Consider the following 69,244-nt stretch of genomic DNA (forward strand, 5'->3'; position numbering starts at 1 on the left):
TGCGTAGATCTCCTTTCGTTCATTGAGGCGTCGCTTAGGCGATGACGATTAGCCGACCGTCCGACCACGATCCGTATCCACTCTAGTGCTCCATAAATAGGCATGACCACATCGGGCGTCGAGTGTAGCCAGTGCAGTGAATCCAGTGGTAGTCATCATGTCGACGGGCACGGACGTCGTTTTCACATTAATGCTGCCATTGCCTTAGCTAATGCGGCTACTCGTGATGGTCCCATTCAGAAAAAAACAGGCAAGTGAATTGTTAAAGTTTCAAATGGCAAACATAAGCAATCGAAAACGTTCAGCACCTGTTTGTCTTTTGGGCCTGATGTTTGTTGTTATCGCTGTTGCCTCTTTCTGGGTGTGCCTGCGCGCTCGTAAGACGTCAAGCAACGTTTACTGATCTGGGGCTTGACAAAATATTATTGATAACGCAAATACATTGGTATTTGTTGACGTTAACGCATAGAACTAGGAACTGGTTATCTGATCGACCTTATATAGCTGATGATCGACTTAGTATACTTTACATTTTCATTCAGGCTTTATGCAATGGCAGGCAATATGAAGCGCGGGATGTCTGTAATGAAGGACATACCTATTAGGATCTACATTGACAAATTATCAGACTTTTACCAGCTGGTCAAGTTTCTTATTAAGTGGTAGGTATATGAACCGTTATTTCAAAAGCCTATTACCGAATTCTATAGAACTTTGCTTGTGAGAATTTTTGAAAGGAACATATATGTGTGTAGGGTGGAGCATTGAACTTAGGACCAACTTTTGCAGATTGTCTCGATACCAAAGGAGAATCGGTTCTTTGTAGAACGAAACAACAAGTTCGTCAAGGCGAAAAATAGTGTTTCATTTTCCGAGTTAGAGTGAAGATTTACTACTATCCAATCTTTTCGCGCTAGACGGATCCCTGCCAAACTTAAAGCATTAACTTTTGTCCAAAATCAACAATTTACATCATTGCTAGTCTTTATGAGGGTTCTGAGAAATCGGAAGAGGCCTTTCATGAAGCAAGCCGGAAGATCCTTAACGGGTATTAGATTTAAGGGTCTCGAAAAATTACCCATTGGTATATATAGCTTTTTTTTTTTTTTTTATACAATGCATGACACCTCTAGCGTACGCAAAAGTATCTGTTCTTGTTTAGCTACATTCTTAGAAATACGAAACTCATGAAAAAAAAACCGGGTTCGGCTATCCGACCCAGTATAATGGGTTACGGCGTTTTCTTTTGTTTCTTTTTTTTTTTGTTTATCTAAAGATGGAGATAATTTAATCTAGTCTATACGCAGTGAAACAGATATAATGCACATGGGCTGAACGATCAATCAGAAATAGAACGAGCAGGATATTCTCAATAGGCGAAACCAATGTCGTCGTTGTCCGTGGTCGAATAGAATGGGTAACGTAGACAGAGGTTACTCTGTAGGGTTGAAGCCATCCGTCCATTACTCTAGACGAAACAGATATTAAATGTGTTGAAAAATATTTTCGTAGACATTCTGACCTCTAACAACGCAGTGCAATATAATGATGTCATCAATTTATCTAAGGTGTCCATTCGATTTAATGCGAGGTGTATACACAATCGTGATTTTTCTATGATCACCTAACAGTACTTAGAAATATTTAGGAAACGCACCGTTTATGTAGCATTGTTACTTGTTTACAAAAATAACAAATTGTTTTAGGTAGAAGATAGTGTTCACGTTTTGAGGTTTCGGTATCGCCGTTAGGCAATTCATCAAACGGCTGGCTCCCAGCGTGAAACGAAGCAAGTGTTTACGCCCGGGTTCAAACCCAGACCACAACGTGTTCTTAGGATTAGCATTATCCGGCAAGCTATTACGGGAGCAAAGCATACGTATCAGATCAAGTATTCATTGAAAAGGAAGTCTCAGTTAAAGCACTTACGATGTTATTTAAGTTTTTTCTTGTTATGAAATCGTTGCTATATTCTCGTCATCATGGTTTTTTTATTCAGACTTAATTATCCTTTTTCTGTATGCATATTGGACACAGCTTAGCTCAATAAGGAGTTTATGCTGGGCCGCCTTCTTGAAGAACAGTGCGGCTATGTTCATTCAGTTGAAGGCAAGCGTACTATTGCGTTTACGGCGTGCACAGACCATTCAGCTTTGGTCCTGGGCATTTCTTTTTGTTCCACTGATGAGGAGTCTCAGAAATGTCTATGCCCAGCCCATACTTATCGCTGGGCGTCTGTTCGCGCTCTGTACAACCTTTTCTAAGTCGGAACAGCTTCGCTACTCGAGAAATCTAAGGTTCGAAGGTGTGTTCCATCAAGCAATGCTAGGCATCCTTCATATTTATGAGGCGTTACAATGATATTTGATGCTTGGAAAAAGAGCTTTCATTAGGTACATCTTTTGTCCATTTATAAGATCACCTTTCGTAACGTTGTTAACTGTTCACCACAAAATTATACGCTACAGACATTTTGAAACTGGTATTTTTTCCATTTTCAAAGAAACAAGATGGCTACAATCTGTTTCCACAAGTCAATGCTCCAAACATCAGTTTGGCTTTACATACCTGGTCTAAGATGGGAATCAACAGTAAGACAGTGCAAGTTGATTTGTAATATGTATTAGGTAATGTCCTGTTCCTAGTTTCACTACGAGCATAATGGTTTTATGCATATTATAATGATCATACGCCACGGAACGGATTAATTGCAAGCCCGTTTAAATCACCATGCGACGCTCGAACGTCTTCATCAACTAATCATGCTTGTTTTTCTGCTTGGCCTTCAATCTTTCGTTCTCCTTCCCGAATCTATAGCTCTCCTCTATCGATGGTACAGAACGCCAAAATCACCCAATCGGCAAACGCTCCTCACCGGCACGTTTATGATAAGTAGATGAGCATTCGTCGCCCGCAATTGCGTCCGAAACGCTAAACACGATTAAATCTGGGATGTTATAATGCCGCCCAGACACAGTGCCATCTCATTGCGACCGCAACCGACGCGCTGTAACGACGGTCATTGAAGGCGACTGGAACAACAAACCGTCTCGGTCGTTATCCAACTGGGTCTGCCAGTTCTTCGTCAGATCTCATCTAATTATATTATCCAATGATGTCTTTATCGTTGAAGAAGATGGGGAAAAAGGAAACCTCGTCGGTGCTGTTCATCGCTCCTGATTGGATATCGTTTTCTGTCCAAACTGTTTTAGACAGTATATTGTAGCGCTATCGTTCGGATTTGACCTCAGCACACATTCCGTCATTGACTTGTTGTTCTTGGTTTTCTAGCACGGGTGCAGCACGTTCTCCCCCTTGGTCTGTGACCTTTGCTCGGGGCAGCGGCGAATCCGTTGCGAATCATTTAACAACGGTTACGCTTGTACTGGCTAACCTTCTGTCGCAAGTTACCTTCGTTCCTTAGGTATAATTCATACGGTGGATACGAAATATATCAATTCGTAACGTTCGATTCTTGAGCGGAATTTGACAAACTTTAGCTGTTTCAAGTTTTTGTTCGAATTAGTAGCAGCGACGTAGCTTAACTATAGAAGATCATAATGCTACCCGCTAAATGCACATAATAAGTACTCTGATAATGCCAGTTAGCGTTTCTTTCGGTGTTACGGTATCGTAAAGTCGTGTGTTACTTAAAAACAATTAAGCGTGCATGTTTCTGCCAAGCTGAGAATATGGTCTCGCGCAAGACGACTGCTTGCAGTACCTGAAAAACGATATCAAATATGCCCATATATTACTCAGATTGTGATTATCAGATAGATGCAACCCAGGCAGGTTCATTCACCGTAAATTATAGGTCCCTCTAATAGGCCCAACACTCTGCCCGGTCGGTCAGTGCTTTAGCCAGATTTCTCGTCTTGGTGCCGAAACACGTAACATTTCATACCGAGCCTTTTCAGGCGAGATGATACGTTCAACTGATTTCTACTCTTGCGACAGTGAGCTTTATGTCGAAGTTCATAGTTGTACCAGAAGTATTTCCGGATTCGTATATAGGTAAAAAATTATTATCTTTTGTTGCCGCCGATGGGTAAATCATATTAAAACGCTACCCACGTCTCCGCCCGCCATCTTTTTTCTTACTAAACACCTCTTGCTGTATCTGTGTAGAAACAAAGCGCTTACTCCATATATATAGAGAGGTAACATCAAATAGCAGGCAGCTATCTCCCAATGGTTATAATTTATGAGCATGTTAAGTAATATATGTGAGGCACAGAAATATTAGTTTATACTTTCTATTTGATGCTGGACTAGCGCACACAACGCTAATGACCGCCTTGACGTTTGTCAACGGTGGTGCGGCATTGTTATCAAACGTGGCAAACAAAAAAAAAGTTTCCAACGTCGATTGGCGATCAATCAAATCAACATTACCCTCTATAGCGAAAATGAAATTTTCCCTCCACAGGCAAAATGTTTGCCCAATCTGGCCAGAATCCCGCGCAGACCTTCCTCTGAGGGATCGTTTTGGGTCCGGCGAATCCGCAGAATATGCCTCTGCAGGGTCGTTTCGGGTCAGGCAAGCCCCCCACGCCTGGATTTAATATTGCAGTATAGATAAATAAGTAATTATAGAACCGTCTAGTAGCTCGATTGCATTGCTGGATAATAGGTTTCACGGGATAGGATAGGGTAATATCACGGCAGGTTCTCGCGGCAAACGTTTCTCTGCAGCGCAGATGCTTTGACGTTCCATCAGCAATTGCTGAAATATAGAGAACGCGACTGTTATCAGAGATATTTATGCCGCAGTACAGCAGACGCCGAAATAAAGATTATGCTTGGCCCTGTATAGATTTAGTAGAACTTACTCCGCGCCGGTATAATGCCCGTATGTAGCTCAGTTTCAGTAGGAGTTTCAGAAATTGTTCTGGCGAGACGTTTACTTTGGACTGGTCTTTCAATTTGTACTATATCGTCTATATCACTACAGTCCTGAAGGGTTTAAGTTTGCTGAGAACAGCATTTTCGCTTATCAGTAAGTTTTCTGAAAAGTCTCAGACTATCAATCTGACAAGCTTTTCCTCCATGCTATTTTTTGCAGATTCTTATTTGTTGAAAAATCTTCGTATCCACATGTACGTCTATTTGGCGACCATACAACACAGTCAAATGAGAACCTGTATATTCGTTTCTATTGTCTAATCGTAAAACTTTTTATAGAAAGCAGTTGACTTGGGTGACTTAAGCCGTACGAATATATACTAAGCGATACGATATTTCAGGGTGGTCCATAGGACCCAGTTTCGAATTGATCATTTGGGCCAAACATTAGGCCAGCCACCTGCGGCGTAAGCAAAATCTTGCTTTCGCCTTCAAATTGAATGGTCTTTATAAAGCATCTTGCCATTAGAGTTCTAACAACGCGACAACTATGATAGTAGAGCGCTCTTTCTGCTAGTGGACATTAGAAGTTACAGAAATAACTTCGAAATTCTGATGGTAAATATTTTAAATAAACGATTCACTCTCTTAAGCTGTATCTGTACCAATCGTCAATGGCCTATGAACAGGGGAAGGGGGCAGATGCCGTATGGCCATTTGACTATATATATATAGTTTAGCACAGAAATGGTAAGATCGCAGCAAACGGCCAGGGTCGACAGTTTCGGCGACGCAGGCGCACGGGGTCGCTGGCGCATCTACTAGTAAAAGACAAACATTGACATGTTCAGCTCATCACCTGTTTCACTGATTACATTTGTTCGTGATGACAACGGAATTATAAGCGTTGTATTTCCATGCTAACAGCGAAGGGTCACCCAGGTACGCTGCCAGCGATCTGTGGTACTTTCGTCATTGGCGGTTTCACAAACATAAATAGAAGAAATAAACAGGTAACTGCATCCTGAGAGAAACCCAAATTCAGTTGTTCTTTGCTTTTCTATGCTAATTTTTACCACGATTGTGAACGGATACGAATAAAACCAGTTCTGCTAAGGCAACTCCATGATATGCCTAAGGTCTCCGATGAACTCGGATCGTTCAGGAAACAGTATCTGAACGTCTATAAGTGTGATTATATATCCATTAGCCCTTATTAGTGTTATAATACTAGTCTGTATGCTGCGAATCGATTGCCACGCAGGGGCAGCACATATTAATCTCGAGTACTGAAGCTTTCAGACATTGCGTTTTTGTAACCGATGCGCTTAATATACCTGCAAATATTCTCTCACTTAAGGTCATGAGTTTTAGGTGAAAGAGAAGGAAAACAGTGCCACGGCCATCTGAAATGGTATCTTGTTCAGTGAATACCATATTGTTTACTAGCTGCGTTAAGTGAGTCGCCCAATCAGCCTGGGACTATTCTCGCAGGTGTAACTCGGGAGTCGCTCGAAACGTCACATTTGATCTGACCAATAACCTAAAGCCGGACCGAAGTTAAGTCGTTTTCCGTGCTTGATAGTCACGTATTTTCTGGTACCAAGACTACATCCAATATCGAAACACTATGTTTATTGTCTAAGCGGTAGATGGCCAACATCTCAAAACAGGATAACAGACTCGCAGAAGGCAATTTAACCTCTATATAATGACATAGTACAAAAGTTTGCGTATTATAATTATTTGACATGTTAATACTAGCACGATCAGCAGTTAGCTAGCGGGTTGCGTTCGTTCGCACAGACAAAAGAGTAAACGTCTCTCTTGAATACTCGACCCCCTGTACGTAAAAAGCGAAAGCTACTTGGACCAACAAAAAACGCGTCTCTCACCACCACCGCCGATTTCATTGTACACGATGAGGCTTATACGAATTCGCCGTTACTGTTTGTATTCCTAGAATTTCCCAGATTGACAGCCATACTTGGACGCTTTGGCCAATCGATAAACGACGAAAGCTTCCAGTCGTCAACGCCGACTCGATTAACCTGTCCATAGAATCAAATAATAAAAACAGAGAAAGATATACATCGTAAGATCAGTGATCAATTTCGAGAACGGAAAAGGATGTGGGTGAACGGAGTTTTAGATCAGACATCCGATAAAATACTGATACGAACGAGTAGCATTTACAGATAGCTTGCACGCGAAGTAGATGTTGCCGACCAAAGAGTGGGTTTGTACCTATCGTATCAACAAACGACAGTCAATAACGTGTGTCACTGGGTAAACGATCGCTGTACTTCGTATGCGCAGTTAGAAACGCAGTTAGGGGTAAAGCGTTTCCCTTCGACGACTTCATGTAAATATGATCTTGGGAAGTTTTTACATCTGCGACAGAGTGGCGGATTTTTTCGTGCATCGTATCATTTAATAATGACTTTATGTCGCCTTTGCAGTGAGGCACGAGCAATGCCCCTCGATTATCATGACATTTTCCATGTACCGCATGCAGAAGGAACAAGCTTGGTTTGTCCTACTACGCCCATGTCTCGCACAGTCACTTGAATACTATTTCACATTGTTCTCGGGAATAGCTGCGTTTTCCTTCACTGAATTGACTCCTCTTCGGTTAGGTTAACACCAGGATATCATACATAGCTCGTACAAGAAGTGGTGTACTGGACTATCGGTCAGACCCCTCCCCCCTCCCCCGAGCATTACGAGCGTTCTGACCGTGCCAGCCATATTATTATGGTAGCTATAGCAACAACAGTATCATCAGTATAACAACAGAAACAACAACAACAACGACAATAATAGCAGTAACGAATTTAAGTGTTACGTTAACGTTTCGTCTCATCCCAGCTTCCTTCGTGCCACGAACGACCGCACCAGCTCAATCTATCTGAGCTACACACATTTAAGATCACTTAATATCTATCTATTATAACAGCAAAGAAGCGGGCAGAGAGTCAAGTGATTGTTAACGAATATTTGTCTATCCCGTGCAGGACGTTTGCCGTTACAAGCCTATTAGTACAGGCGCTCAATTGTAAACCACTGGTAGGCCATCGACGCAGCGGTCTGGTCGCTTCCTGCGTAGGCCGCCAACATCAACTCCTGCTATCCAGCGAACCCGTCGGCGTCCGTCCGCGCACCCGTCTGCGCGTTGTTGCGTCCTACCCATTTGCTTGGCGGTCTGCTGAGATGGTCGTAAGGGATTCGAGGCATAATCCATCAGAGACGAGGTGACCAAGATGATCACAATCACTGTTGATAGAATACTTTTGCTGAAGCTATATCTCCCAACGGTGGCAATTTTCTCTAGCAGATAACTTATTTTCGTCGTTTCATTGTGGAGCGGACTGTAGCTATAACAGTAACAAAATATGGACCGGCCTTCAGTTAAGGCCTTCTGCTCAATGAGTGCTTATCTGTGTGTCTATCTGCTTGTTCGTTGGTCGGTACAATGGTCTACGTAGCTGCGATTGTTTATGAACAACCAGTTTTGTAGGCAAGCAGGGTTAACGCCAGACTTTAGCACAGTCAAATCGGACAGATATCTCTATAAAAATCGACAACAACGACCAATTATGACAATACGAGACGATGACCCTGATGATGTCTTGCTTACGATGAGAGTAAGTACTCTGCTGGTAAGACTGGCAGCGGCCAACAACAAAGTAACTATAGCCTTAGGATGGTTTCGAAGAGCACATGCAGACCTAAAACATCGATCTAGCACTGACCAACGCGTGGTAAGCTGGAAGCTGTAGGGCTTGTGCGTAACGCAGCGTGTGCTACGTACGACAGCGGCGCTATTTCGGGACGAACCTGCGAAATCAGCTTCTACAATGCTGAAGCCCTTGTTATGGGGGGAAAAATGGCCGGCAGCAGAGGTTTGCAGTCTCTTCGCCAGATGACCACACGTTCCACCCACGTTCCGGGACAGGGCAGATTGGAAAACACTTGTTTAGAACGTACAAGCGAAGTTACATGATTATTTAAATGTTGATTATATATGGAGCCTAATTCAAGCATGGAGTACGGCTGCAGTAAATGGGTATAGTAATTTGCAGTTCATCGTGTACGGGATGCATTGATTCAGACTAACTAGATAGCGATGTGCAAGGATAGGTTCGCTTGTAGTTTGTTCTGCGGTCAGGTAGAATCAACCCTACGGATTTCTGGGAAGACGCTCGATTGTTTTTCTAGTACCGAGCGCGCACTCTTTAGAATTCAGTCTACGCGTATAGCTCACTCCTGGCGTATTTTTCGGTTCTATCAAACTGTAGTTTTAATGCCTGCACGTAAAGAAGAACGCTGCTAAGAGAGTGTTAGCGCTGAGTGAATATTAGGCAAGAATCGTTAGACGAAAGACGTCATTGTTTAATTTAAGGGCATAGAATACTTAAGAACAGATATCATTAAGGGGCCCAGGAAGGGGAGTTTTCGTTTTTGATTTCATTTGGTGCTGAGTCTTCGTTTTAGTGGCAACAGGTCGTTAGGCAACGCGTTCCGTCCCTTACGACAGACAGAATAATAGAATATTCCTAGCAACATATTGCGACAAAGGTACAGTTCGACAACATCTTCAATCCCATTTGTGTCTATATCTAACTACCGACACTGAGACTTGTACATAAACCTATGTGTATCCAGAGACAATATGTACGAACCTTGGCTGCTATACATGATATACATAATATCGAATTTACTTTTCACCCACGGTTTCAACGACGAATCGCACAGTACAATAGAAATACTTTGTATTGAGATAAATGACCTATTCAACGTTATCGTGGTGTTTTGTCCTGCGGCCCCAGTTCATCTCGACATTTCTGTTTCGAGCTACTACAACTAACTAAAGACTACTACGGCGGGAGTAGTAATAAAGCTAAAATAGAACATAGTCCCTTCGGTAGGTCTCCCTCGCTTATGAACCTATCGCCCGTCTGACTCGCTAGCTGATTCACGCTGGCTGAATAATGGACGTCTGAGAAGCGCTATTTGAGTAGGTAATGTTGCATATCATATTTTCGAAAAATTGTTCGCCCCTTATCGTGACGACCAAGATAATACATATAGACCCATTCGTGCGGTGACAGCAGCCTCGTCCCCAACAAGTTGGCTATTGTTCAATGTAGGTAACGATTTTCACCGGCTAAATGAAAGATTGCGCGGACTTCCCGTGTTGACACGAACGTTGCAATGAAGTGCTGTCGTCATGGCGACGCCGACGTCACCGGCTGCTGCCGTCGCACGAACTTTATCGCGAGACGAAAATTCCTGACTATATCAAATTCAGACACGTTTTCAAATCTTGTAGAAAGTTTTGTATTTACGGATATTGCTGAAGTTGGTGAAACACAGTGAAAGACGCGATGATTTCAATATAATTGAATATATTAGAGAAAATCGATAAAGGGTATGTGTACTTGTTTCGACAGATAGAATACGCTGAATTTGCATTTTCTCTAAATGTTGCTAACTTAGCAAGAAAACTCTGGCAGAGTGAAACATGTTTGATTGGGCTAAAAGAGATGTAAATCTCTTTTATCTAAATTTATATTCCTTAAGCTAATAACTGTTATCGCAAACGAAACAAAAACTCTAAAACCTTAACAGATGGTAAAAAACAAATTATAATAATCTATCTAATAGAACTCTCGACGTGAAAAACATAGCTGAACGGCTCTTGAGGCCCCGGGCACGTTGGTCCTTACGGTCTTATATGAGTTTCTCATTTTTCTACAGGCCCTACAAGACGACTTATAAAACTAGCTAGGAACTAGCTGCTTTGCCGTGCTGCCATTGCTAAGAGCCCTACGCATGCAGTTAGTAACAGGTCAAGTTAAATATTTTCGTTTCCGACCAAACCACCAGATGACGAATGATAGACAATCGGTCGTGTCGCCCCGTGGATGCGATGCGTGCATCCCCTAATGAAGTAGAATATATGATTTTTGAGAATCTACGGGGTCACAAAAGCACGATACTAGTAGTATTGTCATAATTGAGACCGTAAAATTACTGTTCCTGTTTGTCACTCTCCCTACCTCTCGATACGTTTAAAAATGATCAGAGTCGATCAAAAATGGCAGCAGCACGAAGGGTCAATCGGCTTGGTTTTTCTAAACAGGCATAACGGAGGAAAACGTGGGCTTCAGTAAAGAAGAAGTGCACTAGGCTTCGGCAATTCCTTTTAAGGTATTTGCAGTAATTATTGCCATGAGCTCTTCCATCATCGATTGACTTCGATACGTCCTCGCTTAGTGGAAAAGGTAGGAAGCTCGTCGACTCCACCGTGCGAACATTGGGGCCGGCCAATCAAATATCATCAATTTTATCAGCGGTCAGCAAAGTCAATAGATCAACAATGTTTTTATCATGGCTATCACCAACTCGATTTTATTTATTACTAGAGTAAGCTTCTACGGATCTTAGGGCCGTAAGTTGGGGTGTAAATTTACTCAAGGTATGTCTCTGTGATGGCCGACTCCTCTAAATATACAACTGTGTATAACACAGATAAACGCTATTGATAGGGAACGACAACGCTGTGCGACAACCATCTGATGACGCCCCTAGCATCCAATGTTTGTGTGAATATACAGGCTCGATTGTTCAGCTGCATCTGGAAAAAAATCAGGGATTCGCCTCAAGCTAATTTACTCTGTTCGACTCGAGATAAATGTCAAACGCTTTTACAGGTTACGGTAAAATTATCGAGCTTGCATCATTGTAGAGCATAAGGTGACGACGCAGGAGGAACAATAGCGATCGCAGTGACGCCGATACGCGCCGTAGAAGCAACATCAATAGCAAGAGTTAATTATGATTATGGCGTGTCATCTTCGTGCCCCCTCTACCTATAGATTTCTCATCCAAATGCTCCTGGCCACGGTGGCGTCAACGAGGGCAAATGGCAAAACAAACAAAACGGCAGCAGCAGCGGCAGCAGCAGCAGCCGGCAAAATATGGTGAATTGTAAGCATTCAACTTGATATTACCTAGCAACGATACGCCGCTTATCGGCATTTCTACCGCTACTTTGTCTATCCATCTAACTATTCGGAGCGTTCTTCTATTTTTTCCGCCGTAAATCATCAAGTGACGACGATGCACAGCTACCAGCAGTCGCTTATCCGCCGCGAGTTCGCAGGTAAAACAGGCAGCAAAGAAGACAACAATAACGAAAGGCCGTTGTTGCTCGGCAATTTTGCGTTTCCCTGCGCTTATGGATAGTGCTATGGCTGATGGTACGAGTATCGCCGTCCCGTCGACTGCTGTTGAAGTGGTGGGTCGTTCATCACGATCGATCATTCAATCATCCGGTCAGTCAGTGAGCCGCTGACGATGGTCGTCCAACGGTATGGAGCCGATCAGAACGCAGGCGAGAAATCAGTCTGTACTGTGACCCTATCCGGGACCGGGACGGTGCTGCAATAAAATGCGATGGAGAAGCAGCGGCAGCGACAACGGTAGGTAAAGCTGGTGTGCCCAAACCAGAGGAGGTTAATGTCTTACAAGCTGATCAAGAATGATCAACTTTGTTGCACTTCGGGACAGAGCAGGGCAAATCAAACGCCTCTCTCGCTCGTTGTAGTACCGCCAAGATAAGTTAAACAGGCACAAGCGTAGTGCAGTAGCAGATTGTGCCAGACCCAGATTCGTCGGCGTACCCGCACAATGCAACAAAAACTCGACTAAGGTGACGATGAACATACCACTGGAACGGAAGAGTTCCTGTTTAACCTGCACAATTATTTTGGAGAAAAATTATCATTATATTTGTTATTGCATGGCGAGAACAGAAGCAGTAAAGGCAAGTACCGAGAAGGTGACTGGAAGGCTCGTATTAGCTACCCTTCTCTCAGCGATGATTCCTGACCAATTATAGGTTTCAAAACCTCGTGTAATAATTTGGGACTATCTGCAATAGGGAGCCAGATAAGCTAATAGTAACTTCGATACCAAACAATGGATTTTGATAATTTCATGGCGCCAGCGATCGAGTAACTATCGTTTGGTAAATTTTTAGCCACTATTATGATTCATGCTGCTGCTAATACGGGTACGGTGCAGGCATCTATACGCACATTTGCCTAAGACCCATCATTTGAGGACGTAGACATACGGCTTTGCTTCCGTTGTATAGATAGGCGCTTAGAGAAAATCCACTGGCTATGATTTTAACATGGTATACGCTTGAAGACTGATTTGATAAGCGATTCTTTGATAATTTAGCCATCATTTTAGCTTTATTTTCCACTAACATAAAAGTAGAAACTTGCTCATAATCTCTAATGGAGCCAAACCTACAAAAGTCAGATCAAATCACCAGATCGGAAAATTCAGGAGGACTGACTGTGGCGCCAAGGTAGCCACCTCAGCTATAAAGTTCCCCTTTTGTCTTATAAAATATACATAAATATATTTATAATGTACATCTATTTTGAAAAGAGCACGAATCACCACTCCGGTTGAACTGTTCCCATTAGAGGGACACACATGCAGTTCCTTTACTGTCGAAACGGCATCGGATCGTAGTGACAAGGCTTTGGCATTGACGAACGTGACGTTCACTACAAAAACGGCAATAATAATAACAGCAAACGGAATTGCCGATGATTTCGTCGAACTGTTGTTGTTCCTCGGCGACCCAATTGAGCTCATTCACCTCGTTCCTGGATTCAACGGACACTCCGAAGGGATGAAGTCATGTCCTGCCAAAGTTCAAAATGATTATAGATTATGGACACATCGTTTGATTAACATAAGACTGACTGGCCCACTGGCGGCAATGTCCAGATCTCATTGTTCCACTGTTCTTGGTCAGCAGCCCAAAAAGAGTTTGTGGTCCCACTTCGTTTTCAAATTCGGTACCGATTCGATTCAGCGATGCTTCTGCTATGCAGACGACGAGATGAGGTGTCGAAGACGACTGCAAAATTTACAATGAAAAATAACGATGCTGCAACGTGACATCATTCAAATCTTTTATCCGGTAGTGAAGTTACTGCACGAAAAAAGTTCGTTCATGCAGTAGTGGGGCCGGTTTAGCAGAAGCTTATTCGCTCATTTCCAGGCCTCCTTTTCAGCCGCTAAAAGCCTTCTTGCTTCGATCTGATTCGTTTATTTCAGAAAAAACTGGAAATTTCAAGTCCTCATTCGCTTGCGGAGAAGTCAGCAACTGCCAGTAGATCAACTAATAGAGAATTGTCTATTCGCAGTTTTGCGATCTCTTGGCTTGTTCTCTGCGGTCCGGCTGCTCATCCTGATCTTCCGTTTCGTCGCTGTCTCTTCCTCCATCTGCAACCCCTGTGACATTCACAGCTGCACTCAGGCTGAACGCCCGCTTATTTAGTTCGATATAGTTAGGCAAAAAACAAATCGATATTTTTTGTATCGTGCGTCCATTAGCAACGGATGTGCTGTGTTCAACCGAAGCTAAGCCAGTTATTGATGCTCACGTGGAAACGCTCAATGGCGGCGATAGCAACAAAAATAATAGCAGAAGTAGTTAATATAGCGCTATAAATTTTCGTGGCGTGGTGTCGATATAGTGGGTTACAATTATCTAAGCTATTTGTAGTGCTCGATCTCATCTTGTAGAGGGAACCCAGTTGGCGGTAGTGGTAGTAAATTCGCTCGATCCCATAGAACGTCAAGATAGAAGATCGGGTTTTTCTCGCCTTAATCGTCTTGGTTCGAAGCTGATGACGACCTTTGTAGGTAGCCGCGTGTGGGACGTAAGCGGTCTGCAAATAGTACTCTCATTTAAATAATAAAGTAATCGGTTAAAAGCACGGCAAAGTTTATCTCAAGCGGATATATTATCTACGTCCAGCTAAGCAGCTGATGCCATTGGCCAGAGACAGCAAATTGGACAATGCATGAAGCCCAACGTTCGACAAAGACTTGTAGATCGTGCTCGTTCACTAAATTAACCTTGTTTCGTCATTGAAAATGAGATATTCTATAGAATAAAAACTCTCTATGCAATAATATTATTTGGACAAGAAAACTAGGGGCAACACCTGTCGCATGCTCAATACAGAGGGCGAACGGGAATTAGGAAGAAAAAAAGGGAAATCCTACTACTACGACAAGCCTACATCAACTTACAAGCTGATTTAAACTAGTTTTCCGTGACAGCGAACATATATTTAATGATTTTTTCTGCAGCGCAGATTAATAGAATATATCGGTGAATAAGCGCAAGGAAGCAGACGCGGCCTTGTTATCGATTATCGCCTCTAACCATATATATATATATATATATATATATATACATTTATATATGCCATTTTTCTCGCCATTGAGAAAGATACATTGCCATCGAAACGGGCGTTGCCTCTCGAGGGCGAAAGCTGACAGAATAAAGACGGCCGAAATCGATATCACTAATTTATGATTTTCAGATATCGTTTCCTCTTGTGAATATGGGAACTACTGCCAGAGTAACAATATGGTCAATCTGAATGTTCAATAGCCTGTTTTCTATATGACAAGCGGGCACTTTCTACCCATGTGAGTAAGAGTCTAACGGGAAATATTGTTATATGTGCTACGTGGATTTGCTTCGGAAACCGCTGTTGCTTGAGGTCCTTCTGGTCAGATTTCAACCGAATAATAAAATGACTGAAGTCGTTATTAATGATGTCGATCATATCGATAATAGAAGAAGACCAACGACGACCCTCCGCCCTCTTCTATAGATTATCATATAATATTAATAATGAAAGTAATGATAATTACGATTACTATAATAATATGTATTGTTGATATTGCTAGTGAAGACAGGCGTCTATATGCCCTCTAGTCGGGTGCTCACTTTAGCGCTCGCTCGTAGCGTTGCCGTTGTTGGCATCGACGCGGGCGATAGTATAGCGCCTTTATCTACGCGACAAAATCTCATAAAATTTCACACCTTAAACAAATATTAACGCACGCTCACTGTCCATCTTTCTGTTTCTCTTTTTATGTTTATAAGTACACACACCCTCACAGACAGACAGACAAACAGGAACAGGTATACGTGCGTCCATACGCTGCGTCTACCTATTCAGTCAGTGGCCGAGAGATCAAGCGTTTAGTTGGCTGATGGGTTGTTCCGATATATCTATTTGATTCTGCTGCGTCACGAGCGGTGGCGCGTCAGGACGCACTCGGCCAGCGACGGCGGGCAACGACCGACCGGCTGTGATGACAATGGCGTCAATAACAATATCAAAGTGAGGGATCTTTATGAAGCATTGCGAAGGCTTCAACGATATAGTATTTCATTAGCGATTGAAAGGCCCGATAAAAACAACGGCCAAAAGAGCTGGGCAGTGATTGCTGGCGGCTTGCAGGTTTCGGTCCCTGTGGCGACGCTTACTTACCGACACGTGCGTAAAGCACTAAGATCTGTCGTCCTCTACATTATAACCAAAGCGCTCACATACCTTGTATTGGCGCTCATTCACCTCGTCGTACTATTATTTAGCTAGTGAATTCTCAGTGGCTGTCTCCATTGGTAGCACTGCCTGGTCATTTACGCTATATATATATATTCATTGTGCTGTTTTCTGAGCAGGAAGGTCTGAACAGGAACGAAAAGGAGAGTAAGGGCTCGCTACTTACAATTAGTTTGTACGCGCTGCGTTCAGAAGGTAGTACTTTAAAAGCAGTCGATTGGCTGGTTAATCTGATACATGATTGCATATAGGCCCACATCGACTATGAGAAGGATCAATTTCTAAGCAAGTCGTGGTACATTACAAAATACAATATATAGATTTAGTCGTTTGTTTGGATATCTGATGACATAGAGAAGGAGCTGAGGGGTTTTCATTTTGTGACACTGATTGTTATACTTACGTAGACACTGACGTATTCGTAACCCAATGGTAAAAATAAGCTGTACAAATTGATTGGGGAACGGCACAGTCCCGACCAATATTTACACACTCACTATCCTATAGGAGTAGAAAAATACCTTTTTTTTTTGGCCGTCGTTACGAAACAATGTTATACCTACGACAATGTGACATGGCGTCGGACTTGAAACAATCGGCAGTCTTAGCTAGGGAATCCTATTGAGGATCTTGGCTCTATCTGACATGGGGTCCCGAAAAAAAGAATTTGTCTACAAAAAATGTCTTGTCTTATACGTTATAAATGTTCTTCTAACAAATCACACTGGGCAAGGCATAAATGGAACTATTCATTACTTTGTTCAAGAGAAATCTTTCAATGGTGTATTGTCAGCTATAAATATCCCCTACCTTACACCAGCGCTTCGCGCGACGGACAATCCTATCCTATTCAAAATCGTGGTCATTAACTAGAAGTTTCAAATTTATAGAGCACATTAACTATAACTTATTAATGTAATCACATAGTGAACTAAGAAATGGTTTTCTTTATTGAAACCATAATTTATCTATAGTCACAGTAACGTGCGCATGACACAGACGTATCCCTCCACGTGCCCATATGGCCCTTGCCGAACCTATTCTAAATGTTACCATACGCTTAAGCCTAACCCTATAGAGTACTAAAAAATAAAAATCAAAAACAGCTTTTCATTCAGGTCGCTGCAGTATAATTATTTGTTTATCTCGCTGTTCGATTCTAGCCAACTGCCTTAATACACTTTTCCTGTTCTCTTATAAGTCTCGTACTAACATCGATATCCACATCGGGGAAACCGGCTGGAGGCCGGCGGGTCCATTTACTTATGCAAATCCACTTGACCAGACCCGTTTGCGAGCCCACCCCCGATGCGTGTGGCTTAACGAGAAATCGATGGATACCGCTGATGGCAGCCAGTTAGCAGATAGGCGAACACGGGATGATCTTCTTTGCGCTGTGAAGAAACGTTTTGACCTTTTTGGCCATTTAACATTAGCAGTTTGCTAATAGATGTGAACACGAGGCAACTGTGTTTGCATGCAGTGACCCACATAACGTAGACATATTCCAGGCGTTCCTCCGTTTATCAGTTTCGACGGCCATCGTTGTTGAAAACCGCAAGTTTCACTTGATGATTACTATTGTCCACAGGCGTCTTGAGAGGAAAAACATAATACAAAAAGCTACTCTATTTAAGCTATATATTTCTGCGCTATGCTCAGTACGGGCAAAGTGGTTTTGGCAAGGGTGTGCCCCGTCGATTTCAGTTTATCCGTTCAGTTCACAACGAAATAGGAAAAGGACGATCGAGTTGTGGGGGAGAATATAGAGACCACCTGCGACAATAACTGCGACGGCTGCAGATGTAGCGGCGCCGCATACACCTTACAGATTAGCGGGACACCCGTTTAGCGTTTGAGCTGCCTATGCAGATCTATGCATGTGTGTGTAAACGAATGCCTCCGTCTACCCGTCCCCAGCCGTATCTGCACGTGTGTGCGTGTATATGTGTGTATTCGTTATTAACCGGTGAACGGGAAGCGTCATCTGTCCGAGAATCGTACCCAACTCCCTTGCTGCATGGGAGTTGTATGGAAACAGGCAAAACTGACGTTTCTCACCGACCAACTGCTAGCTTTTCTGTCCCGATGCATTACAACTTCTTCATTCGAGCTTCGCCGCGTTTACTCTACTTTCTCTCCCTGTTTCGCACTATCGTTTTCGCTAACTCTCACTGTCCACGACGATGGTTTTGGTTCATAAGCTGACTTTGGCTGACTTTTTTCTAAGCTTTGAATCAGCTTTGGTCGGTCAATGCAACCACTGCTGTTCCACTACGAATCAGCAAGACAGCGGCTAACGCGGGTCAATCGCCTATCTGTTGTTAGCCAGTCGCTCCCTCGCGATTGCTCTTGGCTTAAACGGTTTTTTGATCACTTTTAGCCCATTTTGAGTGAAGTGACTAGCCGAAGTGGAGAGCGGGTGCCTGAGATGACAAAGGTTTTCAGCAGTGGACTTCATCAGTGACAGCAACAAATGCAGAAGCAGTGGCTGGGCTGGCTTGTGCAAGGTGGACTACGAATACTATCGTCGCCAGCCTACAGCTATAAGCCGGTCCTGCATATCCGCTGAACATTCGGCACAGGAAAACAACAGGAACAACGCTATCAATGATGCCAATAGGCTAAGTGGAAAACGTGCACGCTGGGCACCTTATCGTCGTACGGGGGAGGTTAGCGATCATGTCCTGTGAGGGATTCTGCTGACTGGCCCAGTTAGCCTTGTGAATCTGTCAGGCATAGCACATAATGGGTTCAAAGTAATATATCCATGCAGCCGTTAGATACAGTTGTAGCGACGATAACAGAACGCAAATAGATAGAGAAAATAAACGAAAGGAGGCTTTTGATGGCGCCTAGTACAGTTCTAACGTAGAACGGACAGAAGCAAGCAAGCAAACTCTTTTTTCAGCTGGGTTGCATCGAATAGCTAAAAAATTATTTATGACTCTACTAACATTTCAAAAAAATCTGTTTGAACCAATGTATCGTATATTAAGTCACATCGCTAGAAAGGTGGGCTTCTTCAGCAATGGAAGACAGTTCGAAGAGCGACACCGCCACGTGAAGTAGAGAAATCGCGAGGTCTTACGTGCTTCCTAGTTTGTTCACGTTCGTTTTTAAACACGTCTATTTTTTTTACACAACATTTAATAATTACGGAAACATATATGTAGAATTTCCGAAATTAAAACGTGTAAATCCGCTAAGCCAAGGCAGGCCGCCTTGGTGGGCCTCTTCGATCAGCATCAGAAGCATTTTTGCAAATCCTTCGAACTTCCAACACCCCACAGCTACCACGACAGTTATAGAGCGGTACTACTGCGTGTCACACATAACCTATTATAATGCTATGCGACAATGTTACCTAACGCCTGGACCTCGTCGTCGCACCCTACTTGGTCTTCATGTTTTGAATTGGGCACCGTCATTAGATCTTCTATCATATACCAGCACGAAACAAAGTAAACCTACGCTCGGATTCAAACCTAGACCACAACATGTCCCTAAGATTCGCAGGCAAACACATTACCCACTAAGCTATCCCGGGACACCTTTGTTGGTCCATCACACCGACTTTACGTACCGCCGACGTCGCTTTGTTATTGTTAGCACCGTTATTGCTGGGGCAGCCACCGGCAAAATGACCCGAGATACAGACCCATATATGAAAAAATCCTCGGCCAGTCGTAGAAAATGACACAAAGGCAGACGCTGAGCCCAGTTCTTCTACTATCAGAAGAGCGGCAGTTACCAGACCGTTACAAAGAATATAATCAAATTTCATTCAGTCGTCTTTGATAGTAATAGCCGAAAACTTTATTTATAGAAATCAACACAAAATATAGCAATATCAGAGTGAGTATATAGAACCCTTTAAAAGAAATGAAAACACTTTGCGTCATATGGCTTCTTGTTGAGTTTATAAAACAGAATCAACAAATTTACTAGATGAGGGTATCAGGGGCACAATAATTTCTTGTCCATTTCGAACGCCTAGATGTATCGACAGGGTCATGGAAGCTCGATTTCCTGCAAGGTTTACGGTGGAATCCATGCATGCCAAAGAGACTGACGACATCTTAGAGGGAATCCAGCAGTTACACGCGCCGTTGATCGGGCAGCAGACGACGGCTGCCAAGACCCCAAGGGCTGCGATATTGACACGGTCGGCAATCGGCGAGAGGTAACTCTGCGGGGGGGGGAAGGGGGGTGAATGAGAAATCGAATAAATCAAGGAAGGCAGAATCGACCGTTTTTCGATTGGTGTCGTTCTGTCTACCTGTTAATCAAAAAATGTCATTCAAGTTATCAACGTTATATACCTGAACTTAGTGCTAACACTAGCGCGTTATGCTTGGCTTAGCTAGTTTTCCGTTCGCATCAATAAGTATTGCACAGAAGTGTACATTCTGTGTGTGCATTTACTGTTGTTACGTGTACAGCAATCAAGAGAAACGATTGGCCACCGCTAGTATCACTGCTAACCATTGCTAGCAGAAAGCAATATCTTAGCACGTGATGATTTTACTGGATCGGAAAAGCAGCGACATAGCATATGGGAAAACAATGGATAACAAAAATATCGACGAGGAAAAATTCGGATGAGAGGAGTTTAACATTGAGAGGATTTGAAGCAAGCACTAAAATGATTTAGACAGATAGTGAAGTACGCTAACAAGAGATCAGTCTCCTTTTCCTCGAAGTGTTCTTCGTGCCGTACCACTTGTACTTTCCATACCTTTTTTTTGCTGTGTGTACATGTATATAACAAACAGCAGGATCGCTGTTGATACACGGAAGCTCAGAACAGAGAGCAGCCCCAAAGCGGGAATAGGAGAATTTGCATAATATCCCGGCTGATGCATCCGCGGTGTTTTCCCACCGCAAGGCGCGCGTAACTTTCAATTATCCTCGCCTCGCGCTAGGTTGATAGTTGCGAGGTCGTCAAATCAGCCCTACACAGCCGAGATAAAAAAAGATTAGGTTCGTTCTCGTTAACTCCTGCACATACATTAACTGTTTGGTCCTGATGGAAATATGCCCATTATGGGTAAAACAAATAGCATCATTTTACCTTGTGATGGTTTTATGATAAAATCTATCCTGTTTACCGTAAGCAGCTATCGCTTATAGATAGCTTGGATTGTGTTATTGAGATAAGTTTTTCGCATGTAGGTACAACTATCACACATTGCGTTAGATCCTATTCTCGTTTCTCTTCTAAATTTGTTTATTAACTAGGCCTTGTTTGTTGGGTCGACAACATCGCCGAACGCAGTTCAGAGTAAACTAACCTAATTATGTTAAATACTGCAGGGAGGGACCGCTGATTTCAGGATGCGTTTTTTTTGTTTACGCTTGAATCTGCTCCTAGATGTTTTTTCCGACGCAGGGTATCCAAAGGCTACGTGAGAACGTATCACTATATTTTGGCAACCAGAATAACATGGCTGGATAATTAACGAATCGAATTACCCAAAGATGTAAGCACATAATCTTCTTTTAGCAACAAACTCATCAGGTCCGAAATGCATATTACCATTGGCTTTTTGTGGCTCACGATGTTGATCCGCGTCTATAATTATATAAATGGAAAGTATTACACTTAAAAAGTAAATTAAATGATCCAATAGACAACTTTTACTAACTGAACGATAATTTAGTTATACATAGAGTCGTTGCAGACGATTTACTGACGCATGCTTCGGACACTGTTTTAGCGCAAAAAACATCTGTGTAAGTATGACGCCATCGCTAAAAAATTGGCTTGTAAAACGACGGCAATCAGCCAGGAACCGCTAACTTACTCGCAGAGGAAATATGCTACATTGTTAGTATACTGGTAATTTTTCTAATCAGATAATGGTAGTAATCTAGCTGATATAATAAATATCAGCTAGATAAACTGTTGCGTATCGTTTTTGGCTTAACTTTGACATATATATATATTTAATTCCACCTTATTTGTTGTCAGAATATTTGAAAAGTAGTTGAAGCTGAAAGATGGTTTTCTACAATGTAAAGGCGTAAATTTATTGACATGTTTCATACAAAGAGGACAGTCGCGCGTCCATGTTTTCTCGGTATAAAATGATTTTCTGCGATAAACGACATAAAATCAAAACAATTTTTCCGAGTGATTGATGCCAGGCTGTGCCGGCCAGAAGTACGGATTGCACCTAGCATGCTAGGTTTGGATGACGAAGCTGATGCTGAAAATGAGCGAGTTGACCCTACTTCAATTGTTTGTCGTCCCACCTTGAAGCACTTAGTCCGGTATGTCATCTAACTAACATTACCGTTAACAACACACGGCAGTGTAACTAGCGAGAGAAATGGTTGCTGAGACGCGGTTTTTGCTATGGTGACCTTTTAGCCCATTTCATCCTACGAAGACGTTTCGTAGGAATGACGGCGACTTCTTGACTGATGCCGTTACCTAACCCTAGGCTAAATGGACGGAAAACAAGAGTGCGTAACTAGAAATCGTTTTGACATTGCCGACGCTAGCTGACATTGTATAAGCTGTAGAAAATTAAGATAAACTATGTGGTGCAGAGTACGGACGACAAATGGGTCCTCTTTTTTCTCTCATTTATAACAACTCTGAAGCTCCCTTTCCCATTCTCTCTCCGTCTGTCTCCCCATGTGTCATTTTTTTATGCTGTTTGCTCTGTCAGCAGAAATTCGAGTTACTTCAAATGCATGTGGATACACTTATCCCGGGGAAGATCTTGGGAGTTGTAATCATAGAGTCTACGTTGGCAAGACAGAGCTCAGCGATTTTATGCACACAGTAGAGATAACAAAAAGATAAACCTTTGGAGGTGAAGAATATATGGGGACATATTGGGGGATGTTATGTTTTCGGGCATTAGGTGTGACAAGTTTACGCTTATCAGAAAGGTGCACAGTAAACATAAAAATTCCTTCAATGATAAAAATGTGATGTTATAAAATTTCGGATGTACTTGTGCCTTTTCAATATGGACGGTATATTCATGCCAAATGAAGATTTTCATTTATCACGTCAGTTGTCACAGGCTGTTTTGTGCCGTCCGCACTTCCGACGCTAGCCCTCTGTGCTTCCCCGAAGACCGAGCAGGGCTGGAAAGTTCCAAAGGCGAATATTTATTACATTTTACCCACTCTGTATAATCTCCTTTACGCACACACCCACAAACACAATGGAATGAATGTCGATGGCGGCATGCAAAGAGAAACTTCCCCTTATGCAGGTACTAGAAACTATCCAATGAAAGGCATCAATTCGCTACCATGCTTTCAGCTAGGCCGTTGTGAGGTCCTATGAAGATAAGGGCCAAAAATCTATCACGAGCAAATTATATGTCTATATACGTTGATATAATATCAAAAATATGTCGCTAAGGCAAATTTATATATAGCGATCCATGTTGAATGAATCATAACTGGAAGTGAGTAAAGTTCAACTAATTAACTACATAGAAAGTTTCGTGAACGCTAGTGTTGCACAATGAATTAAATGAAAATTGACTCTTTCGTCCCATTCCGCCTTCAGCTACTTCGATCAATTAATGTTGAATAATTGATTTGATCTAACAAATTTGTACAGCTCTCTATTCATATCTCGCTTTAGATCGCTGCTGTATCCGCTATTTTGCATAATGTTACCTGTGTGACCCCTGTTCACGAATTGCCACAAATGGGACCTGCCCTTTTTCATTTTCTACTCTCCCCAATTGCCGAATAGCTGGTGCTGCTTTTCAATAGCGATTTCCCAAGATGCTGCTGCGGCCGTTGTTAGCCAAAACTGCCGAGTCATTTGTGTCGCCGCTGCGGCCAGTGCCTGGCCGGTTCGCTCACTTCTGTCTGCTTGTCTGCCAATTGCAGAAAACGACTATAATTTTATTATTTTTTGCGATGCGATATGATGGCTTCACAGAGCTGTTCAGTTTGTCTGCGACACCAGGTAGGAGGGGCTTAAGCTTCGGCAGCGGGCGAAAGCCACCTCGATGCTCCGCCTTTCCTGCTCCGTCATCGTGACCGTTCGTCCGTCCGTCCGTCCGTCCGTCCGTCCGCCCGTCCGTATGTCCGTTTATCCGTCGATGTTCGCTGGCTGCTTGGTCATGGATCGGCCGTGTCTGGTCGTTCGACCCTACGGAAACGGTGCTGCTGACGCGGGCGTAGCTGTCGCCAGAATAGCGGCGCCGTGCAGCGCTCCCGAAGCGCCACGGCGACTTCGGCCACTTTTCTGCTATGCTTAGTTTGTCTTCGTCGGCCACGGTGAGCACACGACGTCGTGAGCGAAACGAAGTCGCTGGCCGTCTGTAGCTTTCGGTAGTGAGTCAGTTCAACGTATGGGCTAAAGAGCAGCGGAACGCCAGTTCTGGTACAGTTCAGGTGCTGATTGGCTCATTAGGCTGGTGCCAGAGTTCGACAAAGTGGAGCCGAACTTCGGCAGAGCTCGCAGTTGCTGAAGGTGTTCAAAAAAAAAAAGAAATGAATACGAGTTACGGCATTCAAGCGCAAGATGAAAGAAGAGCTGTGTTCTATGTTTTCATATTGAGTGACATATCTTCTCTCGTCAGCATCGAGGTCACCACGCAACGTTCTAAATCATTCTGCTGCTAGAGAACACGGCGATGTTCTTGACCTGAGATGTTCTTCAAACCTATGGAAAATCGTAGACGTTCAGTTCTAAAGGAACCATGGTGTTTTCGTAGACTGTATTAACTTTTGTGAAGATACCGTGTATGAATGTGTGCGCATCAAGTATTTCTACGGCACTATTAGTGAAGATGGAGATAGGTTTCATGGAATAGTCTTCCGTAAACGGATGTTATCAACCAGTTAGATCATATCGGTGGAACAAACGCTAAAAAATTGTTGATGCGGACGATACCAGCTTCAGACGAAACAGTAGCAACATATTGATTTGGTGTATTATCGCACCTGCGACTGTTTTGATATTGTCGGTAGTCACGTGTGCCCTAATCGCAAGGAATGATGGTGCATAGTCCGATCTCGTCTTCGTCTCAGGAAACTCCCACTGCTAAAGCCATTGTCAACCGAAGACCATGGGAAGATTCGCCACAGAAAGGTAAGAAGCACAATACAATTGTGTCAATTGTATTTAGTAATAATACAAAAGATGGCGACCTTCGGCTGCGATGATTGAGTGTTGCCTTGGCAACTTACGCGATACTACTCTCAACGTTGACGCTCAAAAGCCTGTTTTATCATTACAGAGATGAAAGAACGGTCCGTATGCATGTAGTCGTGCTAATGTTTAACGTCTTTAGAACTTGAATCAGAGTGAAGAATTCGGGAAAGCTCCCCAAAGAAAAGACTTCTCCGAACCCTTGTGTTCAGACTATTCGTGCCGCACACTGAGAGTCGATTTGGAACGTTAATTCTGTTTTAGTTTTGTCCTGGTACTAGTCGTACTGCTACCAAAAGTTACTTTCTTTAACGGGGTGTTGTCATGGTAAAAGATCGATGATAATCATGTTACATAGAACCTTAGCTCTTAGCTCTTAGATGGCTTCAGGTCATACCCGAATATACCCGTATCCGACAGATCAGCGGCAGTTGTGAGAGAATAATTAGCTCTAACTGTTAGCATAATTTTTGTTCGTTAAACTTAGCTAGTATTATATTTGCAAAAATTTCACTATCATGAACAGTTAAGTTCATCATTACTCTATGCAGTCTTATACAACGGTCTAATTCATAAGAGCTGGCCATGTGTTCACCCACAGATACTCGAAGTACCTCGCCCTTAGATTATCGGTCGCCCGTAATGAAAATCTCTTCAGGTGCGGTTGAATTGGAGCATCAAATAGCGCATCCAATAGCAACCTTCATGTCCTCCCTTGCTAGCCAAGGGGGTCTCGGCACCCTTCCACCTAAGGTGGGCCCTAACACAGCAACGTTCCTCGCGCAACATGCTCGTACCTCTCCGAGTGGCGAGATCATCCTCGACGATTTCCCCAAGAGAAAGCAGCGCCGCTATCGGACGACGTTTACATCCTACCAACTCGAAGAACTGGAAAAAGCGTTTGCCAAAACTCACTACCCAGATGTGTTTACCAGGTACGTATTGAAACAACGACATAGCCGCGTCAAGAATAACCTTACGCCCTTTTCGAAACAGTGACCTCGTTTATCATGTGATTTTTTCAGTTTCATGGTACAGGCAATATTGCTTATGTAGATAACTGAGCACCAACTCGGGACGCTCGACTTTTTCGACAAAAGCTTCGATCTCTAGAAGAATGTATAAATCAATGAAGTACCTGCAATATAAGCTCAAACTGTTGTCTGCGTCATGGTACGGTGGTAGTTCGTTTCCAACTAAACTTCAAATGGCCTCGTTGCTCTAATTAATTTCTAAAAACGAAAAACATTTTCAAAGGCGAGGGTAAACAGACTTCGTTTTGTGCTGGAAGGGGCCAGCCGACCTGAAGCAATTATTGACGCTGCAGAAGCGACCGTAAAGTTGAAATTGGTAAAACTTGAATTGCCGCAGGAAACTTTACAAGGCTTTGAAAGGCAAGACGAGCTAAATATAGATGTAAATTATGTTTGAACTGTGAAAAAAGGAAGAAGTTATGTCCTTATATTTGCAAAAGCCTTATTACGCAAGATATGGTACGAATATCGAGAGTGCAGCTCCCTTCAAGCGACTGTTTCACTAGCTTTTTACATTTGACATTTGTTTTTATCGGTAGAAAGCGGATATTGTACACAGTGTATTCCTCATCGTACAGTTATTCAAGCGGACACGCAAATCTGGGTCAGACACTCGTTTGCCCTACTTATGATGAATTTTTTCTCGTCATTTACAGACTAAAATGGAAAACTTTTTAATGTTTATTTACAACCGGAGAAAAGCGCCATCAGCAGTAAAGTCTTAAAGTATAATTAATGTTTTGTAATAGGTTATTAGTCTAACACGTCACTGTGCAAGATGGTAGCACCTCTATGTATCAAATGACCGGAACGAAATTTTCCAGCGCAAGCCTTTTAAAAAGCGGCCATTTCTATTACATGAGACATTCGAAAAGGCCAGCTTATTGATGGTCCTTTGATGATTCAGGCCAAGGTTCAATGTAAGTGTCTTTTCCCTGCCTGTTAATTTGAAAACGTTGGTTGAAAGTTCGGAGAACTTATTGTTATTATCGCTACTTTACTACGAGCTTTACTAAGCATTTATATTTGTGCGTTATACATCAAGCAGCTTTTGGTACCTTTCGGCTTCTCGAAAAGCAGTATATAGAAAGTAGAGAAATAGCTAAAGAAAAAGAGTTTGTAGAACATCCTACTATATATTGTAGAATGGACGAAAATATACATACGCTTGAAGCATACAGCAGTAACTAAACTATGACACACAATATAGTAATAATGATAATTTATACGATTTACCGCAAAAGTTAAGTCTGATGGTAAAAATGATTTTAGTCATTTTCGCGGAGAGCTTTGAATAAGCTGGCCATTAGCTGTCACCCACTAAATTGAAGGTATCCTTTTTGGTCCTAAGCAAAATCGCAGTAGGATTTGTTTCTGCTTGGAGTAAATTAACCCATTCAATATATAATGTAATCAACGCTTTTAACATAACCCACGGTGCAACACTGCCCTGCCCCGTTAATGATTATGTTATTAACCAACGTTGACGCTCAAGTTAGTCGTTTGAAGTTACTGCTCATTCTTGTAAAAGATATAGGTGACCACCTTTAAAGCATTCGGTTATCATTTTCTACTCCTCGTTTATTATCCGTTCGTTTTCTCATGGATTGGCCGTAAACGGCACAATCGTCAATATGCACATGATTTATACTTATATATTGAGATAATAACATCACTACAGTGTACCGAAAAATATGAACGGGTAAGGCTTAAAATGCATTTACGTTTGCGCGCAAAAATTTGAAAGTTCACAGTATCTGTACGCACAGTTTGTTGGCCATAAAAATTAATGCCACGTTTATTTTGGTACCTAAGAAAAACCTGAAACTCCTCCTTCACATACGGCCAATTTCAATTTTGGTGTTTGATGTCTTTTTTTTTTTATTTATGCGAGCGCTAAGTGAGTTTATATGACGTACCGAACTGTAATCCTAGCTTCTTCATCAGAAATGATTACACTGAACGTTGAAGACGTTTACGCTACGAATGGTATATTTCGAATGGAAAGATTTAACACGTCTCCCAAGAGATTAATTCACCATAATTGTAAAGTTGGCGTTAACTTCCTAGCATTCCAGCACTTCTCGAAGAGACGGTACGTTTGCTCTAAAATCAATTTTTAATCAGATTGTACTAATAAACTCTAAATAAATCCGCTTTCAATATGAATACTGCATATATACAATCGCAACAAAAGCCATATTTTGTATAAAAAAATAAATCAAATAATAATGGTGTGGGCCGCGCCTCTTCCTATAGGGCGCCCGCCTTATACCAGTGAGACAATCACACAAAGATGCTACCCAATGATACGATGAAATCTACTTTTGCCTGTACCCAAATCTACATTGAGATCAACAATGTCTCTCTTTCATACTAATCTTTTTAGGGAACATTAACATTATACATAGTATTTTCTCGGTACGTCTGGCGCTTGCTCTCCCGATCCCGCATTTTCCCTTGCGTTAAAATTGTCCTATTCATGACGTGTGGTTTAGAAACCACGCTACCGTTACCACGAACATATTGTGCAAATTTCTACTCCTCTAACATACTTACCCAGTAAACATTTATCAAGAGGGTAAGGAAGTGAGGATTTGGGTTTACTTCTGGCAATGGTGAATCGAAGCGATCCTGCCAGCAGCGGCGGGCTCTTCTTTGATTGCCCCTCGCCGTCGCTAGTCATCGCCGGTCCAGACTCTTGTCGTGTTACTAGCCGTTAGGTGGTTGTCGTGCGCTTTGTCCGTCTACGATGCCCATTCTTCAATAACAACAACAACAACAACAACAACAATAAATTGAAAATTCATCAGGACAGACATAAAAATTGTAAAAACCCAGACTAGGACACTTCAATACAGCACTTTGATGCTGTGCGAAGCCGCTATTGCTGGACAGTCGGAGTGTCCTACCAGTCAGACCTTGCGGCAGTATATTACACAATGAGCAACCGTTGCTTTTTTTGGTATTACACATTTGGGTCTGGGTCTTATTGCCATGCCAGCCGCTGTGCTGTGACAGATTTGCTAGTGAAGAAATAGCTATTATTATTTGCTAGCTATTATGCCGTCACAGATTCTATTATCCTGATGCCGCATTATCGTGCATCGTTCAAACACATCAAGTAGACGAATCATCGAAATTGGGGAAGAGGAACATTGTCGGTAAGGTTATAAAAGACGATGCGCTGTGACCATTGACATCCTCATCAACTATAATAGCAGTAATAAAATGATCGAAAAAAAATGAATGGTATACTGTACCAACAATGTTGAACTGCACAGCGGCAATACGCGGAAACGCAGGGATGATACTATCCGACAATATGGCAATTTTTCGTTTTTAAGTAAGGCTACAAACTTTTTATATATTTCTTCTTTCCGATCAATCAAGAAGGTTGCTTCTTATCGACGTCGCTGTTACCAGAGTATCGTGAACGATCACAACAATATAATAGCAATGATCCTACCACTGCCCCTGAAGACAGGTTCGGTATCTGCGGACAAACACGCAGTAAACCCTAAGAGTGTGCCCTATGCGAACTCTGCAAGTTGATTATGTATCAGTGCGCACATGATAGAAAATCTTCGAGAAGAACCAAGAATCATTCATATTCGACAATAGTTAGACAATCATATAACGAACGCTATCGATGGCTGTCAAGTAATCAGCTTTATGGCCATGATTCATTGTAGCTCAGCTAGCACTCAAAGTAATAGATCGTCGATATCGACTAGAGTACATTCCCATAAACCTAATGCCCTTCTTCAATTTCATCAGTTTCACTATTAATCTAGTTATCGAAGTGGATTAGTACAGCTTCCTTGTAGCGTATGCAGATACGCGAGCATTGGTCAAAGGGTGTTCTAGAGAACGAGGCCGGACAATCAATCTACCTGCTCGATACATTGTAGAGGGTGATTTAATGCCTAAGGACGTCTTCGAATGAAAACCACAAATATCGCTTTGAGTTGTGCACCGCTAGAGTGTGAAGGAAGTACAGAGAAACTAGTTCGAAGAGTTTTTTTGGCATAATTCCGAATTGGTCTTTTCATTCACTTTTACAAAGCGATATTTCTAGCTTGATTGAACAAGAAACCGCTCGTATTTCCCGGAAAGAACGTTGAAAGAGAAACTACCACTTCTCTGCGGGCCGCGCAATAGCTCTTCAGTCCGATTTGATCATGCACCGCAGCGTTTTATTCATCTATTTGACTGTTCTTCTCCCGTTCCCAAGCAAAACTTTATTGCTTATATACAATTCTTTCAATTTCTAACACTGCCAGCATCAACAACGCCCCCTATAAGCACCTCATTTGTCCTGAATACACTATCGTCGACAGGGCTCGTCGCGTCAAACGCTCACGTTCAACAAATACGCCAATATCACGTTCCACATTTTGTACGCCACAGGTTTTCCGCCTGTGGCTGCAATCTTTACCCCTCGTCCCTTCACGCACGAATATGCCCGCTCATATACAGTATGTAAGCGGTGTAAAATTCAAACCTCATCAACCTAGGTAGCGCGCATTTTTGTCGGGTCTGCCGGCCGTCGATCGCCGCCATCCTTTGCCCCGGTGTTTTTCAACAGGAAGACGTACTTGCTTTTGTCGCAGCCGTGTCATAAACACACGAGCGAACGATGCATCCCAGTTTGACGTGGTTGGTGGACAAGGCACGTTTTTGTTGTTGCCGTTCGCGTTGTGCGGCACTCCCTGGTTTAACGCCAGGCCACCAGCAACTGTCATGCTGGTTCTTCGACCACTGAAGGCAAAGGCCGTCAGAAGCTGCTATTGCTGTTGCTGTTGTTTTTATTATTGCCACTGCTGATTACCGGAAGGGCGCAAAGACAATCTTATTATGAGCACAATTAATTTTTCCCTGTGAAAAAAATCGTCTGTAAACGGTATCTATATCTCGTATGGCGACGGAGCGAAAGTTCCGCTACTCAGCCGCTATGACGTATGTAGATCTGATTGAACGATGGAGACTATGATTGTTTTTTAGCAGCTCCCTTTGCCAAGGATCACTTCCTGCGCTTGTTGACACCTTTTGTTTTCATTCTATTTATCCTGTAGGCACACGTAGCGTGCAGCATTCGAATCGGCGATTGGCATATAGCGATTTTATACAATCTTACAGATAATTTATACGCGTTGTACGTTATACGTATGTAGGCGCGCGCCGTTATAAGCTGAAAATTTGTGTAGTCTTGATAATGAGACACAGGTTCGCCTAAGCAGCAAGCGCTGAGCGGCAGGAGATCTGTTTCGATGGAATGAAATCCTAACAGTGTAATACCAACAACATACGACAAAGGGGGAGCTCCAACATCCATCGATTGAAATCTATAACATTGGACGCCTGTTTCCTCCCATGAATACAGAGTACCTTTGCCATACAGGTATAATACAAAGTACAGCGCGGGCAGGGAAACATTTATAAATATTCTAGCAAGATCAATAGCAGCAACAATACCATTATTAATTGACTGGATACGTACGTCTACACGTAACTGATCGGTGTTATAGTAACTAGACTATTAGTTATTAGTGAAAAAAAAGTTCGCTTTGAATTTCCGAAAAGGCAAACGTCAAACTTAGCAAAACGTCCCGTTGCTCTAAAAGATCGACTGTGTCTCAGCCGAGTAGCAGTCAATCGGTGATCACTTACCTAAGAAATGTACGAGCAACAACTTATGATGAAGTGGTAACAACGCTGTCTATATATATCATGGCCTAGTTGGCAAGAGTCATTAGTGTCTACATAAAATATTATATAAATACCCCTAGCAATGAACAGACAAAGCAAGCCGTCCATCTGTGAAAATTCCCTCACAAGGGACGAGTCAATGATCTCATCCTAAATGGAGCTTAGCACAATCGGTTAAATGTGTACGGTTGATTCAATGACTGAATGAATTTAGCATCCTGACATTGTCGATGAAGTTCGTTTGACTCAACAGAGCTTCACCAGCACAAGCATCTTCGTCGCGGACAGAAGCGCTAGCTCATAATGGCATTGATGACAACGTTGATTGTAATGACTACTACACTATTATTATATACTCTATATCGGTATTGTATCCCTGGTCACACTGTTGGTGATGATAGTGCCACCATTGTCGTTGCCTCCATCCATATTTTATTGCCTTTTCCTTATTTCTTTCAACTTCTTTTCATTTTGAAACTTTAACCAGAAGAAAGGGAAATAATGAATCATAAAGAGTTTCGAGAAGAGTGGCGATGATGGCGGCGGCGGCATCGACATCGACGACAACAAAGCAACTCGGCGTTTTCTTTCAATAGAAAGTTAACCCCACCCAAGAGCAAGCGATACAGGTAATAACATTGAAGTGGGGTATGGCAACAAATGGTTGAAAACGAAAAAATGAGGTAATGAGAAACGTTCCTTACCCTGAATCGACCTCCATCAAAAGGAAATCGGTGCCACTTTTAGCGTTTAGCGTAAGTATTTGCTAGCTACTGTAGCCATTTGTCGCAAAAGCTGTGCGCCATTGACCGAGTTGATACTGGTTTTCGATGGAAACAAACAGCAATTAAGTTGTTCCTCGAGTATATATAGTTCTATTAGTTAGTGTCTAATACATGTAAAAACATGTACGCAGTGAATCAGTGGCAGCGTGTGAAAATCACATGTGAAGTGAAATTTATTTAAAATGGCAATCTATCGATGGTGACTACGCTTTGATTTGCTCGTCGCAGACGACTACGTGTCGAGGCGTTGCGAGGCAGACAAAAAAAAAAATACGAAGGGGCAGCAGTAGTAGTAGTAGTAGTAGTACAGGCGGAGAAAACTTCAGCTTACGCGTATTACGAGGTGTCCTCCATTTGCTCCATGGCCCAGTTCTCCCTTTCTCTGTAAATCTACGTCGAAATCTATCGGAAGTCTTAAATGCTATCTATCTCCGTTCTGTTTCTATTCTCTGAGGCTCATCGACCGAGCTCGTGCAAGATGCTTCTGTCCGCGGATTGCTTCAATGGGTTTTTTCCAAACGATGAGCCTTTCTCAGAAGGACGTCCCAACAGGGCACCGGCAAGGGAAAATAAGGACTGTACCGTTTACCAAATGCTAACTTTTATTCGAATGCCTTAAATCTGGGTCTGATTTGTGTCGTACACGTTCATACCAATTCAAAACGTCAACAGGGCACAAAGCGGGTTTTCAATCGTTAGGGTCACTTTGCTGATGCAAGTCAGCTTAACCCATCATTTGTTGATGTCATTTACGTCGATTTTGTTATGGAGAAGGTGAAAAAAATATTATCGAGTATTCTTTTATAGAGGATTTCGTGTTGGATTGTGTCTTGTACATATGATATTTTCGTTTTCTTACACACGGTCCCCTCGAATTTATGTACAAGTGCATAGGAAAAAATACGTTACCAATTGATTACCTATCGGTGTCCTCTCGTAATCCTTCGTGATGCTATAGTGATCATTATTTGCTGTTTGCGCTGAAATCAGGTACGCTGAACATTGATCCTACTGTAGGTCGATGAATCGACTATCATCTTCATATTTACCTTGCTTCAAAATGGCGACGAACATACATCCCGACCATAATAAATAATCCTTTGACAGATGTTTTGATTTAGCGTACAACAACGCGGCTTTAGTCACTTTAAAAATTTCATCTAAATTATCGACGTAAATCGTTGGACCGATAAGAAATACTGAAATCGAAAACGACACGTAAATCTGTTATTCTACAGTATTAGGATTTCTATAAATATCAGTAGAGCGGCGGTTGGCCCTACGTCTCCAGTCTATTTATTTATTCATCTGCGTATACTGGCCGGCTTCTGTTGGGTTTCTACTGGTCCTCTGGGGGAAAATATTCTTTGATATAGCCCACTAAAAAATTTAAATTTGATAAGATTGAGGACGCTCGCCATATAACGCGTTTAGAGAAATTTGCAAAAGGAATATGCATGGCACACGGGTCATTTTCAACTGTATCTGTGACTGAGTTCCGTAAGACACATAACAAAATCATTTGTTATTATTCTAATTTGTAAATAAAATTATCATAGTTTTCTTAGTGGTAAATGTTTCTTTGCATCTAAGAGTATGTCATATTATGGCTACAAAGTCAAATAGCCAGAATCGAATGTAATTAGTAGATAGAAAAACGAGCAAATTACATTTCGTCATAATAATAAACTTCAAAGTTTTACGTTAACTATAGCATTCATATTAGTAGAACTTATGCAACCAAAATTGTTCGAGCAAACCTGGAACTCTATTTTCACTAAGGCATCATCCCGCTGCCTTTCCCTCACTTAATCTCTATTCCATTATAGTACACGAGAACAATTCCCCTTTAGAACATCGTACATGAGTTTTCTACCTCGTGCCCTCCTTCACGTTCATTGCTGCCTCACTCTATAGAAAAGGATGTCCCCTACAGTCGGCCAGGCATCCTCTACCTTATATCGAATGAAAAGAGCCCGCGTGCAACGTCGCATGCTTCACAATCTTACTTTCTTGGCAATGCTTCTCCCACGGGGGTTTTCCCTTTTCCCCGCTCTTGGTCAGGACGGTGCCTAGCTGTCGTACTGACAATGCATGAAAACTCAGAACGGGCGGCAGCGTGTACTCCTTCATGCGCGTTACTAAAAATGGCTTCTGGTAATGACATCGTCGTCGTTGTCGTCACTGTACATCGCGCGAGCCAGCATCATTGGGTCGTATCGCGCTTCGTTGTTGAGGAAGCATTTCATCGTCAGTTGTTCGGTACCTCCGACGCCGGGCTCCACAGAATCCCTCAGACATCTCGTCGTTTGCCCCGACTCATTGCCCCTTTCTCCGCCCTATCTCGTCTTTCGCATCAAATGCGCTGCTCCACTCACTGTTCAACGATGTATACTCATATATCGTTATTTTCACATATATGAATGGCGCCACAGATATGGCGGTTTACCAGTTAGCAGAGCAGTCGGCAGCCAGCCCGGTCGAAATGCAGACGGCGGCAGACAACCCGCTAAGAAGAGGAGGCCGGTCGCCGGTCTGCGCAAACAGGATGAGAACGGGGGCGATGCCGTCGGCGATGAGGACTTAAACGTTCGTGAATCATCGTAACTAGAGGATGAAATCGTAGAATTTGCCTGAATTGTGCTACATCCGAGTACTACTGGGGCATTGCGGGTGCAGGAGAGAAATAATGGCCGAATGCCGTCTAGTGGGGAAATAGAGCCTGCAAATTCGGATTGTATTGTATTAAGCACTAGGTAGCATCCCTGATGCGGTGCGTATTACGAGTGCTAGTTATAGAGAGAACATATCTCGGTTTGAAATTTGGCTACCAGATGGGTCATGGTGGGATGGGTTGCAGTGCACGAGGTTGGTAAACCTATAGAAGATACGTATGAAGATCACCTTCATCATAATTATCTTGATGCCACATATAGTTACGGGCCTAGAAAATAGATTCATACACGTTCAAGTCGCGTATTCTTTCTCCGATTAAACATGCCCAAAATTAGATAAAGTTTAACGACAAGTCCATATCTAGGGAATCGAATAGAAATCACTATAATAGCTACGGCGATTTGAAGTAACGGAAACCATTTCGTTCTCAATAGTTAATTCCGTGATCAACGATTTCGAGTAATCACGGCATTCCCATGCAGATCGCTTAAGACGCATTAACCGCTATAGTGGATGCGCCTCGCTATGATGCATTATACCGGCTAGTTCCGACTGCTGACTTCGTTAATCGCTATAATACACGCCAAGCTTTGAAGTATCAAGAAAGCGAGGGAAAATTGAAGGAGTCTTTTGCCTAAACCGCGGCGGTCGTCCGGGAAAAACAGACTTGTTGTTGTCATCGTCGCTGCCATGTTCTCAGCGACTTGTTACGATTTAAGAAAGAGCCAGGGACACACCAAAGAAAGGAGAACTAATCGTAGTAAACGTCAGGTACCTATTTGATGATTGAGCCGGATTTTTAGGGAGGGGGCTATACGCGATATCATAATGGCGAACGCAAATATCTTAAACGCTCAACGATTAGTAACCGACTTACTTCGGGGAAGTGTGTACCTGTGTGTATTCATCCGTCTACCTACCTACCTACCTACCTACCTACCTACCTGCCTGCCTGCCTGTATGAGTATCATTAGGGACCGTACGACAATGACGTCGTTCAGAATCCGCTACTCAATACGAACTACTCAAAGAGGACCACGTTGGCTGTTATAGTAGACGACTTGCGCTCGCCTAGTCACCTCAGCTAAACAGCAGTAGAATCTACAAGCGTTTTCTACGCAGAGCTGAAGGCCTGATCTTCGACAACTCTTCAACAACAGCCGAAGCTGATGTGAAAAGAAGGCACACAGCTGAGTGCTGTAGAGTTGTTATTGTTGTTATTATTATTATTGTTGTTGTTGTTGTCGTTATGACTGTTGTTACTGCTGCTGCTATTCTTGTTGGCCAACTCTCACGCACCTCTCATTTAAGTCTGAAGCGTTTAGCCGTAGTGACGGCGACGGCGGCGGTTTTGACCCGCCGCTGAAGTATTTGTGTAGCCTACGTACAGTGAATGAAGTCGGCTGAAAACAGTCTGCTCGTGTTCCCCTGAAGTACTGATAGAGCTATACCGATGTTTCGCTACGAGGAGCATTCGATTGCTATAATTGTTATTGCCCTTTACTGTAATACTATTGTTAATCAGATTGAAACATATTTACAAGCATGGACCTGTGCAATACATGTCCTTATGCTGCAGTTGACCTCGAGTCGAAACTAAGCTAGAAAAAAAACACCGTGTATTTAAATTTGTTTGTAATTTCGGCTTTCTGGTTTCCAATACTGGCGTTTCTCGTTGAAGACTATCGTTCTTTGTTACTCGTGCCTTGTCAATAGGCTGAATTTTGGCGTGACACATGTAGTGCAGCTCGTGTTAATCTCATTACGATTCAAACAACATCACTCGACATGTGAAATCTCACCTTGGGAATATGTAAACGCCATCTTATACTCAGCAGTTCCTACATGTGACTAAAGCTAGTTGCGTTTGCTTTGATCTCTGTATCATCTTCTAGGCCCTGTGATTTTTGCCTTCAAATTAAAGAATTTTCCCCGTCGCTTTCTGCTAGTCTTCACCTTACCTCGTGCGCGCGTGCTTATCGTAGCTGGCGCACGCTGGCGGCCCCTTCTATTATAGCACATATATCGACAGCAATCTCGTATAATTGGCATAACAGGCAGCAGTAGCAATGGTACGAGCAATAGACGAACCGCCATGGGCGTCATTTGCACCGAAAGTAGCAAAGCCACACGTGCGTTACTTATACAATATATAGAGAAACACACAGTCCCTAGTCTTTGGCTGATAATCCACTGACATGTGAGCGTATTTTTGTATAGCTAAAACATCAGCTACCGCCGACAGCCAGCGGCCGGCTTTCAGGGGCCGCAACGAAGTTTGTTAATGCATTTCTCGTATACTTTGAAGCCTTGCAGTAAGTTTTAAACTGTTTCGGACGTGAAATCAAGTGAAGCCGAGTGCCGAGCTCCATATACATGTGGGTGAGCGCGACTGGGTAACTTATACATGGCTGGTTTCATGTTGGAGCAGCAAAATTCTTGCTACAATTATATTACGATAGGGTAGAGGCTTCGAGGGGTGGCGATGCCTACGCATGCAGGTAGAGTTTCTTGTTCAGCCGTCAGCTTTTGACTAGATAGAGGCATATTCAAGCCAACGCCGCGGTCAATTGCTTATTCTAACGGTGATTCACGCTTCATTAGGATGATCGTATGGAACTGGCAAGTATAACGCAAATGTTGGGCGGCGGAAGAGATTTAGCTGTTAACTAGGATCAAGCAGTAGTGACGGCTCCAACACTTAGAGCGGACAAGCCAAAAACAAGTCCTTGTAACGCTTATGAACGCGATAATACATAGAGTATGGAAGGATGGTAGAGAAATCGGGCTCATCAATTTATAGTGCTAGACGTCGATACTATACACTTATCGTTTCGCGTTTGAACATGATATTGGACATTCTGAATAGAACTTAAAATATACTATACAATTGTTCCTACTCAGGAATGGAAGTAAGTTAAACGTTTGGGCGCCGCGTAATTCTTATATCAACCTGACTCGATCGTGACGGCAACATAAATGGTCATTTCTAGGTGAAAAAACTTCATTTTCTTATTTTAGAAATACACATATTCCTAAGCATTTAATATTAGAAGGCCATTGAAACGATAGTTCAGGTTGTGTAACAGTTTTTATCTATCATTGGCCTGAATAATGTAAAGTCAACGAGATAAAACCATTTCTAGCTCACCATACGCATAGAACATTTGTTGCCTCATTAGACAGAATCATATGATCGTACACACGAAGAAAGGAAAGAGCGGGGCAGACAAACACCAAGATTTTTGCCCCATTGGTACGTCAACTTGTGTCCATAATTAAGGCTTTTGAAACAGCTTTTAATTTAATTAACATATTTGTGTTTTTGTTGCTAGGTCACTATCATATGATGGCCACTATATCCATTTATGGCGCATAACGTTGAGTCTTGCGTGGCTTGCCTTTTTGGCTGGGTCTCTTTGGAGACAGACTATGCTGTCGGCAGCAGGAGCTCCATTAGCTTGCTAATGATCTTCCTTCTTTTTAGAAACGTCTTGTACGCACCCCTCTGATATTGTGTTCGGTGGCCATCGCTTCAGGCCGTATTGCGGGCATGCTCAGTATGATGTGGTAATTACGTTCGGGAGAAATGCTTTGAAGAATAAAAGCTTTGGCCTGTAGAACGCTTTGTGGGTTTCGTAGACGTTGAAAACGTGCGTGCAAATTTAACTCAATAATACAGTATGATCAGCAGAGTCTCTAACGCAGAACAGCTGCTGCCGACTTAAATACGATGTAACCACTTGGTAGTGCGTCGCTAACCGTGTTTGTTTGATATAGAGACAGATGCTAGATAGCACCTAAAGTTAACTCGGCATTGTTGCATTTTTTTTTGTTAAGTTCAGTAATTATTATAGAAATTATAATAGAACTTGTATACTCACGTATATTTGATGCATCTTTTCCAGGGAGGAGCTGGCGATGCGGGTGGATCTCACTGAGGCAAGAGTACAGGTACGGAAGCCTGTGGCTTGGTATACATTCATTTCTATAACTACTTCAGACTGTCTTTTTACGAACTCCAGCAGCATTTGGCTTAATGAGGCGTAAGATATTTTTCAAGTTATTGGTAATTCCTGGTCGGTAAGTTTCTGATCGAACTTACCCTTATTCGCGATAAGTGTGGCATTGCGGTAAGTTGAAATAGTTTTCTCAAACAGCGTAAGTGACTATGTCACTGCGTAAATAAGCCACGGTTGTCACATAACCAAGTTAATTAAAATACAAACAAAATATCTATTTTGATTTTACAACCTTTGCTTCGATTCAAAGATCTTCACCTATGCTTTACGTGAAATACATCATTCCATAATAGTCATGCCAATTTGTAGCATTAATCTGCCAGTCGATTTACAAAGAGGAGTTTTTCTTCTTCCCTATAGTGGCCGGGTTCTTTCCACATTGGATTCGATTAAATTGGATACGTGCATCTAACACAGGCGTACGTGACGCCAGTGACGTGTGATCACGTTAAAAGTGCGCCATAGGAAAACCCATTTATTAAACGCCGACATCGTCCTTAAAACGGTCCGATGCCCTAAGAGTTCAAGCCACGGACTCAACATGGCGATGGGTGCCTGCGCGAATCACGGTAAACTGCTATAAGTTTCGCTACAAAGATGAGACAAGAAACCGTGAACGCTGACGACGTATTAAAGGGAACAATCGCAGAAATGGACGCCGTTAAAAGCGACGTCTTCCGTTTCCACTGTATGGAAACATTATACGTATCTTCACAGTGTATTTGCAAAGCCAACGTCTTTTAGGGAACAGAAACCAGGCTAGAAGGCAAAAAGCAACAAATAACCACACAGCGGGATATGATTATTTGATATTAAATCCACTAATCGCTTAAGATGATCAGAAAAAAATGGGTAGCTCACGTAAAAAGAAAATGAAAGCAAGTGACATTGCATAAAGCACACAGAGACAACCTCCGTTATACATGCCGTATGCACATGTGCAGGTGTGAGTCTGAATATCCATCATGCAGAAGCAATAATCTGATCCTGACTGCTACGGGAAGCTAACACAGCCCATATCAAAGTGGTGCTTTGTGTTTAAAGGGCTTAAATAGAAATTTTGATTAATATTCTAATTTTTATTGTATAAAAAGCTTTGGCGTTCTTCCTCCTGCTTTCAATGTTGCCGTATGATTCAACGAACACAAAGAAAAAAGAAGCAATTTAAAAACGTTAACTAAATGGGACGTTACTCTAGTTTATTATTTACGTGCACACTATGAGTTACCTGAACCTCTTGCATTTATCTGCATCATAGAAAGCTGAAAGTATTCCTGAGAAGTATAAAGCTCGCCTCGTGTGCTTCAATTATAAAGTCATCATCACCTAACGACTAGCGTTGCGTTCTCTACTCTCCAGATGTCCACCGATAACGGGTAAACGATTGTTCGTCATAGTTGCCTAGATTGTCCTGTCTGTCCTCCAATAAAATTTCCTCTCAGAAGCATATGCTTTAAACGACACATCTCACCTGTGATCAACTTATATTGCTGCGTACCGCGTACGTGTATTCGTGAACAACGTGCAAACGGACACAATACCCTTTTTGTACACGAAGCGCCAGAGTTTTTGTATCTGCAGTAAGAAGCGCGTCAACTGACTCAGCTCCATGGTCGCTCACGTATATATTTACTACGTCAGCTAGTACAGATGACGCCAAGGCCAAACATGACGGCTAACGAAAAGTGGCTGATTTTTACCTTAAACTTGAAATGTTACGTTGAAACCCATGTGTCATTGATATTTACGATTCCCGAACCCTGATGCACGCTGGACTAGATAGTAAGTGTTGACTCTCAACAATTTCCTTGTACCTGAAACTTTTCAAGTTAGATAAGCTAAGATTGGTGAACTGTATTTTTTTGCATGTGTACAAAAAAACATTCATATTTTTGTATCTGTGCTAAATTAATCATTGTAAAGTGGCAAAAACCTGGCTGAAGTGTGATTTTTTTGAGCTAATGGTTCCATGCTCTTAGTGACATGTCTAATAATGTTAATCAAGATCTCCTATTTGTATAATCATACATATAAACACGACCACTACTCGTGTCTCTTATAATGTATTATCTTTGCGCTTAAGGAAACGATCTTGTTACATGACTTAAGAGATTTTGGCAGTCCAACTCATACAGTCTATGTATAATAAATAAGCATTAACGAACTTGCTCTCCCTAGTTTTTTCTTCACGGAACATAGCCAAACTGCCAGGAAAAGGCTTTTTCAGCTAAATGAACAAAGTATAATTGTCTTATACTTTTTAAATGGGTAGACCAGCAAAGAGCAAGTAATTGTATTCTTATGAATGAAGAACTGAGTGTTACTCTTAAGAAATTGATCCTTGTCAGCTACTCCCCTTACCATAACCGTCTGCTGTATGCTTTTACCAACATATGTGTCGTTATATATATATATATATATATAGAAATCGTTAAAAGTTGTTGATGCTGCCTCTGCTGTCTATTGCTCTTAGCTGGCTCTTAGCTTGCTTGTTATTTGGGCGGGTGCGCGAAAAATAGACGTGTGAGAAATTGTGATGGATTGCATTACTTCGAAAAACAGTACTAAGCCGAAAACACTGCTCGCATATATGTACCGTAACAACAGCCGGCAACCGCCAAGTTTGCCGAAGGGCGAGCGCGCCAGCTAAAAATACACAGCCAATGAAGCCGGGAACGAGGCTAGGTCGCCGTTAATTTTTTTAGAAATGCATCTGCTTTGACCTAATCCGAAAATGGCGATCATCGGGCGGGTGTATAAATTTCCTATTAAAAAAAAAGATGGAAAATAGGACAAAAAAAGAGAGTCCAAAGAAAATAACGCCAAAGAAAGGGATATGAGGATGAACAGGCAACAAAACAGGTTGCCATAAAATGTATAACACGAAAAATTAGAAACCGCGAACGGTCAGGAAAACAGAAAAATTACCACCACTTAGTAAAGATCAGAGTTAAGGATAAGACTATCAGTAACTATACGTTTAAGGAAAAGGCAAAGCCTAAAATAGAACGATATCGACGATTACGCCCGAAGCTGGATAGCAAATTTGATTCTATTTCATAACCACCGGCTGGAGTCAAGGTCTTCGCTGATATCGGCACCGTTTCGTCGTCATTAGAATAACTATGCTACACGACGCGGACAACTGAAGCGTCCAACATGAATTTGTTATATTAGAAGAAGATGCTGTCATCGCAATTTGTGTATCTCGTTAATGTAAGATGTTATCTTGTGAAGAAGCCAGAACTTGTTAAAGTTCCTCTTCTGTACGCGTTTCTGCAGTGTCTTCTGAAACGACCCGAAGTATTGACAGAAGACTGCTCAGTCGCTTTGTTCGGTCAGTTTACGGCTCGTTTCTTCGTTGTTTTTTTACTTCACTTAAAAGTCTACCAGGCAATTTATGCATGTGACAACTGTGAACGTCTATGACGCTCGACGCTCTCTAGCCATTACAAATCTATAGAGATGCCAAAGTTCCGTAGAGAAATATCAGCACCGCCCAAGTCCAAATGTATCAATAAAAAAGGAATCAGCGTTGTACTGTAAGTCTTCGAAAAAGCATAGTATTTCCGATCACTTGTATTTTTTTTCTACATGCTAGCTGCTCTGTTGCAATCAGTAATTAGAAGTTCATATGAATATCTGCCCACTAGAAGCCGAAACCAGCTGGCTCGCAGTCAGTCATCGTGATGATTTCGTGCACGCCCGTGAATCTACGTGCGTTTAGCGCTGACTTAGTAACAAACTACTGGCGTCAGTTGTCACAGGTCCGGAGATATATCTCTCCTTTGACTGTCCTTTGAAGTCTGGCCGCTAATTTAAAGGTCCTGGCGAAAAGGACTATGACGTCGACGATGAGATACAAAAGAAGCATACATGAACGAAGGTGAAAAATCTGAAGGACAGCAGATAAACGTTGGGGTTTAAACAGACGACAGACGGTATCGCTACTACTACAATTAGCCCTTGATAAAAAAACAAGAGGGCAATGAGCCGCCGATCATGACTCTTCGGATTATTGAACACGAATCGCTATCACAACAACAGCAGCACAAACGGCAGCAGTCGTGGCGATAGGGACGACAGGACTGCCAAACTATCAATCGTTTTGCGGCTGTGGTGAGAGGTGTTGGTGGTAGCCGCGATGGCACGTTGTTATTTCTACCATGCGTCCTGGCAGCTGATGCCTGGTCAAGTTCAAATGTTCAAGTTACATTGTTTGTTCCTTGCCAGTCACTCGTCGTTCGTTCGCCGTCAGAGTCGGCCAGCACGTGAAACCGAAACGATTCTGACATGACAGACTCAATCGCGGCGGACCCCCTCTCTCTCTCTCAATATCTATCTTGCGACTCTAGGCGCCAATTATGATATCAAATTGAATGCGCATGAAGCACGTTGTTCAGGGTTTATTGTATGGCGGTGCTAACGTCGGCTGGGCTTACGTTAGTGCTCTTGCTGCGTGTTGCCGTTGCCGACGTTTGCTCGCTGCCTGGCGATCTGGCTAATGAGCGTAGAATTTCGCACGGCTGTATAACATGCCGCGATCAGCATACGCTCTTTGTCAAGCCGTCACGAGCTGCCTCAACTAGACGTCGCTGATCAGTGTGCCAGTAGCAGACGAGATCACCACAGCTCTCATAAGTAGTCGACAGGCTGACACATTGCGGGCGTCGAGCACACCGCCATTTTAACCGCTACTTACAGCCATACGCCCTTTGGCGCTGCTGTGCCCGCTACTTCTTTCAGTTTGTCCTACGCATGCTTAGTTGCTCCGTTGTTTTGCTACCAAGCGATTCTGTTATCTCGCTTCTTTTGCGGTGTGGCCGCGCCGACGGCCACACCACCTTTCCGCCAATGGCGACGTTGTGGCAGTTTCGGTTGACAACGTAATTTGAGGCTATGCTTCAGCCAAAGGAGCTAAAAATGGGCACGAAGCTTAGAGATCAGACGGCGACTGGTCAGTTTCATTTAGGGCAAATCAACGACAGCAGAGTGGTCGAGTCAGTGGCCGAAGCGCTAGATTACAAAAGATAGAGCGACCGCGTTCTTAAAGCGTTCTCGTTCGTTGCATCTCGTCGTTGCGTGTCCTTGTCAAACGCCTAACAGATGCGTCTATAGCTTCACAGAGACATCAAAGCTCGTATCTTTCAATCGATCGGCGCTTATTATTGCGTAATTTGTAAGGGAAAGCAAGCAACACTGGACATAGCACCATTGACACACCGCTTTGCAGGGCAGACTGAAAATCAACGTAAAAAAGCTAGCTGCTCAAAATCTACGAATCAGTGACAAACGTAGTGTTTAGGAGTGCCAAATTACATCATAGAGTATTCTCTGCCTGAGAAATGACACGCAAACACAAAATTCAAATGGGCTGAGAACTCGATGTATTGGTGTCATCCGCAGACAACGTATGTCCTGAAGAAGGAAGTTCTCTTATTCGGTATCGGTCGGCTCTACACGAGAGCGTTGTACGACGGTTCTGTATCGTACAAGTGCCTATCGGAAAGGTTTTACACAAGCGATAATTTCGTGACACCTTCAGCCTCAGTTGAAAACTCGAATACCTTAGACGACAGTAAGAACACTTTTTTAGACAATTAGAAACCTTTTCAAGCTGAAGTACAATTAGTTGTTAGGATAACGTGAGACGAAACGAATCACACATAGTTTTTGTATTAGAATGAAAGAGGATTCAAAGTTAATGCTATCGGATCGGGAAGCATCAGGGCGTAATCCCCATTTTTGATACATTGATGACAAACGGGATAGTTCTTTGGATCAAAAGTGCTTGGCACTTTGAATGGTCGCCTAGTGGCCATTCAAGCGGACCAGGAACGACTGGGTCGCTTTCTATGTGTAGTTTCAAATCAGGAAATTTCCGAAACCAATTAGTGGACGCAAGCGGCGGCATAATGTCGTGTCAACCGAGAATTGATAGAAAAACTGTCAATCATCACATGCTATAGAGTAACCGTTACCATCATTGGTTATAAAAGTTTGTTATCGTAAGCGCTTTAACGTGTCGCTGCGTGAGTGACAACTGGTAATAGTATTCGTAGACATTTTCTTGCTTTGTCGTCCTGTAGTCGTTTCTGCGTTCGCATAAATATCTTTTTACTTTGGTTTTTTTTTTTGAAAAGTGGCTACAATTTTGTCCACAGTTTTATAGCCTTACTAGGCTAGAATTTTACTACTGTGCTTCCGCAGGTCGTCGTATGGGCCACTCCTTAGCAGGCCGATAACAAGCTGTGACAGATTGGTTAGAAAAGGCTTATGCTCGGCCCCGTTAGTGATCGAGCTCTCAACATCTTTAGTGGTTCCGCTCCTTTTTCCCCGTTTCCTCAGGAAATTTGTTAGCACTTTTACACTATGTTGTTGCCGTCACCGTTCATCCAAGGGTTCCTCTCAATTTTTTTTGCGCTCTTCTCTCCCCCTCCCCTGCACAATAGGATTTCTTGCCATTCGATTACACCGTTGGGCCAGACACGACCGCTCCATTATTATTATTACTATTATTATTATCATTGAACGATGGCGAAATGATTGAGCAAGAAGGTCGGTAAATCATACACATTGCGTTTTCCTTCGTTCGATCGCATTCGTTGGGTAGTACCGAAGACGGTACCTAACCCCGAGAGGGACGGCTAACTCTGGAAGAAAATGACCGAAAAATTGCGAAACGTCTGGCTGGTATAGTCTAACGCTCCAAGATACCTAAGTTAGCCCCACCATTAAGCACAAACTAACACACACGAGAGCAAGGCTCAATAACATAGTTCAGTTTTAGTGACCCTCGCTCATGGCTCATGGATGGATTTACTTTCGAAAAGTCTTCCTACCCTGACCTTCAGTTATTTAGACTTTGCAAAGTTTAAAAGCAGGCATATCACGCTGCAACACAATGGAGCCATTGATTTAATCATATTAGACAGGGGTTGTATACACCGAACACTTTATTGATAATAATTTGTACGGCGAAAATCTGTATTCTCTCTCTCTCTCTCTCTCCCTCGATCTCATATGTATATATATATATATATATATATGCTAAATGCGTCTGCGAAAGATGCCCACGAATGAGGTACCATGCCCAAGTTACTGGTGCTGGCATTTCGTCCTAAAGTTAATTTCATGTTCGGCTTGTTCTGTTATAAACACATCTTTAATAAGCAACTAATTTTATGCTGTTGCCGATTACATCTAGATAAAGGAAAGTTGTTGGTGTGGCCACTAGCCGCAAACTGGTTTGAAAAGCTTCGCATTGGGATTGAAAGAGAAATTGACCATTGACTACCATCATTAGCGCTCATTTCGTCAAGCGGATATCAGTATTATGCCATGCGCGGCTGCGTTCATCTTTGCCATCACTATTAGGACTACTGTTTTTTTTTTTATGATTTCGTCCTCATTTAACTTTCATCAACTTTACAACCCGAAGGGGTATGAGATCCGTTGGTCACATAGAAAGACATGCATGTACTAGTGAAGTTGCAGTGAAGCTGCAGAATTTCTACCGTCTCACACCTTGTCTTAATTGTCTCAATAACCATTTGCTTTTTGCTCTGTCTTTTATTTTATGGCCTATTTTGAGAGCGCGAAGCCGCTTCAACAACTCCCTTGCCGCCTCCTTGCCTTCATCATCTTTTCTATCGTTTCGTTCCTTTTTGATCGTTACCAGCGTTGTCCTGTTTTTGCCTCAAAGGAAATGCACGACTAAGAGAAAATAGGGGGCAAAAACAAAAAGGGAGCGAGGGAGAAACACGGATTGGTAAAATACGCAGCATTTTTCCTAGCGCTACTTATCTTTGTTCCGAAGGTCTCGCACGACGAATTGCTGGCCTTTCGCTTGACATTGTTCAACGATAGCTGCTGTTTTTTCTGTTAGCGTCGTATTTTCACCAGTGCATTTGTTGCGACAAAAAAACGAAGGGGAGCAGATGAAAGAACTAACAAAATGTGAGGACAAACATCTTGCCGGCGGCTGTTCGAGCTCCCAGAACCACCATTGCATCGGTAGCCGGTCAGTAGCTCTGAGTCGAGGCTTGACGTTATCGTAGAATCACAACGACGCCATAATATTGTAGCCGCTGAGTCCAGCGGTTTGCAGCACAGGCAAGGCTTTCTATTCTTAAATGTCTAATTGTGTAAAAATTAAGAAACAGAACGAGAACAACGACAGCGAGGAACAAGAAAAAAAAAATAGACCATGACGCTAACGGCAATAACAATGACTTGAGACAACACCGCTTCCGACAGCGGGAGTTCAGAGAGCCGCCGCCGCCGCCGCTGCAGCAGACGAAATATTTGCCAAATTGCTTCATTTAAATGGCTTATCTTATTATTATTACTGTCGTTGTTGTTGACTGACCGCTGCTACCAGAACGGCGGTGGCGGCGTCGGTAGCGGCGAGTAGTGTCTACTGCTACGTTAACAGTCAGTGACAGTTCCCCGTACAAGGAACAGACAGCATACAGTTAAGGTAAAGATGTAGACTAGTAGAATAGAAGTGAAAAAAGAAACTATAGACGCTTCGAATAAGCGGCTGCAGGAGCAACTAAACTGAAGAGGGCTAAAAAATGTAGCCTGGACGCTCGATGTCTGCCCAAATTTTTTAAACGCGGAGCGTTCGAAGCATGACCTGGCATCCCACCTTTGTGTCCCACTGTCCGATTCGCTGGTGTATCGCTTTCTAATAATGTTTCATTTTCTATTGGTATATACGCACTCCTTATATGAACAACGGAGGTACGCCTCCATCCGTGATCAAGCGCGCTAATATGGGCGCCTGCGTCGCATTGCGGGTTCAATAGAGTTTGTGATCTAATTGAAACGATGATCCGGTCGGAGCTGCTTCTGATCGCCGGCTATTTGCTTTGTTGCTTGCTTGGCATTGGTTTTTGTGAGTTCAATCAGCGAAATAGATGACAAAATATCTGTTACGATCCGCGTTCGGTTTTCTATTGGATGAAACCTAACGTCAAACGAAAGACCAAAGCGGCACGAACGACGGATGCGCGTCAGGTTTTAATCAGTTATGTTGTCAGAACCACTCGATAAACAAAGGACAGGCACAATTTATATATCTGCATTGGCTGCACAATTGTGCGATCTGTTTATGTACTGCTATCGTTGCTAGAACAAGCCGGATGCAAGCGATCATAGATTCAGATATCGTTCTGTGATCGATGTTACTGTGAGGTCATTCATTTGAAATAGAGTTGGCTCTATTTGAAGCTGTCATACATCGCTGCTTTCGTAGTAAGCCGAATCAGTGATGCTCATAGAATTGTTTTCCTTCGTTTAATCCGCTGACCTGTTCTTAAGGTAACCGAAAAATTCTGATGGGCTTTTTAAACATTCAACGTAATAGCAGTAATAAAGCGGTCGAACAGACGGATAACCATAACTTCAGTCTTGCGGCACAGAAAACTTCGCGATATGATTACTTGTTAACCTTTACTTTATTGTGCTAAGGTAAACCGGAGCACCCCCTGGTCTGCCGACATGTCCGATTCACTTTCGCTACCCTGTTCTCTTAATTCTTATTCTCGTCATCACAATTGGAACCGGCAGCGTTCAAATTACCTTTATGGCATGTTGCTTTCCGTCCTCATTGGCACCGTATACTTCAGACCTGGCAGCGGACCTTGCTACCATACACAAAAGCTATATGGTCGTCGATGATATACGAAGGCGTCTAGCGGTAGTTTTTATTGTACATCTTTTTCTTTTTTACTTTTTTCGATCAAACTGTTGGGCCTGGTGAAAACGAAGTGAGCTCGTGAACGATAAGGATACTCGCGTGAACGAGCTTGAGGAATTTTGAATTTTGACGCACGTCTACGACGATGACAACAGCCCAAAGTAACGCGACAACGACGAGTAGCGACTGCTCTGGTTGTGAGCAGTGACTGGGCACAGGCTCTAGAAATCTGGCCAGACCGCTCGTCGCGAGCGCCAAAGTCTGCCCGAACGGTTCAGCCTACATGCGCTGGCGCCAATGCCGACCTAAACACAAAAAGTGGCTGGCCGCCAGACTAGGTGACGTAGGGAAAAACTACGAAATGAGACACCTATCTCCGGCCAAGAGCAGTTCTTTGATGTATGTCGTGTTTCCATAGTCAAGTCCTGCGTAGTCACAGGCTCTATGAATGTGCTTCAAATGCGACCAAGTACCAAACAACGAGAGGGACACAGAGAAAAATGGAAGAGAAGGAAACAGAAAGTGAGTTAGATGTTAAAACGTCACGTTAGTATGATCCGTGTCAGCGAGACAGTACGTCCTGTCTATTTGTGGTAGCGTTGAATGTGGTGTCAGCGATCGGCGCGACTGTTGCCACTATAATACCACTTCTATTAGAATTAGTTATTTTTCTAGTAGTGTTGCCCGGTACCGCAGCAGCGGGGTGGTTTTTGTGATATTATCGCTGACCCGACGCCAGACGTCTCTCAGCGGTCATTCAGTTTTGTAGATGCCCAACAGCTAGGTTCTGCATTAGAGAGGTGCGCCAATCAGCATGGCGGACAGCATTCTTCGAGGGGGGGGGTTACGCAATGGTTCACAGACGTTAGCAATATGACAAAGCCGTGACTGTGTACAAAAAAAAGCAATGCCAAACTTTTAAATATACTATGTTGGTCGCCTATTTTCTTTAGTGTCGTTTATTTATATTTTATAAATAACAATCCTTCTAAAACAGTGACAAACAAAAATAAACAGAGATCAGTTATCGAAATAGTGCTGTCTCTGGTAGCAAAGTCGTACGAAATATCACTGGCACGTACACCTGTGGTAAACAAAGCCATGCTATGAGCCATCAGGGGCATTTCTAAGCTGAAGATGAAAGACTTTACAATGAGTCAAAGCATGCGACAGCGTTTTTACGATCAGCCGTTCTACACACAAAATCTTTCGGCTAATTTGTTGAGTACCGCGATTCCTTAGAGTACTAGAGAGTTTCATGCAAAATTACTGCTATTAATATCCATCTCACTGAGTTGAATTAGTTGTAGCTTCCTCATCGCTAACGCCGTTGTATTGCCTCTGACTTTCAGGTATGGTTTCAAAATCGGCGCGCAAAATGGCGTAAGCAGGAGAAGGCTAACGGCAACCCAAATCCTGGGGTTGGCTTCAATCCCTATGCTTCGACTCCACAGAGTTTACCAGCGGCAGGCACTCCAGAAGGATCTTCACAATCGGGAGCACCATCGGCTGCGCAACCCTCCGTAGCGGCTGCCGCAGCGTTTGCCTCGATTTATGGCCGAAAGCAAGCGCAAACTACGGGGGAGCGTCACTCGATGCATTTCTCTTCCGGAGGACCCCCAAGCGGTGGATCCACTTCTGCTCCACTATTGTCCCTTCCTGCTATGACCTTGCCGCCTGGGTTACCAAGTTTACCCGGCATGTTGCCTGGCATGAGTATTTCACCTCAGTTCAACCCGTTTCTGCCACCAGCTCTTAGCAGCTCGTATGCGAATCACCTTCAGGCGTGGCTTCAAGCGGCGATGGTTGCTCAGGTCAAAGTCGACAGCCAAAGCCGCAGTCCGTCTCCGGCCGGTTCGGCAAAGTCGCACGAATCGTCACGTTCTCGTTCGCCAATGATGAACATCGAAGTGGCCGACGTTGCCAGCAGCCAAAAGGATTCGCCGACTAGTGCCAAGACGAGTGTTACCGTCGCTGAAGGTGAGGAGAAACCTGCCAAGGATGCTGATGATAAGGCACCGTTAGGACCAGGAGTAAATCTGAGTATTGAGATGCTTCGTCTCAAAGCGCGAGAGCATGAGGAAGAGCTCCGAAGACAGAGTGATTCAAACTCAAACTAGACGTAACTTTTGCTAATCGCATATCTATTGACCCAAGTCTCAGTGTCCTCAACAGCTCTGATGCATCTCAGAACTCTGACAATATGACTTAGTAACAAAAACAAATTGTCGCTGATCTTCCTTAGCTCAAATACGACGTGAAGGGAAAAAGCTTTGACGATTATAGACTACATGTAAATACCCGAAGCGTAGATTTATTCAAGTTTTTAGAAAGCAATTTTGTGTACAGTTAAGCCTGGTGTCCGACAAATTAGGACCGACTATAATGAAACAGTCTTTTCAAATAATTGTCAATCTGAGACAATGATTTTATATTAATTGCGACACAGGATAGCCTTAACGAGTACGGCCTGGCCTGCGTTTTTTCTCGCGGCAAATATTGCTGCCTGCTTTGCTCTTCCTTCGTACCTAGAAAGCTTGCTTCTCTAGCAGAGTCAATGCTGACTTCCTTCACGTCGACTTCGACTTGGCTAGTTCACTGAAAAACGAAAACCAATAAAGCCATCATTATCTTCAGTCTCGAAGACGACCCATCTCAAAACACGAATCACATCTAGGGCAGTATAATAGAAAACTGTATATTGAAAATTTAAAAAAAAAAGTGATATATTTATTACAGTTTCACCTCTGCCTAAAACTATCGACTAACAAAAATTACTGGTAAATTATTCATGAACAATACATTGATATTGTAGCATTCATATTCAGCTTGTCGACAGAAAGTACTGTTAATACCTAATAAATGTACGTATGAATGTAAGCATGGGTGGGTTTTTGTCTGTGTATAGAAAAATGATAAAAACAAAAAGAGATAGATAGAAATTGTACTGTACAGACATTAATTAATAATTATCATAATAACTATAATAATAATAAATTATATATTTTAATTCTTTTGAAAAAAAAAAGTGATTTTTTATTCGTGCTAGCTATAGGCTCTGGATAGACATGTTCAAACGATAGTATGCGAACGATTACGCGTTTGAAAATCTTGATTTTTCATCCTCATTCTGAACAATTTTTTTTCTTCAATAGATGTTGCGAAGACCGGCATTTGTACTTTGTTTCGCTCGAAAGAGCCAAGAATTGCCGTAAGCGCTCAACAATGTACCAGGAAACGTAAGGCACGTTTTAGGATACAGGCGAACATATAACACTCCGAGTGGCAATGCTTTTGCAACTGATTCCGCCTTCATACCAGAGGAATATGCCTTGGGCAACAAAGATATCTCCCTTAACTCCTTGGCCCTTGCCTATCTGCAAAGTTAACTGCGACATCTGTGACAAAATGTACGGTATATATATGTTGTTTCCTTAGCTAGGTAATAGGAAAAATTCTGCGACGCCTTGTTCATTTTGTTATTTTAAGTACGCTGATAGCCGATCATGGAAAGAGGGTGTTCGGGAGGAGCGGCAATTGGCGGTAACGTTAAGTTTAATCGGTCAAGTTATATTGCTTCAAGAGTTTAGGCCATGACAGGGAACAGATAGGTAGAAGAGGCGCTTTTTGATACATACCACTGCAGAGGTATTCAAGCTGAACAATGTAATTGTTTATAGTGGTCAGCAGCCACATGGCATTTTCGATACCACCACTAGCATTTTCGGTAGGAGGCCGCTACGGTAATGTGGTTCGGAGCTTCGAGTTAATCAATGTACCATGGTAGCTAATAAACTACTAACTCAGGTAATGGCTTTCGAAGGGTTTGATGCTCCTGCATACAGAAATACTCAAAAACTCTCTCTATACAAAGAGTGGTTGTTTGAGTTTAGAATCTTTTCTTTGCTTCATTTCTAATGATTTTTTTCTTTTTTTTTTTTGGGGCATAGTTTAGATGTGTCATTCCTTATCTGTCACGTTTATTCGATACGGCCATCATTCAACGCGATCACATATTTGTTTCGGAACTTAAACTTAGTTATTTTCAAAACAGTCCTTTTTTTTTTATTGCGAAATCAGCTTTTCTAATATTACAATTACAGCGATATTTGTAGGTGACAAATCATAGTAGAAAACAACCGTGTAAATAGACATAGAAATAGAACTAAATGGGATGAAAGCAGACCAAATTCTACAAACAAAAAGTTTGTGGAAATGCTCGAAAAGACCAATCATTGAAGTTCCTCTAGACAACCCAATAACAACTGGGATGCTCCTCTCCATTTTTCTACCGAACACTCAGATGTTCCAAAGGAAACTTCTTAAGTTGTTTTGATGCATCTTCAAAACATTCAAATCTAAATGCTGTTGCGGATCCTCCAGGTGGATTTTTCAACAGGCGCTTGGAGACGGATAATACCATGCATCGTTGATTTCGGGTAAAAAAAAAGGAAGCTTTTAATCCTGGTAGGAATTCGTTAAGCGCGGGAAGATTAAATAATAATTGCCCTTGCTCAAATTTCGATAACAGCGCACTATTATATATATATGTATTCCTATGAGAGTTCTCTCAATTTTTGTCGAATCGCTAAAGATGCATGTAGTCGAGCATTATCGTAGCGGAACAGGGCGTTCTTTCTAACTATTGGGTGCAGTTAATTTCAGTCGAAGGTCAATACTTTTTCGACAACCCAATACATGAAGGCTTCTATGTAAATAATTAAATAAACTTATTTAACCTGTTTAATTGTAGATTCATTCATATCACTAATAACGGAACTCATATTATAAGACATTCTATATCTGAGTTCCTGACCGCGCGTATCTTTTACGGCGAAGAAGAGTTAGTGAAACTCCATAATGTGTAGATACTTCGCCAACTAGTGAAAGGGTTGGCTGGTAATGGTGGTTGTTGTATCAGACCGCACCCTCGCCATTGCTGTATTTGCGGTTGCCAGCCACTGGGATGCCTTCGGGACGCACGGCGGGTTATCTGGGTTCGGGCTGACAGATCGTGGAGCCGGCCAGACCTGCTTTCCAGCTACTGCCTGGTCACTCCTGTGATGACTCTAGAGTATGTTAAGCCTCAGAATGGCAATCGGGGTTGGGGGCGGTAGTGCTGGTCGTGGCCGTGAGAAACTCGCAAGCGAGACAATCCTAGCGACCGCCGCTCGCTCACAACATCCCATCACTTCACCCTATCATTGCATGTTTCCTGGCGTACGTGTAACAGGTTATAAATGTTCCGAGGTTCAGGTAATAAAGATTTTCTTCTTTCCTCGCTTCTCTCACTTCGAGGGTGCTGTCGATCCCGGCTATCCCGTTAGTGGAAATGATACTAGCGTTCGAGTGACGTTGCCGGGTCGGGTCATGGGTTGCTATCGATAGCAACCCGCCTAACCTTTCGGGTATGGCTTCGTAGCCATCACCACTATTCTATTCCTTTATCAGGCGGTGAGGACTGATACCAAAACATTACGCTAACATCACACAGGCTTAGCGCTTGTAACCAGTCACTACTGCTGTCTTACAATTGTACGCATGTCTGGAATGTTGCTTGGTTCTTCATCTAGTTCTTATTCATTCAGCGTTCGGTTCTGCGTGCATCGAGCACGTCTAGAGGGCCAGTAATTAAGTTTTTTGTTTTTTCCGCTACATCTCAAAACAGTCAACTTCCGAATGTTTTGGCTTCAGCATCGTGAGCAGTGATGATGGCGGCAGCAGCAGCAGCAGCAGCAGCAGCTGAAACGACGGTTAGATAGAGCCGCCAGTGTAGCTAACGATTGCGTCGGAGCCTCGCGATTTCGGCCAGACATGCCTCTGGCCGCGAGTTTTGTCACGTTATAGTAATTTCTTATAACAAATATAATTACAGCGTCTTTCTCGGTCAGCGTCGTCAGTGTCGTCTGATTTACCTCGTCTTCACTTGTTGCCAAATGCACATAAGAGGAAGACATTCGACCCGAGCTGAGTGAGCAACTGGGTCTCTATTCTCAATCATGCCCGACGCTAAGCTCATTCGTGTTTGCTCATGTCGTCTCCCAACGCCACTAAGCTGACTAACGTTAGTTGTTAATAGCCGTTATTCTTTTTTATTTGCTAGAGCGAAAACCCAGGTAAAGGCAAGACTACTAGAGACACTGAAGCGAGCTTTCCCTATCATCGCGCGCGCGCGCGCGCGCGCGCGCGCGATAGGGAAAGACGGATCAGGGCTACTAATCGCTCGACGCTGGCCCCACTAACGTTACGGCCACTTGCGAATCATAAGCTTAAGACGGCATAATCGCATCATTTAATGACGATTACCAGCATGGTCGTCAGTGTAGCCGATTCGTTCAAAACGGCAATTTAATTTCGCCATTCGACTTGTGTTTGTCATTAAAGCAGATTGCCAGCGTTTCTGCTAGTGAATTTAAACAGAAGCGTACGCAAGAAGGTAGAGCGAAAACACAGTAGATATCGAGAGTAGATTCGGACCTCCAGTTCTACCATACGATTCAGGGAGCTCTCCGCAACTCAACACTATCCAAACAAAAATCTCGGCTCGCAATTGGCTGGAAAGGGCCAAAAACTGTTCGCGTCACCGTGGAGGATTCGTGTAAGTTGCCCTGTCATCGTGCGCCAAATTGTGTAATTAACTTTAATTTCAAACTAGTTGCGCGCCCATTTACAAGGAAATTTGTTACCGAGCGTTGAAACCGTGAGAGGTAAGACAATTAACAGCTAAATAGATGCTGAATTTTGTAGGATTCCCTTCTAGACTGATTTTTGCGGGAGCTGTACAGCAAACTGGGCTAATACCTGGCCCTTTCTGGGTTTGCTTCGCAGCTTCTATTCATATCTCTTTGACCTTTCGTTGTTATTAAATAACGGGCAGAGATCCTTCGCCACTCTGAACGATAATTACTATAATATTTAATATAATTAAAATATTCGCTTTTCATTACTTGTTACATGGGCAATAGCCGTATAAACGTAAGCAATATTTAGATGTTAACCCCAGTAGAGAAGACCAATAAAGCGAGTTGTACATATCAATGTGCGATGATGGAAGAACCTAAAATGTTCTGTTTGAGGATACCCGTGTTTAGGATGTCGTCTTTGGTTGGACGTAACATGTAGTTTGTGTAATTTAAGTTTTTGCTCCTTGTTTCATTAGGAAATTAGACTGGAACTGGCGAAAGGAAGAAATTATTGCTGCGTTTATAATACTTTTGAGAAAAATAATTTTGAGAATTTTTTAATCGTCGAGTGGTAGTTCCGAGACGACATTTCATCAACAATATTTCTTCTTAGGAAGGGCACTTTGTTTTTCCCTTCCAAATTCCTTGTAACGCCACGGATGAGTCAGTTTTCAGGCTGTTTTGAGATCCAAAAAAAGGTACAAAGAAAAATAGCAAAGGACAGAAATGTGTTTTTAAAATATTCAAATAACGTTTAAACAAGGTTTATGTTAGAATTAGATTAATAAAAAATGTTGCCCCTGAGTTATTTTATGAGCGTGATGTGCGCGTAAATTTTTCAGGGCGTAAAATCTGCAGTTACACGGAACTTGAGCAGTTATGCAGAACATTTAAAAATATTACTCATAAGTTTAAGTTAGCTAGTTGAAGTTAGTGGGATGTTTCAACGTAGCTGATGTTTGTTATACTCGTCTTGTGGTGCGTAGTTTCCAGAGAATCAAGCAAGTTTCCAACTTGGATATTCTGTGAACTCCGTTTCAGTTTTCACGATAGAATGTAAAGCCTCTAGACTGCGATTAGTAGCAAGCCGTGATAAAAAAAAGAAGTTTCAACAAGTATTGACACCGTTTACGGCCGTGAGACAATTCGAATTAGGCCATCTCCTGTAAATTAAATCAAAGATATAGCTTAAATTCGCTTGAACTGGCGTTAACGTCACACAACCAAATTCGGCCCATAACAAACTTCACAAATTTTCTTCAACGAAAATGCGAACCAAAGCCTTAGGTAGTACCTATTAAACTTTCAAAGGTAAATGTCAGTACCATCCAATGATTTGTAAAAATACCAGCCAATTGAACTTATAATCCGATGATTGATCCATATCCATATCAATGTTTCACCGACAAAATTAACCCAAATGATGGCTCATAAGTTATGGCGCTGACGTTGTCCTAAGCCATCAGTCAACGTTTTGAGTTTATGAATCTAACGTACCATATGTAAACAAAATGCAGTTACACTTTAATGCGATACTGACAAAGTGCAGTTGTATGGTTGTTATAAAACATGGGCACCGAGGTAAGTTAGGGAACTGTATCACCTTAAACGCCCCTCTGCGGCCGCGATTTAAAAGTTGGGGAAAGGCGCCCAGGCATTAACGTCTTTCAAACATAAAAGAATATCGGCAACTGCCACCCGCCGAACTGACCGCATCTCCTTAACGTTATAACTGCTGTAGATAGATATGCGAGTTTATACTGCTATTCACATACTTACGAACTTACACAATTAGCAATAGGAAAAATGGAGACGAGCAGCGGGACAAGAGGAAGACGTTCTCGCATAATGCTAATAATTCTTGACTTTCGAGTCTTTTTTTACGTCTACGTATTTTTGTCGTATTAAATGTACCTTATACCACTAAATCCCGCCACTACCAGTTATTGAGGTACGTCAGCAAAGATAATCGCCGATAGTTCGTTTGTTTTTCTCTGAACAGAGACTGCAGCGGCTAAAAACTTGTTCAAACCAAAAAATGTTGTGAGCGTTCGAAAGTAATCTAGAATTAAGTCCTAAAACATTTGATATCATCACAATGCGCAACAGAAATAAAAAGCGCGTATTAATAAAAGTCGCCCGATGTGTCGTGTTCGTGACGAATCCAATGCTCCTTTTCGTTATATATTTCTTAATATACATTCACTAGTGCTGTGATCGATGCGCTAAAGGACACATTTTTCTGTTGGCCAATCTGAGTAGATTTTTCGTTCGACTCCCTACACGATCTTCAAATCTATATGTTATTATTGGGATTTGGCCTGCGTCTGTTCAATGATGCTCATCGAATGCTGCTGTTTCGCCAGGCCGACTAGCCTTAAATTATTCGCGGCCTGCGTCTTCAGCACTTTTGTGCACACGAATCTAAATGACTAAATCTATGGTTCTATTATATCCCCTTGACTAGCTCTTCTCCTGGTCGTCACCGCAGGCTGCTTCTACTACCATGATTTCACTTTTGAAAAGTAAAATCATGCTAGAAATCTAGTCTCAACGATAATATAGGTAATAATGATAATAATGCTTATTATTATGCACGCAACATGCATACACCATCTACCTACAAGAAGAGCTCACTAAGAGAGAAATGGTTTTGGTTAGAGTGGAAAATGACTTTGGACCTATGGGAGTTAAGCGATTTAGGGGAAGGTAGGAGTCGCATAGGATTAATCTGCGCTTTACTAAATTGATGAGATAGGACCCATTGACGTAGCAGCGTTTGGCATCCTATGACATTCATTTACCGTCCCAGCTGTGCGCTCCCGTCCACTTGTCGTCCCTCAAAGCAAGCGACAACAATCTCACCGTCGCCTTCAACCCTTTTACGTCCCGCCTGTAACCACTGGTTCAGAACGACATATATACATTACATATATGTATTCACTATTGTGATATATGTTGCCATTAGTACAGCCAATGTCCGAAGGGGTCAATGGTTTCATCGAATAATACGAAAGGAATACATTGGATACGAGTCTAAAACTTTTCCTGAAGCTTTTCTGAAAATCATATGCATCCTTTCAAGCCAATCACTGGGTTTTGCAACTGTCAAGAACGGGAGAACGTCATTAGGCCGATATAGAATTGAGTACGTTGTTAAAAAACGCTTTCGTTTTCTACTTCGTCAGTCATAACTTGCTGTACATATAGTGCGCATTGTAAAGCATTGGACTGTAATCACCAAAAGCAGAAGTAATCACCAAAATTACGATCCATTGAAGTATTATTTTTAACTTGTCGCTGAAGGGACAACTTTGATTAAGTTGAGAAAATAACTATTCTAGACTAGCACAAAATGGCTACATACATCCCGCAGAGTAGCGTTTGTAGAGGATCTATACTGCACGCTATTGGTTTTTTTTTTGAATTACTATCAACACTGATTGGAAGGTGATTGTTGCAACTCAGAACTTGCTATCATGATCATCAAGTGGATCTTGCCAGTCAGCAGCACAAGTTACCTGAGGAGAACTTCGGCTACCGTTAAAAATTTACCAGATTAGATGTTTATATGGGGGAGTTGGATCAGAGATAGACAATTTTGCTTAAGCTGAGAAAATGACTATTCTAAACTAGCACAAAATGTTGAAGCATACGCTATTTTTCGTCCCACATAGCAGTGCCACCTTGTTCGATGTCGACAATGTTTAACAATGATATTTATAATTTTAGATAATATGGATAATATAGTTTATTTAGACATATGTTTATCTAGCTCAAAGTGCCGTACGTGTTGAAACAATAAACGATGACACCATTCAATTTCAAATACGTTCAAGACAATTAGCTTACATAGAAAGACCTATATAGCATACATATCAATAGTCGCCCTGGTAGATGTACAGCTGGGATCGCGCGCCGCCTCTAATAGGCCACATTAATAACTGTGCTATATTGTGCCTTTTCCAATGTTGTACTGTGGACAGATTAAACATTATCGCGTTGCTGCAGCAGCCACCGTAGGGGACTTAGGGCAACTCGCGTACTACCAGCAGCAGTATCGTCGTGGTGCGCGTCAAAATGGCCCACACCGTGTGCCACTTACTTGACAACCAATATTTATTGCCAATTGGCAATCAACGATAGTCGTAGCCGATAGATGTTTTTAGTCACCGTTGCTACTGCTCACCTAGCGCTCTCGTTTCTCTGTCCTGTTAATGTTTAGCTCCGCCCTGAAGATCATGAAATGCGAAGTGAACCCGCAAAGACTCACCTTACGAACGTGCATACGTGTGTGTATTCAACTGTCTGTTATATTACGGTCTTTCTGTAGGCCGTTTTTGCACGGAACGTGCACGCGTCAGCACCGACATGAACAGGAATTAGTATCGATGAAATTGGATGTGCGAGGCAGCGTCGAATGATCGACGCCGGCAACACCGGCTGCACCAGCGATGGCGATGATGAACGCAAGGAAGATCAAACCCGAACCCGCTCAACAGTGCGCACACAATGGACATCGATGGAGATGGACGAACCGGCATTTGGTCATGCGATGGGACGGCTACCGAAGACGGACATGTTCAGCTCGCTTACACAGCCAGAGATAGGCACAGAACAAATAGGTGCCTAAGAAGGATGCAACGCAGCGCCGCCGCCAGAATCGCCTGTGCAGTTACCACGAATCTCGGTAACAGCAGCAGCATCGCTTAGACGGCCGCAACGACGACCGTACGACCACTACTACCGCTGGTAACACACGACAACAGCGGCGGCGGAGGCTGCGGAATAAAAAATGGCCGCCGGACTCATTGTCGACGACAACCACTGAGACGATGAAGAGCAGCAGACGGCAGCGGCGGCGGCGGCGGCGGCGGCAGAGGCTGACTGTTTGGCCGAGTTAAAGCACCGCCACGCTTGTGGCTCCGGACCAGCAACACTCGCGGCACCTCGCATACGAAGTCGAAAACGAGCACAGGCAGGCCAGAGTTGTTCAGACTGGCCGAAGCAAAGTGGCCAATAAGTTCGGCAAAAAGAGGGGTAAACATGGAAGGGAAAAGAGCGACAAGAGCCTTCTTCGACGTAAGCCCGAGAGCGCCTAAATGAAGAAATGGCCAGCGAAATAAAAGCTAACTACACCTAAATATCTCCCGTTCATCTCTTCTTCGTTGGATGGTCATTCACGTTCGGCGATCGCCGTCATCAACGAGCCATTGGTGGCTGGAGTGATGGCGGCAGCGGCAGCGGCGGAGTAATTTATATTAAATATATAGCTCCGTTTATATTTATGTTTTGTCTTGTTTATATTGTCTGCTAATTGTACTTCGTTTGCTTTTATATTTTTTCATTGGCATTGTTGTTGTTCATTCGTTTTTTCTTTCTTTTCGCCGCTCGCTGTTACTTTATCTCGACGTCCTGATGCAGCCGGAGCCGGCGACGACGACGGCGGCCAGCGTCATTTTCTCTTCCTTGTGGATGATTTCGTCGTGTATTCGGCGCGCTTATTTACCCACTAATTTTCCGATATTGCCCCATCCTCCCCGCATTCGTTCGCTTGCTACCTTCTCTCTCTCTCTGTGTCCGGCCATCCAGTGCTCTACTACGTGAATCTTCGGCTTTTGCCGTTTGGCGTTGGGTGCAAGATTGGTAGCAGCGTGACTATGGCAACAACAGCCACTGCGATCAGCTCGTTGTCTGCTTCCTCTGACGCCGATAGCGCCCGTCGCCTCTCGTCCTTTGGGGAGACCCTCGCGCACCACAACTGCACCGTGGCTGGCCGACGGTATCCGTCTACCAGGTAGGCACCCACTGACGATTTGTGTGCCAATGCTGAAAGCGTGGCCGATCGTATTCTGTAGGCATTTACTTCTATATGCTGTTGTGCCTATACGTCTATGCGTGCGTATCTTTCTCTGGGTGTGTATTTGTTCAGCGCGCATATTTTCTTCGTTTAGCTGTTTTTCACTTGCTGACGCCCGAACGAATCGGGCCTTGGACGCGGGAGAGGCAAGGCACAAATGCTTCTAAATCATTTGCCAACAAATTTGGTCCCATTTTTTTCTATCGAGTTGCGAGCGGAGCTGGCGGAAGCGGCAGTTGCGAGACAGTAGAGCGCATGCGAAAGAGCTGACGCTCCTGTTGTTGTTGTTATTTCCTTTTGAAACAACAACGTCGCCTGCTTACACCGAAGCCTATTGACAGACAACAGCCAATCGTCTGTCCGCGCGTCCGGCTCGCGCTTCTTCTGAACATCACTATGAACGCTCTTTCTGTTCTTCTTTGTTTCCTCTGGGGGCAGCAGCAGCAGCAGCAACAGTCTTTCTTCGTCTGTTGAGACTGCGTCTTGGTCGGGGCGGCGGCGGCCACCACCGCCGCCGTTATCGCTGATTTTTAGTGAAGTGAGCGTTGATAAGCACACTGGAGAGAGAAAAACGCCAAATGGAAACGAAGAGTTCATCGGAAAGAAAAGCCATTCAACGCGTCTACCTAGCCATTGGTTACGGGAATATATATGACAGTCATGATGCTGATAATGATAATTTGACCCTATATATATGTATATGTTCACTGTCAGGTGATGTAATGCCGGCAATATAATATACCCGGACATTTGAACAATGAAGCTGGCGTGGCTTATCGTTTAGGAGGGATTAGACTTAGGCCTGAGCAGCGGTAGTAGCGCCGGATAACACATTTCGTTTTTAAGATTTACTCTTAAGACAACGGATCGAGCCTAAGTCGAAGTACAAGTCAGGCTACACTCAAAGATCCCCTAGAAGATCCCGTAGCACTAACACAAAAGCCTTTCGTTTCTTTGAAGATTCGATATATACCAATCGAGTTGCCATACCCCAGCTAGCTGTAGACGATTCCAGTAGCGGTAAGTGATGTCTTCTAATAAATAAATAGCTAAATCTCTTCTCCGCTCTTCGAAATTATGATTGTAATATTAGAGGATGATAGAGCGTTGAAGACCACATAATTTACAAGCCATTAATTAATTTCACACATTCTGTCCTACGTGAATTGAAATCAAGTTCATTTTCAGCTACGGGACCAGCGAGGTCTACGAGGATGATAAAACGTAAAGCCTGTACAACTCTCTGTTCCATATTGCCCGATCACGCGGATCCCCACCAAATAAACCCATCGACATAATACACGTTACAGCGTCTGTCGCATACAGAAGCAATTGCTTGGACGATTTAGTTATTTTGGCGCCGACTGAAAGCACGCTTTGATAGCGGCGTCAGCATCGAAGCTACTGAGATAAGAGAAAAGCAGCAATGGATACGGATCAACCGCCGTATTTATCCGCACCAGTGTCGTTCTCCGTAATGAGCCAGTTAAGCGATTAGATAAACGTACGAGACAATACCATTATGCGATAATTATGTTTTTTTTTTTTAAACATAACTGTTGCCTCTTTGTTTTTTCTCGTCCCGTGCTTAACGACTTGGCACACTCGAGGTAAATTGATCAAATCTAGCTGGCGACGCATGCCCAAGGGGCGGCTACGTACGTGGCACACAGATGAATCGAAATACAAAATTTCGTTAGCATAGAACTTCATGTGTGTTGGGTAATTGCCCACTGGGTCACGTTTACCGCCTTTCCCCTCAGCTGGTAATAGGTGTACAAGAAGTTTATGGTGGTCCTTTTTGATATATGAATCGACAGGTGACGAAACAATAATGAAGATCTATCTATTCATAAACAACCGTCTCAGTTTCGCTGGCGTGATAAAGATTTTGCGCTACGCACGTATTAACTACATAGATAAATGGTAAAATCGTGAAGTTGTTTTGGCTGATACAGACTCCGATACGACTGCAACAATATCTAGATCTTGCGTATAAAGGTCGTACGCGAAAAGTCTAAAATTACCAGTGTCCTTCCTGCAAGAGGCCCAATTGAGCGCTTGTAAACACACCGAAATCAGCTTGCTCTGCTTCCTAGTATATTTCTTAGAAAATCTGCTGATTTTTTTTTCGATACAGATTACCTTTCAGTAAATGAAAATTCGTCGGTCCTGCAATCGACCCTGCGGATGCAACTTACTCCGTACAATCACCTTTAAGAACTTCAGCGCATGTGAACGAGGCCGCAACTTAAGGGTTTGCTTATTGTGTTTCATTATACGGCAGAGTAGTACAATATTGTATTAATTGACGCTTAACTTGTACGTAATTCCACAAGACATCTATATAAAGCTGGTCAGATCACCTCATGTTTGGGTATGGGCATTAAGATAATATCCGTAGAAAGAGTAACGGTGCTAATGGTCTTACCGCTTTCGTCATTATTTTCCCTTTCGAGTCTCCTAAAGCCGATATTCCCATAATGAACACTAATGTCTATTGTACGGTATAGAACAATTTGGGAGGTGCGATAACATTTACTGAGCGTTCCCTCCCTCCCTCCCTCCCTCCCTCCCTCCCTCCCTCTGTCTCTCACTCGTTCTCTCACTTCTATTAAACAGAATCTTTGCTCATAGAGTTGCCATTTACGAAATAAGGTTCGGCTTGGTACGTAGATTCAAACATGGAACACTTCACTTGGCCAGGATAACACTGTTCACTTTAACGTGACGGGACAGAATTCTACTATTGATTCTACAGTTCTAGAAAGAAATAAAAACCTAGACACCGTCATTAGCAGTGACGAGCTGAGCGTTCGTCAGGCCCACAAGGCCTGATGCGCATACAAAGGGGAAATCGGCGTTAAAACCATTAAAATTACAATTTAATCAATCTGTCAATATAAACTATGAAAAGTAATTGTTTTCAATGTTTCCATTGACAGAAAGCGTTGGAAATTGCTAGGTTAACTGAAAACAGTAATCGTTCCGCGTATAAAACGGGTGGCGATGACGATGTCTACTGCAGCAGTAACGGTAACTTATTTATGTGTCAAGTTACTCATTGTTTTACGCTGAGACATCAATCTCTACCCTCCTGGTGTTTCAACGTACCTAATGTTGTGATTTGTCTTTTGATTTTATTGTGCTTTTTGTGCGTTGCGCGTCGACTCCTTTTTTCTCCTGAGAGGCGCTCTAATGCTGCCGGAACAATTTGAATGTACTACACGCTAGCTCTGTGCCGATCGAGCGTAGAGTCTCCTCGTCAGCGACTCCTTTCTTCTGGTCGCATGCACAGCAGACAGGGCGATGTCGAACCGGACGAGCTGATCGCGTGCAGATCTGACATGCGGAAGCCACCACCACTGTCACCAGGATCAATCGCTGTCCTGCTTCCATTGCAGCGGCTTCCGTTGTTTGCTAGCCCCGTCGCTTCGGTAATAGTTCTGTCCTAGCACTTTAATGCTGGGCGGTCGTGAGGAACAGGTCCTTGTGATTGTCCCTATGCTAGTGAGAACATCTGTAGAAGCTTCGTATACGTCTGCTCATTCGTATGGGTGTATGTGATGGTTTGTGTACGTTTGCACATTCGAATATAGCGTGCATGCCCGCTTGGGATCGATACGCTATTGCCGCGGTTGATTTCATCTCATTCCGTGGCGCGAAATACACAGAAACTGTAATTAGATGTCAATTTGTAATTAATATGGACGGACAAACTAATAGGATGGATAAAGCGCGGTCCATGTTGCGACGAACCAATGACAGTTGTCATTGATTTTTCGACGATGTTATGAAGCGGCCCGTTCGAGCGAAAAACAGAAAACCCTGCACAAAATATCTGGTGAGGTAAATGAACGCGCACTAAACGGCGGACTGATTGGTAAAATGAGCAAGGTGGGCGATGTATCACTCTTTCATTCGAGAACGAAGATAGAACAGAAGACAACATAACAGATTGAATAGCCTGAACTCGAGCTAATGCGAAAAGATGACAAATAATCAATGAGTAAAATGTAGCATCGAAGATGGCGACCACAAAATGTCGACCTATCCAACGAGCGATTGATCAGGAAGGGAAACAGCAATTTCGTCTTGTGATCAAATAGCTGAAAAAAAGGCCGTGCAGAACAAAGTATGTCCTTAGGAGCTAAACTATTTTGCGCTCTTGGGAAGTGCCAATAGCTGCATATGTATAGCAATGAAACTAAAAACGACAACTAGTGGTTGGGGGAGGGGGAGTGGGGAGGGGGAGTGGGGAGGGAGGGGGGGGGGACACATAATGTTCAGTCATGTGATTTTTACCACGACGTCTAGGTCTTTATCGATCGTTCATAGCGGCTGCCCATTGGGGCAGAATGTTTACTAAAACACCATATTTAACGATTAATATGGTTATCTTGTACATTGATTACCTGTCAGGTAATCCTATCTGTCATATAGATACGCTTTAATTAACCATCTTCTAGAATTGGTTATTTATTAGAAGCTTAGGGTTCTGCTATAGTTTTCGCGTCTGCTACTTCTCAGATTGAGTCAGTGTAAATAGCGGTACATCTTTCATTTTTTTCCCATCGATTCCCAGTGCACTTCACCGTGGTAGCGTTCGAATAGGTTTTCAGGTGATCTGTGTATTGCCGCGAAATGACTTCAGTACCGTCGGCGCGTTGAATTATTGTTACCCTATGCACAAACGTTCTAGAATAATATGAACTTCCCTTCAACAGATAATCATATAAAAGGTAGCTAATGATTGCTGATGAACCTATTAATTTCGACCTTTTTTTTATGTTTTCTCTATTCTGTTGCCACATCTGCTTATCTGAACCGTATGAATGAACAATGCAGATGACGACGTAGGTAATCATAACTCAAATTGAAAGTTGTGCTATCGTCCGGATGCTGTATGATCATGAAGGGTCTAGGCTTTCAAAGCGAGGGTCAAAGAAGTTCGGCTACATTTGTTCCTACAAAACCGCTGAAGCAGCGTCAGCATCACAAAGCCTTTGTCTAATTTATATTACCGTAAATAGACATGCGATCTTCACTGCATGAACTTCGTCGCCATGCCATCAACAATACGACGGGCGTCTTCGCTCTGAATTCGAGTAGGTTGAAAATAAGGCTATACATCCTGCCTAGAATTACATCTTTTGGCATAATACACTCTTGTTCTTTTGCTTTTTTATTCTTCAGTTTCAATGTTTGCAAAACGATTGTTCCTCTGTTATATGTGTAATGTAGCAGGCATCAAGTGCGCGCACTGTTGTATTTCGACTTAGTAAAATTATTAATCTTGAAACGATCCAAGTCACTATAAACACGCTCGCTGAATCCGCGGGGGTGGAGGAGGCTGACGAGGTCAGATCAGTTGACGCCGGCCGCCGACGTAATAACGTAACTAATCGAGCTGCCACCTACGCCACTCACGGCATTGGAAGAAGAGCCATGACAAGGGAACAGGTAAACAATGACGAAAAAGGGGCACCTTGATACAAACACTAGAACACAAATACGGAGCTACACAATCCGCTTGGCGTTCGGGTATCAAACGAATAGGTTCTAACAAAGCGGAGTATCTGTTGTTTTCTGATAGATTGTTAGCCATAAAGACACACGGACGCACAAATGGCTGTAATTACTTGGGTGGCAAAGAAATAGCTTGAGTTAAAATTGAATACGTTTCTCTGCTTATTTAATTGGCGCCTTGTTTTGCGGCAGCTTTACGATTCTAGCTTAATATCTGTTTGGTTCAATTGATGGCCATTAAAATGTATTCTCAACGTTACATTTTTACCGGTACCAGATTACGCCTTGTCTATGATAAGGTAGATTACAAGAACACAGACTAGACTCGAGACTAGATCAGTCCTTAGAGAGGCACTATGGGTATTAGCATATGCATGCCTAGGTCTAGTTGGACAGAAGGACTATAAAACCTGTGTTGGCTGGCTAGACATAGGCATTGATCCTATCAAAAATAACTTTTATCATTTTCTACTAAATGTACGCATCGTAGAATTTAACTTGTTTTAACTGCATGTAGCGGAATGTAACATGTCTTAGAGGTTTCATCGAAACGGCCCTACTTGCGATAATCACAAATCCGTCAACGATAACGATCAATTACCGACGTTATTTCTGCTAGGGATACCTGCTAAAGCTTAGTCAGCGGCCCAATATGCTCCTTTTGTTCAAATCAGATACATCTCTTCTTTTATCGATTAATCCTAGTTGGTCAATTGAGTGCTGCCCTTTTCCTCGTTAAAGCCTTTTGAAGAAAAGTTCGGCTCAGCAAGGGATAGGCGAACGGATCAAATGCTGAGGTTTTTCAAAACACCGTTTTCATCATATTTCTTAGCGTTAAATGTGTGCTCATGCGGTTTGTTAAGCATCGGCCTGTGCCCCGTGGTTGCTAAGCATTGCTACAAGCCCTACGCACTACGGCCGCCGAGCGTAAATGTTTACGATGGCTGCTATTGGGTTGAAAGCGTTCACCTAGAATAGCGCGCAATTGTAATTTAAAATAGAGTGGTAGGCCCAAGAACGAATTGCTCCGCCACAGGAAAGGGTGCCAAAGCAAAACTAGCGTTGATTGCCAAATGCGAATGATTGCGCCCCCATTTTGTTGGAGGTTTTTGGTCGTCGTTTGCAGCATCGTCGTTCATAGCGTTGGCTGCGCTGAGTTCATACGTTGTGAAGCGGCGGAGTGCTAGTCTCTGATAAATACACATTCGCATATATATGCATTCTTCGTTCCTGTTCGATAGGTCTGCTGTGTCCGTTTATCTGTTATGCGGTGATGGTGGTCGATTATGCGGCACCCACGGCGGACATGGGGCGAATTCATTCGGCTCGACTTTCGTTGTCGTTGATTCGTCGCTCTCTGCCGCCTGATGATCAAACAAACGAAGTCGAAGAGAGGGTTGAGCGCCAAATATGAAAATCTGCAACGTTAGGAAGGCGCCCAGGACTTCGCTCAGGTCATTACCATGACACTGAGTAGAAGTAAGGCAGGACAGACTGGTCTTCTACTCAAGTCGAAATGAGGAGGAGGACAAGGCGACAGAAAAAAGCAACTGTGTAATCGGCAAAAGAATAAGGATAAAAGGCCAAAGCAGAAAAGCGACGGAGGAGGGCCGCTGGTAACCGTTAATCGCCTACAGATAGGTCAGTGGCTGGCCATTTCAAAGGCCTTGGTACGCATAGACAGGAGTCAACTAGCGTCGATAGTTGAAAAAAGATGCGGGCATGATGAAGTCTCTTTTCAATGAGAAAAGGAAAAAGGAAATCTTTTTTTCC

The 69,244-nt window shown here is 42.9% G+C and overlaps 1 protein-coding gene and 2 long non-coding RNA genes across 9 annotated transcripts; 1 reads left to right on the top strand and 2 right to left on the bottom strand.

The window, feature by feature from the left end:
* Nucleotides 1-13,264: 13,264 nt before the first annotated feature.
* On the bottom strand, nt 13,265-16,381 carry LOC147751926 (uncharacterized). Its single transcript, XR_015315528.1, has 2 exons — nt 16,308-16,381; nt 13,265-14,618 (listed from the first exon to the last, which is right to left on the bottom strand). It is a non-coding gene; the product is annotated as an uncharacterized LOC147751926 (long non-coding RNA).
* Nucleotides 16,382-20,100: 3,719 nt separating this feature from the next.
* LOC111271902 (uncharacterized) lies at nt 20,101-41,474 on the bottom strand. Of its 7 annotated transcripts, none has more exons than XR_015315525.1 (7): nt 40,922-41,474; nt 29,058-29,259; nt 23,976-24,777; nt 23,300-23,429; nt 21,617-21,897; nt 21,061-21,277; nt 20,101-20,511 (listed from the first exon to the last, which is right to left on the bottom strand). It is a non-coding gene; the product is annotated as an uncharacterized LOC111271902 (long non-coding RNA). The 7 variants fall into 7 exon arrangements; XR_002687202.2 differs by having other exon boundaries at nt 23,294-23,429; XR_015315527.1 differs by having other exon boundaries at nt 21,617-21,744; nt 21,862-23,429.
* On the top strand, nt 24,800-52,279 carry LOC111271900 (uncharacterized). The gene is made up of 4 exons (XM_022852945.2): nt 24,800-25,404; nt 26,066-26,399; nt 39,580-39,625; nt 50,752-52,279. The coding sequence occupies exons 1-4, from the start codon at nt 25,308-25,310 to the stop codon at nt 51,517-51,519; spliced, it is 1,245 nt and encodes a 414-aa protein (XP_022708680.1). The 5' UTR covers nt 24,800-25,307; the 3' UTR covers nt 51,520-52,279.
* Nucleotides 52,280-69,244: the final 16,965 nt, after the last annotated feature.

This window comes from Varroa jacobsoni, unplaced genomic scaffold (genome assembly GCF_002532875.2).
Source record: "Varroa jacobsoni isolate VJ856 unplaced genomic scaffold, vjacob_1.0 contig01249, whole genome shotgun sequence".
In the NCBI taxonomy this organism is placed as follows: Eukaryota; Metazoa; Arthropoda; class Arachnida; order Mesostigmata; family Varroidae; genus Varroa; species Varroa jacobsoni.

What these genes read in the sequence shown, in the direction of transcription:
- LOC111271900 (XM_022852945.2), top strand. Translation starts at nt 25,308, where the DNA reads ATGATGGTGCATAGTCCGATCTCGTCTTCGTCTCAGGAAACTCCCACT. An exon ending in GGAAGATTCGCCACAGAAAG is followed by an intron (nt 25,405 to 26,065) that starts GTAAGAAGCACA and finishes GTTCACCCACAG; the next exon opens with ATACTCGAAGTACCTCGCCC. An exon ending in TCACTGAGGCAAGAGTACAG is followed by an intron (nt 39,626 to 50,751) that starts GTACGGAAGCCT and finishes TCTGACTTTCAG; the next exon opens with GTATGGTTTCAAAATCGGCG.